General features: G+C 38.0%; 2 protein-coding genes across 2 annotated transcripts; both read left to right on the plus strand.

Moving 5' to 3' along the window:
• Positions 1–926: 926 nt before the first annotated feature.
• On the plus strand, positions 927–26604 carry LOC117394449 (ras-related protein Ral-A). The gene is made up of 5 exons (XM_033992735.3): positions 927–1133; positions 18917–19084; positions 20133–20341; positions 21457–21631; positions 22150–26604. The coding sequence occupies exons 2-5, from the start codon at positions 18971–18973 to the stop codon at positions 22270–22272; spliced, it is 621 nt and encodes a 206-aa protein (XP_033848626.1). The 5' UTR covers positions 927–1133; positions 18917–18970; the 3' UTR covers positions 22273–26604.
• Positions 26605–37095: 10491 nt separating this feature from the next.
• On the plus strand, positions 37096–60479 carry LOC117394448 (cyclin-dependent kinase 13-like). The gene is made up of 14 exons (XM_033992734.3): positions 37096–39202; positions 44418–45026; positions 47130–47288; positions 48114–48253; positions 50297–50467; positions 50889–51078; positions 51953–52009; positions 53128–53229; positions 53354–53431; positions 53925–54041; positions 54284–54415; positions 54974–55170; positions 57938–58390; positions 58895–60479. The coding sequence occupies exons 1-14, from the start codon at positions 38046–38048 to the stop codon at positions 59719–59721; spliced, it is 4389 nt and encodes a 1462-aa protein (XP_033848625.2). The 5' UTR covers positions 37096–38045; the 3' UTR covers positions 59722–60479.
• Positions 60480–60948: the final 469 nt, after the last annotated feature.

Consider the following 60948-nt stretch of genomic DNA (forward strand, 5'->3'; position numbering starts at 1 on the left):
AAAGAAATGAAAGGAGGATGTATATCATCGAAAGGAATTTCCTTTGAGGAGAAGCCAGTCTGGACTATTTACCAAAGAACAGTGCTGGTTGATAACAGGGATGTATGCAGACACCTGGAGATGCCATTCTGGGACCTGGATGAAATCTCATATCTAAATCTTAGTTCTACAGTTTTCATTTTTACATATTTCTCAATCTCCTACCACCACACTATAGTGAAAAAATATAAATTAATTGCATTAATAATAATAATAATAATAATAATAAAAGGTTTAGTTAGCAGATTACAATGCAGCCCCATTTAATGCAAGCAGTCCTGCATACAGTGCAGCTGATTTTCACTAATCTGCACTCAATATATATCAGTACATGTTAGTATCAGGACCATGAACAACTCACTACTAATCTAAACAGCGTCCGGTCCCAAATGGTTCGGATCAGAGAAATCTGAAATCTTAAGTCTATTTGAACCAGTGAGCTCCAGTGTCCCCCTGTTTGTCGCCAGTCTGAGGTAAGAGATTGTGTCAATTCCGATAGTACTTGTAACTAGGACTGTACCAGTATGTATTTTCTACTGACATGCTGCACAGGCAATGTGCATTAAGTATATTTAAAAAATATAAATCCGGGCAGATTAAAAAATACATAAATAAAAATAATAAACCCGCTTCGGTTTGTACCTTGCTCTGCAAGCAAGAAGTCAAATTCAAAATGTACTTCAAAACGCACTGAATAAGCCAAATCGGAGCAAATGTTTTATTGATATTGCGCATTTCCAGTAAATATTACACAATGCTTAATGATTTCATCCAGTAAATGAGCTAAATATCAAAATGAAAACAAAGCCACTTGCTGTTTCTGCACACGATGATGAGGAGTTCAAAGCCGTTCTTAGCACGCCTCTTCAATGTTCCGGCGCCGTGTACGCGATGACATCATCAAGTAGTTGCCGTCCACACCCTTTCGCCATATTTCCAGACCAACACACGGAGAGAAAGGGGAGAGGTTAGAAATTAATGTTGTTGGGGGCACAGACATCATCTGGATCGACTCATAAGGGAAGACCGAAAACCTGTAAACTGGAAGCACGCGGGGAACCAATATAAAACACATCAATTTGATATACACGCAGGTAGGCCTTAGACTTTTAATTGCAAATCCGCGCTGATGCTAAGCAGTTAGTATATTTGTGCTGAACTGTGTGTGCCTGGTATTATGGTCCGTCCCCTTGTATTTTATAACAGACAGTGAGTGCAGCTTTGAAATTGATACACACAACAAAGCGCAGGATACAGGAATTGTGCGCAGTCACATCTCTAGTACTAGTTGCTTAACCAGTTTTGTAAATCATTAGTTATCGACCATACAAACAAAACGGGTTTGGTTTGAGACTTCCAATACTTTTCTTGTAACGCTAGTTAGTACACTTATAAAATTCTTACTGCTATCTGTATGGTTGTGTTACTTATTGTGACCTGGCTTCTCCCAGGCCCGATAAACGTGAAAACCCTGGACGCATTATTATTATTATTATTATTATTATTATTATTATTATTACAAATTCTACTTAAAATTAAGACATTGCTTACTAATACTAAGTTTTAAAGGTGTGGTCAGCAGGCCATTACATTAGCATAATTAAATAAACAAACACAGGATTTGTTTAAAACAAACAGACAAGCAAAAAAAAAACTATCATTGGCTGAAGTGACTCGGGACTTTGCATTTTCTTTGCGTGGTAAAGTGGTGAAAAGTTGGATTAAACTATTTGTGGTCGACACGATGTAGAGTTTGTGATTATACCGGGGGGGGGGGGGGGGGGGGGTTAGTAATATGCCACCTGGGTGCAGCTTCATAAAAACGGCTTTGATCTGATGGGCGCAGAGTCAGTGGGAGTGGAGTTGATCGACTGTGGTCAAATTCAGACATAACTGACCAGGATACGTTTTTTGGATATACACTTTGGTAAGGTAACTGTATTGGTTATAAATCATATTGTCTGTTGTGTAATTCTTTCTTGTGTATTTGTAATAATTAAATATATATTTATCAGTGTTTATTACCTGATTTCTGTGTTTGGAGAAGCATAGTGCAGTTCTGCACCACACCCACAGCAGGCCCCTGACTGAATGGAAAAAATATAATCATTCTTTACCAGTAGATACCGAATATTATACATTCCTACAGACTTGTTACAGGGCTTTACCCTGATGTAATCGGTTATTGGTATGTTTTCCTGACCATTCTTTTAATGTTGCTTTGCTTTCTTCTTCCCCAGCTGGGATTACAGTTGGAGGGAGTGGAGAGATTTTTAACAGTACTGTATGTCCTTAATCTAATGCTCACAGCTCAGTGATTAGGAGGTTTCAGAAGGTGGAAAGTTTGGCAGCATCCGCAAACTACACCACAGTCAACAGGTTCTGGAACAAAATCTGTATATTGGTGTTCGTGCCATGATGTCATTGGATTCTCTCTTTCTCTGGTAATTCTTTTTCTCACTGGGAATGTAAGCACCACAGTGCATATGGATTAAATACAAATGTGTGATGTACATAAGAGTTCTGAAAGCTAAATTGAAAAGGGATTGTTCCTGTTGATAGGGGATTATCTTGTTGCCCATCTCGGTATGTCTAAACAAAAGCCTTTCCTCTGTCCATTCTGTACTCCAGTTGCAGTTGGGTTGCTCTCATTTTTAAATTTAGGGGCAGTAGTTAGGTCGGGCACTGGTTTATAGACAGTACAGTAGCTCACTTTGGTACCGTTACAGTGTATTGCATTGTATCCTTGTAGTTCAAGTTGTGGCTGCTAACACTGTCAGGCTGTTTAAATAGTGATCAAATAAGTGTGTCAACCACAAGCTGTGGAGAAATTGATAACTGTATTAAGGATTTATCCGATACTCCTTCTGTAATGTCATCCACAGTAATAGGGAATTTAAACACAACATAGACTAATTCTTAAAAAAAAGAGAAATACATTTAAGAAACCTCATGGGATAAGTGTGCAGTGGGTTAGAAGGAGAAATCAATGATATTTCAAAGATGCTCATCAGCAAGATGCAATTAGAGGGTTAGCTAATGAATATTAATAGCATATAAAAGGCTTGAACCTGCTTTATGACCTTTTACTGTAACTTCTTAAAAGATCCAGAAAAGAGGCTTCTCAGTGCCCAGGTCATTACTACAGCTGTCCAGTTTAGGCTATGCAGCTGAAAGAGACTGCCTGCTATTCAGACAGTTCCATCTTCTTGATTTCTTGTTGGCTGGTCTTAGTTGCCTGCTGAGACTAGGCAGGTATTCTAGCATATGACATGTCTTTAGTGTAAGAGATATCCCATGGATGCTTCATGATGTGCATTAATCTGCTAGATAGGTCTGATAATGTAGTCTTCTACAAAACAACACCGTTCTAATAAGAAAAATGATGTCTGAGCAGATTGATTGTTGCTGAAAAGAAATGTTCCAAGTTATCTTTTTAAGTTGTTTTGCGTTGTACAGGCCTATAGTATTTTGTCTTTCTCTACTTTGTTGGATATATTGTAAACCAAGGAAAAAGCAAAAAAGGTATAGCCTACTTTGTGAAAGTTCGCTTTCTGTTCCAGGTTTGTTTCTACAACTATACTAGAATAAACTGGCTGTACATCTTGTTTCTTTGTAATAATAAAAAAATAAGAGCGAAAGAAAATAAAAAAAAGGCATCAGTTCACATCCACAGTGACCTTGGAATTTAATTCAGTGGATACAGTGACTGTTACAGTAGACATTTATGAATCCATTTATAATTATGAAAAAGTACTGCGATTTATTTCAAGTGATCAGGGAAGATGCAAGAAACAGCACTAACTGGGCAGCAGTGTGGAGTAGTGGTTAGGGCTCTGGACTCTTGACCGGAGGGTCGTGGGTTCAATCCCCAGTGGGGGACACTGCTGCTGTACCCTTGAGCAAGGTACTTTACCTAGATTGCTCCAGTAAAAACCCAACTGTATAAATGGGTAATTGTATGTAAAAATAATGTGATATCTGTATAATGTGAAATAATGTATAATGTGATATCTTGTAACAATTGTAAGTCGCCCTGGATAAGGGCGTCTGCTAAGAAATAAATAATAATAATAATAATAATAATAATAACTAGAAAGACCAAGGCATACGGCTAGGGACACTGCAGGTTTTGAACTGGCCTCCAAAATATGACAGACCTCACAAATTAACTCAATTAAGCAATATTGATTTAAAAAAAACAAGAACACGCTTCCTGTGGTTTACAAAGTCTTGTTTTGATTAAACAAATTAAAATGACAACTGTGCCTTCAAGTTGGAAGATTTATAGTAACTGCCTATTATGCCAGGAATGTATTTATTTATTTGGAAGTATAAAGTGAAATGAGTGGCTGCTCAAGTGTGTAATTCTGTTGGTTGTACAGTAATTGGATTTGAACAAATAAAGGAATTATTCTTGCTATTTCCTGATTGTATTGCACTGACAGTTGTGTGGGTGGTAAACTGCATCTTACTGTATGCTTCATATTTAAACAAAATGTTGTCTGTTTTTTTTAACCATTTACTGTACCTCATTATAGTAGTTTCAGAAGATGGCTGGATGAACCTTTTTCATTTTCAGTTTTGCTTTCTCTGCTATAACAGAGCTTGTACTGTTCATTCATAAGCACTTACTGCCACTGCAACTTGGCACAGAGAATGGGCCTTTTCGGGCACACAAGTATCAAGCAGGTTGTGGGGAGGGAGCTTGTGTCCATTTCTGAAGCCTCATTCATGCAAAGAAGTGCCAGTGTACTGTTGATAGTTGGGGAATACTAAGCCCTTAACAGTCTCAACAGAAAGAAGTAAATAATAATAATAATGAATTCTTTGGGATTTGCAGGAAGATGTACTGCATAGTCATGACCTGTCCCTCAGACCAATTACTTGCTTGTTTTAGTTGTCTGTTTGTCTCTCCTTTTTGCTTTTCCCCTGGACATTATGGTTCCCTCTCCAAATGTATTCACCTTCACTGCCTGGTGTGTGAACAGGAGAAGCTTGACCTGTTTACTGTGCAGCTACTGTACTTCAAACATGTGCTCCTAGATCAGTAACAGCATGTAGGATACTGTGGCATCAGGTCTGGTTTACACATCATCAGAGTGGGCAGTCCCCATGGCAGTGCACTCTGACCGTCTTGGAACATTTGCCAAAATGATTTTGGTTTCTCAAAACACTGAGGACTACTATGTCCATTTCAGTATATTTATAGTTAAAGTTATGTATTACAGTACATCTGTTTTACTTCTCTGGAGGTTGTTGGTCAAAGTGGAATAACCATGCAGCTTCTACTATAACACCTCAGGTATAGCGCTCCCGGCCTGGTGATTTTGTCATGAAACTTGGTATTAACATGTTTTATCTTATTGGATGAATTCTGGGGATTTAGACCGGCGTTTGTCTGTAAATCAGTCCATCTGTAAGTCACACTTGGAGTTTTGTTTAAACAGTATCTGGAGAACCACTTCCAACTGTCAGGAAACTTGGTATTGACATTATTTTGCATAAGTTATTGAGTATCAGATTCTGTAGATATACAGCTTTGGCCAAAAGTGTTGCATCCTGGGTAGGGGGCCAGTGTGAAAGGGGCTTGACATATCTTTCTGCTTCAAAGCCACTAAAATAGTATTCATCCATAATGCTCAGAATGATAGAAAGCCTTGCATCTAACATTGCTTGTACCCTGTACTTAGCCAGTCGTCTCTCTACAGCACCTGTCTCAATTAGTTCCCAATCAAGAATTAACCAATGACCCTATTGACAATTAAGAAACGTACCTAAAATACCAAAGAATAACATTTACTCAGTAAAAATAACATAAAAACAAATGCAATGTGACATGACTTCTCAGATTTCAGTTAACATGACAGGAGGTCTAACTAATGCATCCTCCTCGAAACGGGGTTACTAGTAGTCGGCACCGCTTTATCGGGACAGCTCGGGAGAAGGAATAATATCCTGAATAAGCGGCTGTCCCAATTAAACGAGGCATTTGAGACGACCTTAGTCACACTTTTTTGATTCTTAATGAAAAGAAAAGGAATGAAATCACATCACATTATGATTTAAATGTTAAATGCATCATTTAAAATACAAGTCAGTGTTTTTCTATTCCTAAACAAAATTCATTGCTGTTTTTTATTTCTACATGAAATTAAAAATAATGAAATCACATCTTATCACAAGGCGAGGCATCTGCAATGTTGACACGCCAACTTTCTTTGCAACAGCAGCTTGAGAAACCACAGAAGACTCCAGCTCCTTCAAGAGTTCAACGTGGTTTACGCAAGTCACAATGTAATCATGTACTCCACTGTGGTACGCGACCTGTCTTGCTGTGAAAAGCGATCTCCATTCATCATTTGAAAATAATGTATCCCATTTAAACTAAGTGACGTCCCAATTAAACAGCATAAATGGCATTGGGAAGAACTGTCTCCCAGAGTCGTATCCCATTTACGCAGAAATCCTGATTATCAGTATCCCTATTAGGCGGTGCCGACTGTATCTAGCATCGCCTTTTTATTTCTGATTGATCTGTCACCATCTGGGAATATGTTTGTTTGCCCAGCTAAATGCCCCTCCATTTTGTGTGTGGCTATTTTTTAGGACCAGTGTCTAGATTGAGTGTGTCACTTTTGTAAAGCAAGAATATCCTTAATATACAGCACCCCCCCACATCTTTTTTAGGGATTGCTTTTGGTAAATTTTTATGAACGTTGAAACCATATCTACATACACACACATGCTCTTTATATTATGTTCTGATACTGACAGCCCTGGTTAGTATTTTCTAAGCAAATAAACCATAAATAAGCAAATAACGTTTTAACATCGCAGACTTAACTACAAAGTTTAAATAAAAAAAAAAAACCTACACATCAAAGTATATATTGAAATGTTTACATTTGTGGTTGTAATTAAAGTTGCTAGTGAAGATATAACCTAACTGTTGAACACGTAAGCTTACAGTTATTCTTTTAGCCAGAACAGCCTAATGGCAATTCTCTAATTTGGATAATACGATTCCCTTTGAATTTGGGCGTAGTGCTCTACAGTATCATCAGAGCAAAACTAGTTGATTCTCATTAAGGGAAAGCGGAAGTTGGCAAGGTCTTTTAAACTACCCGACAGGGACAAGCAAGTTGAGTGTTGCAGTCCCACTGAATTGTTTTTGAAAGCATGGATGATTTCTTGATCAGAGGCACTGTGTTAGTATTAAACCAAAGAAAAAAAAATACTGAAATATTTTAAAATGCCTAACTTATGGCATAATGATACCCAGATCCAAAAAGTTTGCATCTAACAGTACCTTTTATATTTGTGCCTGTAAAAAGGATGGCTGCCGTGCGCAGGTGTGGTGACGTCACGGACCAGGAACACAAAACCAAAACAAGTAATGGTGGGGCAAAACTGAAGCGCAACGGTGCTCAGCGCGTTTATTAAATAATAACAAAAACAAAAGATTTAAACAAACACAAAACAAAAGGCGCGTTGGCCAAACAAACAGAAACGCTAAACAAGTAGTATGCTGGTTGCAAAACCAGCGTATGTAGCAATTGTGTGTTTATTTTCTCCCACAGACTTACGTCTCTCCTCTGACACTTTCATCACTAAATCTGCTGGGTCATCTGTGTTTCAATCAAACATTTGTAGTGACAAGCAAGTCACATGTTTTGATTGGCTCACTGACACCTCACGTTAGTGCTTGCTCTTAGGGCATCAACAACTTTGATTTCTGTATCCATGACAAGCCTATGGGCTTGCATCCTCCATAACACCACCAGGGCGCGAAATAACCGGCAGCAATTGCCGCAGTGCCTCTCAAATTTTAAAAAAACTTGCGGCAAAAGTTGCCGCTGGTGTCCATCAGCACCAGCGCATCTGATCTACAACCCATTCACAAACTTGCTCAGCATCAGCAGGCCCGTTCTGTTGCAATTCAGTTTAAATCTGTCTAATCTCGTCCTGCGAGAAAATGACTCATTATCATAATATATTATTGTCATTCTTTTTACTGTGCACTTCCCAGCACTAATACGGTATCTTTGGTTAATCAAGGGCAAACAGGGAGGGACGCTGTTAGACTAAGCTTAATATGACCGCGCTTCCAGGAATTCACTGGCAGTGTCACTGATTTTTTCATCTGTGAGCCCCATGCCAACTCAAAAACGTTTAAAAAGAAGTAAGTAAGAAGAGCTGTCAAAAGCGGCAGTGAAGTGTTCTAGGATTGACCTAATGTTCAGGTTAATGAACACAATTCGTCCCGGACAATAATTCTATTAATGTGCACTCACAGTTGTCAAGTACTGCAGAAATTGGTTGTGCCTTCATATGTTAAGAGCATTCCACTGAGTTTGGATCATTTAGGTATTTCACAAAAATATATCAAACAGTGGGGCTCTCGAGTGGCACATCCAGTGAAAGAGTAGAGTGCAGGATGCGCTCTGTAGTCTGGACGTAGTCGGTTCGAGTCCAGGCTATTCCTTTACTGACTGAGGACAGGAATTGCCAGGGGGCGGCACACAATTGGCCAAGCGCCGCCTGGGGGGAGGGAGGGTTAGGTCGGCCAAGGTGTTCTCGGCTCACCGCGCACCAGCAACGCCCTGTAGTCTGGCCGGGCGCCTGCGGGCTTGCCTATAAGCTACCCAGAGCTGCGTTGTCCTTCAGCACTGTAGCTTAGGGTGGCTGCATGGTGAGTCTGCAGTGTGAAAAAAAGCGGTCGGCTGACGGCACACGCTTCGGAGGACAGCGTGTGCTTGTCTTCGCTGCTCCTAAGTCAGGGCTGGGGTGGTAGCAGTGAGCTGAGCTAAACAAAAATAATTGGACACTATTAAATTGGGGAGAAAACTACAAAAAAACGATTTGGCAACTGTTAAATAAAAAAATTAAAAAAAAACACATATCAAACAGCAGAGGGTTTTCAGGCCATTTCTTTAGCAGCTGAAATTTAATTTATTTTTGATGCTTTGCTGTCCGCTATTTCACATACAGGGCCGGCCTTAGGGCAAGGCGGCGGCCTAGGGCCTAGGGTTGGAACAATAATCGAGTATCGTGATATTATCGATAATGTTTTTGCGTCGATAATTGTATTGTGTTGAAAAGTAATTATCGATAATCATTTTATCGTCCGTTACCCACTATGATATGCTTGTGTGTAACAGTGACTCTGCATTGAAGCATTAAGACAGGACTTAACTGTCTGCGTGAGACGCAACACGTGATCTGTGCGCGCTGCGTAGTGGGAAGTTGTAACATGTGACGTAAGATTCACTGAGTAAAGTCAAATGTTTGAGCTAATGGCGATGGTAGTTTCTGCAGTTGCCAAACCTTCCGAAAATATTTTAGAAAAAAGAATCAGCATCAGTCCTGTGTGGCAGTTTTTTGGAGTGACAGAAAGTGATCCGCAAGGTAATAAGCCCGTCTGTAGGTAGTATGGAAAAGCTGATATTTTTGAATCGCAATTTATAATTTATTTGTTTGTTTTTTAAACACTTTTTTAAATAAGTAGCCTATATTTCAAAAGTTGAAAAGCTACCAAACAAACATTTGGTTATATTATTTGTGCTTTTTTATAACCAGCCATTGTTTCATAACTTTTATTAAAGATGCTGGTCTTTTTGAAAATGGTCTAGTTTTATTTCTTCTAAACTCGTAGAGGCAGTTGTCATATTGCTCAAGTATATATAGCTTTAAATTTGGTAAATTCCAAGACATTTTACATATGTTATTTTTTCAGCTGATAATCATGATTATCATGATAATTTACAGCCGATAATTGATAACTGAAAATGTCATTATCGTCCAACCCTACTAGGGCCCCACACCTAAGCCCCGCGTCAAGCGGCAAAAAGGAGCTCTGCTGCCATATCTAGACAAACCAGCAAATAAAAATCTGCTTCAGGAAGCAAATGAATCAGTGTCAGGCTTTTCACAATAGTCCTCTCCAAAATATTGATTTCTGCTTACCAATGTAACGTTACCACATTTGCACTTTCTGACTGACAAAGTGGATGCATTTCTTCATGTGAGTGTACTCGATCATAAGAAATTTAGGTAACGCTTTATATTGCGTGGCATAAATTAATATTTAATAGATATGCAATTGCATATTAAATTTACGTTGGATTATTCCTTTTTACTTTCCATTAACATTTAAGTCAGATTAACTATTTTCAAAAAGGACATGTAAACAATGGGAAATTATTACATATTTTCACAAGAAGAAATGCATCCACTTTGTCAGTCAGAAATGGACATGATATGCAATTACATTTTCCATCGACATTTGGTTAACATTTAGAAAGAAACCAGCTGTTTCATGTTAATTTAAGATTAATTTATGCCACGCAATATAAAGTGTTTCTGAAATGTATTTTTAAAAATGTAACATCTAAGGGTTAGCTGTCTGATCGGCTATCAATAGCCTGTGCCTCTACATTCCTCTGAAGAAAACCAAGACACGACGTGTTTTACTGGAGACTTTTCTTAAAGTGAGTAGGCTACTATTAATCGATAATGAAATCGAGATTGTAAGACGGACCACCACACCAACGGCCTGAATAGGTATCTGCAACAAATTAAATGTTTAGAAGTACACTCCTAAATGCAGAGTGGTATAAAATAAAGATGCTTCTTGGCTACAATATTCAGAAAAAAAAAAAAAAACGTCATTTGTTGGGCATATTGTTTGTGTAATTTAGACAGCAAAAATTAAAGAGCACTCAAAACTGCAGCTGAATGTGCAGTATCCAAATCTGAAATGTTACACGTGGATTTGATAAGTAGATCAGTCAAATATAATTTTTGATTTATGTAAAAAGGATAACGTTTGCAAACAGTTTTTATTTCACTAAAGTGACAGCACACATGCAATGTGGCTTGCCTACTTGATTACTGAAGGTGAGCAGTAGCCTACCGTTTTATTGACATATTGTGTGGAGGTGTTTTTTTTTTATTATTATTATTTATTTATTTTAAATTGGGAATTTTTTTTTGGGGGGGGGAAGGACCGTCTAGGGCCCCACAAAGACTAAGGCCGGCCCTGTTCACATACACGTGAATATCCTTCAAATAACGTAAACCTATATTTAAATGTCCTTTTAATTTACAGCTTAGTAAAAAAAAAAAAAAAAAAAAAACACATAACTTACATATACCACATTACACACAACATATTCTATGATCATATATGGTATAAGGAAATCTGATTCTGTGCTTTAAAATTGCAATACTTTAAAATGCAAAGGTGCAATACACATTCTAACTCCTTTCATGTCTTCAGTGTAAATGAATTGCTAATTTATATAGACATGTCAATGACTGTTGCTGTTTTGTAATTCGGTGTTATTCCCCCCAAAACACCAAGCCTAGATAATTATTAGTTTTTGCTCTTCATGCCCTTAACTTTATGCCTTGCACCACTTGCAACCATTTTATGGACTGTAGGTTAAAATGTTGAGCTTTTGTTTTTAGATAAAATGCAGTAAAGTATTGTGTGTGTGTTTGTGTGTGTGTGTGTGAGAGAGACTAATAAATGGTATTTATTTGGGTCAATGACATATAAATAAGTAAAAGCTCAGTTTTATATTTCTTCTTTTTTAGCAGTGAAACCGAAACGGTGTCAAATGCCCTGTACAGTAACTCCTTTTTCTACATGTTTTGAGATCACCGTGGAAACACAGATGGTTATGATAATATAGTGGATGATGCTTCTGTATTTGAAACCAAGCCAATGGAAATATACCTTGTGAGAATACAGGAGATATATTTTCCACAGATTTGCCTAACCTGCTACTGCAACAGGTAATCCTACCTGCTCCAAGTCATCATCCACCTTAGCCAATCAACTACTGTACTACAGCCCTGCCTTGAGCCTGTGTGGTTATCTGTTGTCTACTGTCTATTTGTAAAGCAGCACCTGCAATACTGTTCTGTTTCAGAATGATAATGTTATGAGTTGCTTTACTGTAATTGCATGTCTGGGGAATTTTATATAGAACTTCAGGAAATAAATGCCAACACCCTGTTGAACATGTAAGCCTACAGTTATTCCTTTAGCCAGAACAGCCTAATGGCAATTCTCTAATTTGGATAATACGATTCCCTTTGAATTTGGGCGTAGTGCTCTACAGTATCATCAGAGCAAAACTTGTTGATTCTCATTAAGGGAAAGCGGAAGTTGGAAAGGTCTTTGAAACTACCTGACAGGGACAAGCAAATTGAGTATTGCAGTATCCCACTGAAAATTGTTTTTTGAAAGCATGGATGATTTCTTGATGAGGGAACTGTGTTAGTATTAAACAATTAAAGTAACTGCTGAAATTTGTTAAAACGCCTAAATGGTACCCAGACCCCAAAATTTGCATCTAGTTCCTCTTACAGTTCCTCTTAAAATCAGTCTGCACATGTTTGCTGTTGGTTGAGAAAAAAAATAACTGTTGCAGAATTTTAAAAACCATGTGTTTTTAAAATTCCATGTGCGCTGCATGTAACAAACTGTCCAATCTGGCAACCTAAGGAGCCAAAACAGGGTTAGGACTAGTTCCTTTTGAAACTTACTAGTCCTGATGTAAACTTGCTAGTCCTTATGTGAAGTGCCTAAGTTGAAATCAACAAGAACAGTTGGGGTCCCTAAAAATAGGCTTAAGGCTGGTTTATACTTCCAACTGCGACCCAATTTTTGGTCTCAGTCAGTGGTCTCCGACGGTCTGATTGACATCATCCGCACTGCCGCGAGCTGCATCTTTTTTGAAAAGCCGTACGGCCTTGTGTCTGCGACCACAAAACGCACAGGGTGGGGTGATGTTGAAAAAATCAAACATTTGTCGCATGGTCGCAAGCCAGTGAAGCGCAATAGAGCAAGTTTTTGAGGAACCCAATAAACATGAACAGAACAGGATTTTAAACTTGCCTCTAAACTGAATGAAATTAAAGTGTAAATGAACTAAAATTAATATTGGTGCTTGCATAGGCTACCATGCGCAGCAACCACTTGTATAATAACAATAATAATGAATACAATGTATTTGTATTGTTATTCTTTTTATATATTTGAGTCACTATTTTCTGTACGCAATTACTTTCCCTATCAAATCAGTGACATTGCTCAGCTGTTCAATACGTCTGATCGGAGGCAGTATAGAGAACAGCTGATCAGTTTTACTTGTACTCTTCAAAACATCTCCAAAGTCCATCCCTACCTTTCTCTCCCAGATGCGGAGATACTTTGTTATGCATTTGTCTCCTCTTGACTCGACTACTGCAACTCTTTATATGGTGGTCTCCCGGTACGCACTATAAAACGACTGCAGCTAGTCCAGAATGCTGCTGCCAGGATCCTTACCAGATGTAAAAAACGTGATCATATCAGCCCTTGTCTTGCCCAGCTGCACTGGCTACCTGTAAAGTTCAGGATTATTTTAAAAACTCTCCTGCTCACCTACAATGCCCTTCATCACACAGGTCCCGAGTACCTCCTCAACTTGCTGACCCGCTATGTCCCTGCCTGCAAACTGAGGTCCTCCGACTCTGGTCTGCTTGTTATCCCCAAGCAAAAGTGCACCTCACTTGGAGAATGCTCGATTAGCTTCATGGCTCGGACTCTCTGGAACTCTCTTCCAGCTTTTGTGTGTGATGCTCACACCGTTGCTTGCTTTAAATCACCTCTCAAGACCCATCTGTTCTCTCTTTCTTTCCATACTCTTTAAGCCTGATATCTGCTGTGTTGCTGCTACTATTTTATGTTTTATGTTACTATCTTGTATTATGCACTTTCCACTGTATTTAAAGTATTATGCTTTTTTTTTAAGTATATCATGTATTATGCATTTATCTGTATTTAAAGTATAATTTTTTTGTTACTGCATCTTGTAAAGCGCTTTGTGATGGTGGTCCACTATGAAAGGCGCTATATAAAATAAAGATTGATTGATTGTTTGCTGCTCATAAAAATTTATATGAGCCAATTTACACATTCACTTCATTCATAAGACGGGCAATTTTAAAATCCCGTCTCAGTGTCGTGGGATTGTGGAGCCTGTTGGCAACCCTAGTCACAATTCGACACTGGCAGTAACACAGACTGGCTGAAAGTATGACTGACAGCTACGACTCCTTTGCTGTGTCAAAAAGTCTGCGAACTCGGGGGTGCTTCAGTGTCTGCAGCTGACGTACGGCTTTTGTCTGTTAGAGAAGTATAAACCAACCTTTTAGATTTTATTTTGCTAAAAAATAAACTCTTATAATTTTTTTAACAAAGCACCTTCGTAAACGCTCATATAGATCGATCAATCACCTGTTTGCACCTCGTTACTGAGCGACTGCTGTCTGAGAAACTGACACTGACAGCACCAGACCGGATGACAGAGGAAAAAATTATTTCATCTGTGTTACCTTGCGGTCCATGAAGCTCCGCCTGAAATTGACACTGACACAAATAAAGTGTTTATTTTATTGTACATTACATGTGTTGCTATTTACAAAAATGCTGACTGGCTATAAATTACTATCTACAGTAATTAATGTACTCGCTTACACTTGCGGTCTTCACTAAAGTCCCAATTTAAAGACGATACGTTAAACTGCTTCAGCAAGTACAGTAGAATCTGCCAGAACTGACGGACGCTGTATCTACTAGCTCACAGAATCACCGCCTGTCACCTATTATCAGTGATTAAAGCCTGGTTTTCAAACAAACTGATTATCGCTCACCAATACTGTATTGGTATAACAAGTGTGTTTTTAAAAAAAAAAGTAATTTCAGCGTCCAATCACTTAATATGCTGACAATAATGTAAACAACAGTAAGCTACAGACAGCGAGTCCCAAGCTCTAAATGTGTTACTGTTTATAGATAGGAACTCAACTTTATTATGAATATATTGTGTTATTATGTTTTAAGCAACATACTACAATAATGTTCATTATGGTAATTGTTTGCTTATTAGTTTTAAAATGTTTAGTAAAATGTGGCCTATTGTTTGACCTCGTTAGTACAACCGGCCCCTTTGCTAATGACATCTTCAGTCAGGGTCGTAACCCAGTATAAATCTCCACATTTTTGTAAAATGACTTTACACTTACTTCAAAAGATGCAACGCATTTCAGTAAATTCAAATGATAAACTTCACATCCTGCGCAGAGGGAGAACACAAACGTAAAACATAATTTAAGTGGGGTTGGCGTTGCAGGGGAAGTGAAGGGAGGTTTCAGTTCCGAGTGACTGTTTTCTAAGCATTATTTGTGAATGCTTATTCACCACTGTTACAACCCGTTTAGAAAATTGACTTCCCTGCATTTAACGCAAGACTAAACGTGAGAGTATATGTGTACATTTGTTTTAAGGACTTGCAAAACAACCAATGGAACATCAGTAAGGGATCTGACTTGAGCGCTACAGATTTAATCAAAGAACAATGGGATTGACTTTAGAAATTAAATACACAACTAATTTGTTTTTCATTGTAATTATCATGGAGTTTCCATACAAGTGTTTTTTTTTTTATTATTTTTTTTTTTAACTCGAGACATTTCTCGTGTAAATGTCTCGAGTTAAAAAAAAAAAAAAAACACTTGTATGGAAACTCCAAATGTATACTACCCTGGCTTAGAAACCCTACCCGTCTGGACGGCTGACAGCTGCTGAGGAAGCATTCAACACCACGCTTGGGCAAATACGGGTAGTGGGCACTTGAAAGGGATGTTGTGGATACTGATGAAACGGACTGAAGTGCAGCATTAGTTCGTTCCCAAAGTTGCCACTCCCTGCTGTATCCTTCACAAACTCTTAACAACAAAATGAGGTGTTCAGGAATCAGGCTGCCTGTGAGACAGACACTCAGCGAAGGTTACCAGTGCTGCCACGTCTAAAAGCAACACTGCCTTTCAAAACAAGCCCAAAACAAATGAATCCTATAAGCAAACTGGGCAACTGTGGTTACGTCAGCCGCCAGTTTCAATTGGACAGCAGCAATCTGAGGAAACTCGTGCTGTCAGAGATTCTCTCCTTTCTTTTAAGTTGTGTTGAATTTACTGTTGTGTTAAATATTAATGATGCAAACAAATAAAACACAATCAATACGTTCATTTGCAGTTTTATTTGGTCCGTTCTGAGAGGGCATCAACTGGGATCAAAAAAAGGACAAGAATTAATTCATTTAGGCATTTAAGCAGCTCACTTACTCTTCGTGTTTAACTTTTAGCGTAGTTTTTGCAGCAAGGATATTCTCAAACAGCTGCTTTAATACTTATAACAAGGGCATAACGCAGTTCATAGTAAGAGGTTTTATACAGAACTGTAAACCCACAAGGGATATACAACATGACAGACCAGACACAGCAAAAAACAATAATAAAAATAATAATAAAAGCTGCCCGCATTATCATTAAGGTGAACTACTCCACTGCTAACCATAAAATCACTTTTCAGCCACTACTTTCTGCCATCTTGGAATCCACAGTAACAACTGACCTGCTCCCTTGCAATGTTTATATTTAAGGATAAACACTTAACATTTACACGTGAAATGTGGGTTTCCATGCGAAACTGGGCGTGGATTTTCCCATGTGTTTCGTCATTTACACGAGTAAATGAGGTTTATCAAGCCTAATATTTCAACTGAGGCTTTACCTAATTATTAGTCTGTTTCATTGAGCTTTCAGTATCTAATCACAATTCAAATGTAAATGTGTATGTCTTGTAAATTGCATTTCTTAAGAATGACTGCAAAGAAGACCATCTGTTTATATTTTCATCCGCTTTATTCTGTCGGTCTGAAATGTGGCAGAATCTGCAGATTTCGGAGAACAATTTCCCAATAACATCACTCCATCTGACTTCAATCATCAACTGAATACAATCCATGCGAAACACACATTACCCAAATACACAAATTTGATGTAAGTGCATATGAAACTAGGACCATTTTTACAGTAGCACAATGGTCAGGGATATAGTGGAGTGAACTGATGTCCAATGTAAAAGTGTTCTTAAAAATGCAAATCTTTACATGTGAGTTCTTGACGCTCTCTGCACCACCCACCATATTACAAATAGTATGCAAGTACAAAAAAATGAATAAAGTTTGATAACAAATTAATATATCGTGATATATATCAGGTATCATCTGTAACATCTAAAATACCATGATATATATATTTTTTGGGGGGGCCGTATCACCCACCCCTATAATTCAGACACTGTTTGTACTGTACCCAGTACTTTATTCACTGATAAACTGGCCAACTCATTTCACTTGAGACTAAGATGAAATGCTAGAATGTTTTGAATACTGATGGCAAAGTCTTGTTGCATGGCAGGGTAGCATGTCTCGTTTTAGCAGGGTGAACCCCCTACTGGACGTCCTTGTGAAATGGTTGTTGTGAGAACCAGATGCAGAGTGTGTTGCAATGTGTTTCAGTAATCAGGAGCCCTTATACAATTCCAGGAAAAAAACTTGAGGACCAGCTGCTTTAACATTACAAACTTTGATTAAGAATAAAAAGGAGCTGTTACCATGTAGTTGTCATGTTTTAAGGCCAAAATTTAGCTCACACAGAAGGTGGAATTGGTTGCAAATAACAACCCTGCTAAAGATTGCTTTAGTACTATTACAGTATACCATAGTGCTAATATAGTACTTTTTTGGCAGGGAAAACATAGAACTGGTCAAACAATGTAGAATTGTCAGTAATGCATGCCTCAGTATGGACATTACCTGGGCTCCATATAAAACACAGATACTGTCTTTTCGTTTAAAAGCTGGTTTGCAGTGGACATAAAACGTGTAAAAACGTTGACATACAGGTGCCCGCTGTGACTGATACACCATCGAGGGGTGGTGTAGAGTCCCAGTCCAGGTTAGTCTGCACTCTTGAAATAGTACACCCAGACTCGGGGAAACTGCAGTTCAGCACTCGCGCACTATTATTATTTACAAAGCAAACAAATGTATTTAAATAGAACTCTTCAAAACACACCCAAGCTATGCTATCCCTTTGTAGTCTTTCTCTTCCACCTCCCCCCCCCCCCCCCCCCCCCTTCTCCCACTGTTCCATCTGGGCATGCGCCTTCACTGAACATTCTCTCTGCCATTTGCTGCTGCTACAAACATTTCCTTCCTTTTTTATAGGGTGTGGCCAGGGGTTAATTGACAATTAATCAATTCCCCTGGCCACATTCCACATTGTTTGTTTTTTTTCTTCGTTTCCTACCTGTGTATTTATACAATTTCTTCTCTTGCGATTTTTTTTCCCCCCCCTGTACTTCAAGATGCACATTTTGTAGTGTAGCTGGCTAAGACAGAGTTTCAAGTTATAAAAAAGTGGAAACTGGGTGGGGGGGGGGGGGGACTTTGTGGTTTATCGTCCAATTAAAACATTGTATCGCATCTGGTGTGTGGTGGCCTTTAGTCTGGTAAAAAAAAAAATGCTCTGGGAACATCTACGCCTTCTGGAGCATCTGCACAAAAACTTGTGGACATACAGCACCTACTTTCAGCTTCAAGCTGTAGCTATAAGCCTTTGAATGTTGCAGGTGGTAACATCCTGAGCCTTCAGTGTGTAGAATGAAATATTTTATTTTTGTATTTATTTATTTTTATTTCTTAGCAGATGCCCTTATCCAGGGCGACTTACAATTTTTACAAGATATCACATTATTTTGACATGCAATTACCCATTTATACAGTTGGGTTTTTACTGGAGCAATCTAGGTAAAGTACCTTGCCCAAGGGTACAGCAGCAATGTCCCCCCACCTGGGATTGAACCCACGACCCTCTGGTCAAGAGTCCAGAGCTCTAACCACTACTCCACACTGCTGCCCCCTATTTTATTTATAATTATATAAGATGTGGTGCTGTTATCTTTTACTTTCAGACACTTCCATCCCTACTCGATTCCTATTGGAAGCAATACATCTCTTCTCCAAAGATGGCAGCTAACAAGCCTAAAGGACAGAACTCCCTGGTTTTACACAAAGTGATCATGGTCGGGAGTGGGGGTGTAGGAAAATCAGCGTTAACGCTCCAGTTCATGTATGATGAGGTATGACGGACTACATTGTAATTGTTTTGTTAGTAATCGAGAGGGGCTGCAGTAGCATGTTTTGCTCTGTGCTGTGTAATATGGACTTTAAGGGGAAGTATTGCAACCATTTTTTTAAACCAGTTTTATTACTACATTAGCTTAACAAAGCCCCCTCATTGTTTACAGTACATGTAGTCCTTTTTTCTTTTTTATGTAGTCAGTTCTCAAACACAGAGCTATCTGTATTGCAAGGATCCCACCTTCAAGTTATGTCCTCCAGTATTTGGATGTAAAAAACAGGAGGGGGAAGTAATAAACTTTAGGTGGAACAGGATCTGATCTGCACAGATCCGAGTTGCTCGTTTCCCAGCAACAGAGAATCAAGCAAATCAGCTACCGGTGCACACAAGTGACAGTGGCGTTGTTTGCTGCAGGAAATTCAATATTATAAACTACTGTATATAGCATGTTCAATAACACTTTAAAATGGACTGTTTGAAAAACTTTAAGAAAGATAGTGTTGTTGCAGGGGTTTCTTGATGTTGCCTCCACGGATGTCATTGAAAACAAATCCCACATACTACAGTACAGACATGTTCTAAAGACGTTTGATAAACACCTATGGCTGGCTAGTGTAACAAAGTGCAAGGATGTAAACCAAAAATGACAGAAACACGAGCCAAATATAGTGAGTAAATATAACAATATTTGTACCCATACCAACAGCTGTCTTGAGTATACCACTATATTATAAAAATGAGAACTGTTTTAAACACTTATACTAGGGTTGTCTATAGTGCTGAATGAGACCAGAGGAAATCAGCTTGAGTGTACAGTATGCATACAAGCACTGTTCAAGTCAATAGGTTTTCAGGATGGTATGAGCGCAACAATAAAACAGTAATTCAGCAGAATCACAAAGACTCCAAGCCAAAGCAATTGAAGATGTATATGCATCTCCACTAAGGCATAAGGAACTCAAAACTGACAGCAATATCATGAACCTTAACTATGGCTTTTGCTTGTGGTGATTTGCAATAGACTCTCAGTATTTTTGACTTCCTAGTTTGTGGAAGACTATGAGCCTACCAAAGCAGACAGCTACAGGAAGAAAGTGGTGCTGGATGGGGAGGAAGTGCAGATTGACATTCTGGACACTGCTGGACAGGAGGACTATGCTGCTATCAGAGACAACTACTTTAGGAGCGGGGAGGGCTTCCTCTGTGTCTTCTCCATCACAGAGCTCGAGTCCTTTGCAGCTACGGCAGATTTCAGGTACAGCCAACTGGAACACTCGCTGTTTTAATATGACCCGTCACAGAGGTGCTTGACTGTGCGTATGTCACATCTTAGAATCTTGGATACATCTGGAGAACAGCTTTTCTGTATAAATCTGAAAGTAGCTCTGTGTAATTTGTAATAGGAGGTGTACAACCTTTACTCCTTTACAGAGGTGCCTGCCATATTATCAATTTTGATGACCTTACTGTAAATGTAAAATGAAATATAAAATCAAACTGAGGAAGCAGAGAGACATGGTAATTAAGAGCTGTAGGTATTAACATTTTAAACGGTTGGTAATTCATTACAATGTTAAACTGTAATGTTTCATAACCAAAAACTTTGCCCATAAGTAAACGCGTAGTGAATATGTCTGAATCAATTCTGCTGCTGGTACTACAAACTTCCTTGGGTCAGTTACCTTAGTTGTGTGATGTGATTTATGGAAGCTAGAACACATATCGCACACAGACATCTACCGCTGATGACTGGTTCCTTGCTGGATTGAAGAGGGATTTTATAAAGCTACTGTATAGCTGGTCAGACCCTAAGAAATACCACCTTCTTGTTTGATGGTTAAACTCTCAAACTTTAACTATTGGGATGAAGCCAGCTTGAATGCAGTCATAAACAACAAGGTTTAACATTAGTGTCTTAGTGGAGTTTGTCCATTGTGAATATTGAATCGAGAAAGCTCACATTATCACGTCGGTCACTGCATGTATAATTGTACCATGTTACGTTTCCTATCTATGTATGTAGTTTTATTTGTAATGCATATAAAGCATTTCAGTCTTGACAGGGCTACTTCTTAAAATATATATATATATATATATATATATATATATATATATATATATATATATATATATATATATATATATATATATATATATATAATATATATATATATATATTTGTGTATATATATATTGTGTATATATATAATAATAATTGTGACTGAATGGGATATTGTTCCAGCCACTGCACTCGTGAATTGCTTATTGAGTTTTCTTTTTTCTTGGGAAACATGTTTCAGCTAGTACCTTCATCAGTGTACAGTACACCGTTTTGTAGTTGTGGGTGAATTTTCCTATTTATTCCTGCAGAGAGCAGATCTTGAGAGTGAAGGAGGATGAAAATGTCCCTTTCTTGCTGGTGGGCAACAAGTCAGATTTGGAAGACAAGAGGCAGGTCTCTGTGGAAGAAGCAAAAACACGGGCTGAGCAGTGGAGCGTAAACTATGTGGAAACATCTGCAAAAACACGAGCCAATGTGGACAAGGTAATGAGAGAACTTGCAGTGTTTCCATGTACCCAAAAATAGTAATAAATCCATCACCTTGTTTTGAGTGGACTCAGGTTACTCATAAAGCAACACAAAACCTGTTAAAAGTTTCACAGGTTCTGCCTCCTTAATGTGATGACTTTCAATTTACTCTTCATATCCAATCTGCTGCATTAAACTGTGTCTGAGCTAAGTGGGTGGATGCTGACAGCATGGAAGGTGGACATCAGTCATATTCAACTATATATAATTGACATCCAACAGCAAATGGCAAAGCCTCTGAAACTTGCTTCACATTTGACAGATTTCTTGACATTACAATGAAAAACTTCAAGGGCTCCAATTTTTATTAGGTCATTTTGGGCACTCCTCGAAAGCCCTTCGTACAATGTATTTCTTTTATTTTTCAAAGACAAGTACTTCAGAGATGTGTCATCTCATTTAAATGGTAGATTGCAATCTTTTCTAATGAAAAGCTTTTCTTTTTTTAGTTATTTTATCTGTTCTTCTTTTAGGTTTTCTTTGATTTAATGAGAGAGGTCCGCGCACGGAAAATGGAAGACAGCAAAGAAAAGAATGGAAAGAAGAAGAGGAAAAGCCTTGCCAACAGAATCCGAGACAGATGTTGCATTTTATAATGGCAGGGTCACGTCTTCTGTTATAGATGTTGCATTTTATAATGGCAGGGTCACGTCTTCTGTTATAGATGTTGCATTTTATAATGGCAGGGTCACGTCTTCTGTTATAGATGTTGCATTTTATAATGGCAGGGTCACGTCTTCTGTTATAGATGTTGCATTTTATAATGGCAGGGTCACGTCTTCTGTTATAGATGTTGCATTTTGTAATGGCAGGGTCACGTCTTCTGTTATAGATGTTGCATTTTGTAATGGCAGGGTCACGTCTTCTGTTATAGATGTTGCATTTTATAATGGCAGGGTCACGTCTTCTGTTATAGATGTTGCATTTTATAATGGCAGGGTCACGTCTTCTGTTATAGATGTTGCATTCTATAATGGCAGGGTCACATCTTCTGTTGCCCTACCAAAGCAACCCAGTTTGTTAGCAGGCCTGTCAAAAGGCTTGAGGAACTGAATTAACACATACAGTTTTTGGGGGGATACATCTACACATTGCTTAAACATACACAAAAAAAGCATAAATTCAGAACTACGGGAGGCAAAGTCTCCCAAATGTTTCATGTGGTGCCAGTAAAGGATCACAGTGAACATATCATCATGAATTCCTTTCTCTCAGACTAGGGGTACTTTGACATAATAACACTCGTAGACCAGGCAATGTCTTTCTTATTCACTGGAAACCACAGGACTTCTTTCACATACACCAGACTTTTCTGTTTTTAACATCTTCTAATGCTTTGATTTTTAAATTGTGAATGTCAACAGCAGCGTCCTATGCGCCTTCTGCTAATCTCTCAATATGCAATTTTAAGTAGCAAACCTGAGTCAGACATTGCCTTTTTTCCTCTATCTTTAGCTAAATTGACAATATCTACAGCTGCTGTAGTAACAAAAAAAAGCTATTGTGAATAAATATTTGACTGCCTTAATTTAACAGAAAACCCTACATTGGTAGAGTGAAGTGTGACTATTTGTATGCATACGATATTGTGAATAGGTGTTTGCAAGTGGTATCTATAGATTTCTAATGTGTGCCATATACGAATAACCCATGATCTTTATTAACAGATCTTAGTTACTGTATTTTACTGGTTGGTTCTGTTTACAGAGTGTGGACTTAAAAGCACATTATGAAGTGCTCTGGAGGGTATCGGGTCCTCTAGAGAGACTGGGTATTAATTATTTTAAAAAGCTTAATTGAATTCTATAAAAACAAATAATAATAATGATAATAATAAAGTCCAAGTCCCCTAATTTGCATACCCCGAGATATGTATGAAACTTGCAATTACTGTTGTCTTGCATTGACACAGGGGCCGTGGGGGACCAGTGCTTCATGTTTTGAGGCGTGTTTGTGTGACTGAAGAGCTCCTGTATGTCCATCGGACAAAACATGCTTCAGGTAAACTGGAATGTTTGTGTAGACTCTCCCGCAATGTGAACTAGCCAGATAACCTACCTGAAAAAGATGCAATGTAAAAGTGCCACAGCACTTACGTATTGTACTCTAGGGATTTGTGAATCTTTTAAAATTGTTTTTGGTGTGGTAGGTTTTTTGTTTCACTGGTGATCCTATTGGGAACACACTTCCATAAACTGATCTTATGCAGAAGGAATAGGAAGATTTCCTACCCGCTCCACCAACAGAATTATGTTATGCTGTAAACTTTAAATAAAGAATATGTAGCAGGGTTCCAAAAAATAAATACAGCGTTACACGTCCCCACGTGTTGCTACAAATGTTTAAATAACGTACCTGTCGTTTCTTTTCATTGTTAACATCCTGTTTCAAAGCTATTTTCAAAATGCCTGCTCTAGTGCACTGAGGTTTGAGATCTGTCCTCCTAAATTACTGCAGGAAGAAAAACAGCATAAAAATTGCTCTGGCTTTTCTGTTCCGTACCACATCATGGATCGTTATTGATGTGTTACGTGTTTAACAGTGTGGGCAATAATCCTTACACTATCGGGGGCTCTAGAGCAGACATTTTGAAAAGCGCTTTGAAACTAATTTTATAAAATTATAAGTGTAAAAAGGTGTCGATGTTAACAATGAAAAGGAAAATTACAGATATGTCATTTAAACAGTTGTAGAAACACATGGGGATGTATAATGCTATATTTTTCAGAACCCTGCTACTTACTCTTTAAATGGCAAACAAAGTGCATCTCCAGCTTCTGATTTGTAAAATGTATAATTCCTAGTCCCTTAGACCTTCAACAATGTAGTAGGCATCAAACTAAAAAGTCAGCACTTAATTTGGCAATGAGCTTGCACTGATTTTAAAATATTATTTAAAAATATATATATATATTAAAAAAATAAATAAAAAAACCACTTCTGTTGATGATAATAATGTATGGTAGTTGTGATACCTTTATTCCTATGCAGATAAGACAAAAAATGGTAGGATGTAGACATGGTGTATTTGTATTGTTTAGTAGAAAGGGACACTCATCGGGTAATGGCGTTGAACCAGGCTAAAGTAAACCATAGACCATTTAGTGTAGCTATTTAATTGACCATCTGTTTTGCAACTGTAATAATTGGTGACTGCTTTTTCCTTAAGGCCTCAAGGTTGTAAACTAATCCCTTGATGTGTTAGCTTCAGTTTAAAAAAAAAATAGAAATGCTTATAAACTTGACCACACTTCATGGGAAGAAGCCTGTCAATCAATTCATTGTAATCTTAACCTTAAACAAAAACAAATTTGTTTTTTTAATAGTACATGGCAAGCCTCTTTCTGTTATTTTCTTGTTGAGTTCATGGAAGAGTTGCATAATAACATGACTGATTGGAGGAGAGGCTGAGATCAAATTTTAATTATAGCAACACTACCTTCAAAGCAGCTAAGCTGTATCAAATTACAAAACAAACAAAACCTGAATGTCAGTGGATTCTCATCCTGGATAAACAAATAAAGGTTTGATTTAGCATCCTGGATAAACAACTGCATTGAACTGTGATACAGACAAGTAAGCTCTTGTCAATGTTGTTGTGGTTTTTTGTTTTTTTTTGGTTATTGTGTGGTCGTTTTTTAATAGTACATGGTAGTTCTTCACAACTGTTCTTTCATGATAGCACATACAGTGCATCTCTTATGAGATGGCCAGGCATTGAGATACAAGCTTGAAATCATTCTTCTAATTTGATGAATAAGAATGTTCTAGTAAACTGCTAGAAACAGTTCCCATGGAGCGTGGTTCTTTTCAAAACCAAAAAATTGAGACGAGGAAATCAAATACCCTAGCATCTGAGGTAAGGTTTACTGCACTTAATTTCAGTTTAGCAAGGCGAGTATTGAACTGCTTCTAAACAGTTTCTGTAAAATTAATGCAGTAGGCAAATAAACTATAGAACTGTTGTATGTTGGCTACAAATGTGCTTGAGGAGCAAAGAAAGAAATCAGTTCCATTAACTTATTACTTGTATGACGTGTATAAAGACTTCAGTCCAACTCTGTAAGAGAAATTAACATACAACACATATGTAGATACACAAGAATTTAAAAATAAGTGAAGGTGGCGCGGGGTGGGGGGGGGCAGGGGCACGTGCATTTAGTGCAGGGTCATACTGATTTTAAACCTGCCTGTAAATGTGTGTCTGTTAGTGAACTGCTATGGCCAAAGGTTTGCATTGCCCTATAGAAGTAACTCATTTTGCTTCATAAAGTCAAATGAAACCTGACGGATAATGTTATGTTAATATATTGAATTACATACCGCTTTGTAGTTTTCCATATACCGTACTTAACGAAAATATGACGTTCCGAAATCGAACATGAAATACTATGCTACTATGATGGCTTCCGGTGGACTTTTGCAATATAATTTTGTAGTTTCTTTGATTACATGATGTTAAAAAATAAATAAATTAAATTAAAGTAAGAATAATCTAAATTGTGTCAATTCTACAATTCTAGGTGATGCAACACTTTTGGCCATAGCTGTATGTGTGACTGTGATTTAAAGGGTTAAGGAATTATGTCATACGCTTTTCGTATTTATTTAGTTTGTATTGCTTTGCAGCTAGATGCTAACGTCTGAATTTCAATGTGAACCTTTGGGTGGTCTCTCTTTTATTAATGTTGTGCAGATGCTTTGTTGTGTAGCTCCACATTTCTTAACAATTCTGATTTAACAGGGATCCTAAAACCACTAATATTGTGACTTGCTGTAGCTGTGCGACCTGGGTACTGATATGCAATGATGCTTACTGATGTACTGAACATCTCCTGTTTTTGAGGCTGATGCCCTTACCCACTCCTTTTTCATTGCTGTACTTTTTGAGAAAAAAATGAAATAAACAACTTTTTTTTTTTTTTAAACTTGTATTTCTTTAACAGTCCCCACAACAGGATGTACTCGCAGCAGTTCTTTAATGATCGGGGGATTCCATTTACATTGTCTGTTTTTTTATCAAAGGTGTTTTTGTTTAGTTAAATTTAAGCATTCTTCTGACCTGGTGCCTGCCTGGGGTAATACACATTTCCATCTACACCATGAAATAAGTGTGTAAAGTCTTTCAATATTACAATCTAATCTGCAACCTGACATTACACAAAAAGCAATGATCATCTGCGTGTGTTTGTGTGTATATATGTGTGTGTATATTATATATATGTATATTATATATGTATATTTTATATATATACATATACAGTTTTAGGCAGGTGTGAAAAAATGCTGTAAAGTAAGAATGCTTTCAAAAATAGACGCTAATAGTTTATATTTATCAATTAACTAAATGCAAAGTGAGTGAACAGAAGAAAAATCTAAATCAAATCAATATTTGGTGTGACCACCCTTTGCCTTCAAAACAGCATCAATTCTTCTAGGTACACTTGCACACAGTTTTTGAAGGAACTCGGCAGGTAGGTTGGCCCAAACATCTTGGAGAACTAACCACAGTTCTTGTGTGGATTTAGGCAGCCTCAGTTGCTTCCTCTCTTCATGTAATCCCAGACAGACTCGATGATGTTGAGATCAGGGCTCTGTGGGGGCCATACCATCACTTCCAGGACTCCATGTTCTTCTTTACGCTGAAGATAGTTCTTAATGACTTTCGCTGTAAGTTTGGGGTCGTTGTCATGCTGCAGAGTACATTTGGGGCCAATCAGATGCCTCCCTGATGGTATTGCATGATGGATAAGTATCTGCCTGTACTTCTCAGCATTGAGGAGACCATTAATTCTGACCGAATCCCCAACTCCGTTTGCAGAAATGCAGCCACAAACTTGCAAGGAACCTCCACCATGCTTCACTGTTGCCTGCAGACACTCATTCGTGTACCGCTCTCCAGCCCTTCGGCGAACAAACTGCCTTCTGCTACAGCCAAATATTTCAAATTTTGACTCATCAGTCCAGAGCACCTGCTGCCATTTTTCTGCACCCCAGTTCCTGTGTTTTCGTGCATAGTTGAGTCGCTTGGCCTTGTTTCCACATCGGAGGTATGGCTTTTTGGCCGCAAGTCTTCCATGAAGGCCACTTCTGACCAGACTTCTCCGGACAGTAGATGGGTGTACCAGGGTCCCACTGTTTCCTGCCAATTCTGAGCTGATGGCAGTGCTGGACATCTTCCGATTGCGAAGGGAACTAAGCATGATGTGTCTTTCATCTGCTGCAGTAAGTTTCCTTGGCCGACCACTGTGTCTACGGTCCTCAACGTTGCCCGTTTCTTTGTGCTTCTTCAAAAGAGCTTGGACAGCACATCTGGAAACCCCTGTCTGCCTTGAAATTTCTGCCTGGGAGAGACCTTGCTGATGCAGTAGAACTACATTGTGTCTTGTTGCTGTGCTCAGTCTTGCCATGGTGTATGACTTTTGACAGTAAACTGTCTTCAGCAACCTCACCTTGTTAACTGAGTTTGGCTGTTCCTCACCCAGTTTTATTCCTCCTACACAGCTGTTTCTGTTACAGTTAATGATTGTGTTTCAACCTACATATTGAATTAATGATCATTAGCACCTGTTTGGTATAATTGTTTAATCATACACCTGACTATATGCCTACAAAATCCCTGACTTTGTGCAAGTGTACCTAGAAGAATTGATGCTGTTTTGAAGGCAAAGGCTGGTCACATCAAATATGGATTTGATTTAGATTTTTCTTCCGTTCACTCACTTTGCATTTAGTTAATTGATAAATATAATATATTAACTTGTCTATTTTTGAAAGCATTCTTACTTTACAGCATTTTTTCACACCTGCCTAAAACTTTTGCACAGTACTATATATATATATATATATATATATATATCTATCTATATATATATCTATATATAAAAATAGTAATTGCTAATGTAAATTGATATACAGACATCCAAGATTTCCCTTAAGAGTTTATTTACGGCCTTCATATTTGGCCTACATTATTTTTAGATTTAGAAAATGGCCCTCACTAGAGAGGCTCTCATTAGAAAAGTTCAGCGCATGTTGAAGAGGTTCTGCCCGCTAGCAATCCTAACTAGCGCTGACAGAGTGTTGTTTGAAATCATTTGGATCTGTCTGCTGCTGATGGAAATGAATAAGTCTGATATTAGAACCGCTTTCAAGTTCATCCCAGTGGTGGAGGGTTATGTGGTTTTAGTTATTATTTATTTCTTAGCAGATGCCCTTATCCAGTGTGACTTACAATTGTTACAAGATATCACATTATTTTTACATACAATTGCATTATTTATTTATTTTATTAACACATTATTTTTTACATACAATTACCCATTTATACAGTTGGGTTTTTACTGGAGCAATCTAGGTAAAGTACCTTGCTCAAGGGTACAGCAGCAGTGTCCCCAACCTGGGATTGAACCCACGACCCGCCGGTCAAGAGTCCAGAGCCCTAACCACTACTCCACACTGCTGCCCTAAAACTTAAAGTTAAAACTTTGCTTTCATATCTGCTGCTGGCTGCAATAAATATCGGAAATAATGTCAATCTTCTGCCACTAAGCCCTCCCTGTGAATGGTGCATTAGGCCATGATCTCCATGCCCTCAAAACCTGGGAGTCCATGTGCTCTACATGAGAGGTAGTATCACCTTCAACCTGCTCAAACATGGTGTTAATGTGTTAAAAGGAATAAAAGCTGCAATTACAGGTAAATGAAAAGGCAGACCAACCCTTTACTGATCCATTATGATTCCTGCTTACCCAGGAGAGTATGCACATATCAAGTCATAAAGTGTTAGAATATCCTGGATCATTGCAACCTAGTACAATAAAATGATACACTGCCAAATTATACTGGTAATGGCACGGTTCTAAATGTATTTATGCTTCAACTAAATAGCTTTCATGCTATTTGTTATGTTTACATCCAGCAGGGGTGAGTGGAAAGTGGCCTTGCATACATGTTCATACTCGTGGCATTTGTCAAACATCAGTTTCTTGTATGGCTCTTTAAGAACTCCTGGACCATTGGTTTTCTTTAACCAAAAGGTTAGGATGCTTTGTCCTAGAAATGTAATCTATGTAAATGTTTGCAGTCACATCATGCTATCCACTGGGGAATACACATTGTGGACTATTGAAGCCATTCTGTACTGTTTGCCTGGTCAAAGTAGTTCCTGACATTGCTGGCACTTTAATAATACACAATCCAAGAACAGCAGCGATGCCTAAATTTAGCAAATATAGAACAAACACCTCACCCAGTTGCTACTGCATTTGAAGTAAATGGATAATATTTGGCATACTGCTGCAATGTGGGATTGATAGTTATTTTGTTAATCTGAGTACTTGAAGGGTAGTGAGGTGTGAGGTATCTTTTTCAGGTCAGTTCAGCTGCTTTTACAAATCTGCAGGAAACGCACTGTATTCGTTTGTTCCCTCAATATAAACAAACCTAATTGCAGTTATAGATGACTAGAAATTAGTTTATTGAGATATGTAAAGGACTTGAAATTGACACACATCGGGGAAATTGTAAAACTATGTTAAGTGGATTTTGAGAAAATTGATTTGTATAAGTAATTTCCTTTTGTATTTGAATATATGTCCGTTTTCCTGTTTAAGTGTTGTTGCTTAAGTAACTATGCACAAAATGTTATATTTTTTGTTCCTGGACTTCTTGAATCATGTTTTACTGCAGATTGTGTGATAATATTCAACAAAGCGCATGAATGAAGTATAGGCCCAGTGCAAATAATTGCAGTTGCAAAATTCAAATTGCAATGCAGCCAGGCAATTATTTTTCACTGCGCCCTATGTAAGCTTAAGAGCAATGCAAATTACTCAACACAGACAAATAATAATCTGCAATTATGATAATGAGGGTCTGTGATGGGGTGCTAGCTCGCCCCTATAATTTGTGTTTTTGTTTTTACTGTTTTCATTATGATTATTCTTGTTTTGGTTTGGATCAGCAGGGAGGGGGTTAAATTCCTCCCTGCGAAAATACATGTGAGAATGTGGCTGGAGCCTTAAGTGCTTAATTGTTAATTAGTGGTTAATTGGGCTCCAGCCACAGAGTATAAAAGGCAGGTGAAACCCTTTATGTAGAGGGTGGTTTGGAGTGTTTTTGTTTTGGAGAGACACAGAGTAAGTGTTGTCTGGAGAATGATTTATTTTGTTCCACTGTTTTGTTGGAAACCTTTTGTTTAGTGTTTATACCTTTTGTTTGGCCCCTGTGCCTTTTTATTTGTGTTTTGTCTAATAAAATATTTTGGTTTCACTGCATTTTCTGTCCCTGAGTCTTCCCTCTGCTGCTATCCTGCAAAAGGGTCTCAATGAGCACATTGGTCTATTTAGAGTTAGGAGTACAGAGAGCAGTAGTCGTTGTATGACATTTGTGGAGCATGAAAATACAAACAAACAAAAAAATGTCAGAGGAAGGGCAGAAAGTCCTTTTGGCGCACGGAAAAGAAACGTTTTCTGAGGAGCTGAGAGTCCTTACGGCTGAGGTCACTCAACTTGAAACGGAGTTGTTTGGAAAAGCCTCAGCTAACATCAGTTATGCTAGTATCCTTAGGAAATGATATGTTTTGGCCTGCCCTTTTTAGCATGACATGCAGAAATTTGCCTAGCACTCTGGATAAGGTGGATTGGGCTATCCCTCCAAACATTCCAACTGTGGTCTGAAAGGAAACAGAGGCTAAGTAGTGCAGAGAATACAGCACTTTCACATGTGCAGGGATAGCGGTCCCTAGATTGACTCTGGGTCACCATGAATCTTTCCCAGTACAAAAACACTGAACATCTAAATCCAATTGTAATTGTATTATCAATGATGTTGTCCATGAATTGTAACTGTGTAGGAGGACCAAAAAGAATAAGAATGTAAAGCTTTGCAAATTTTCACGGAAGAAACTAAGTACATCTGCAAAAAGTGTTATCTGATTGACAGGAAAATGCATGAAACCATCACCAAAAAGCCATGCAGGCATTGGACTCACTAAGGAGGTAACTTCCACAACTGTCACACCACCAGATGTCAATCAAAGCTTCAAGGGAGCACCAAAACCAAGCAAGTCAAAAACGCTGTGATACATGTTTGTTAAAATGAAAGCCCACCTGAGGCTTCCATCAAAGACATATTTTATACAGCTAAGGCCAAAAATTTTGCATCACCTAGATGTTTTATATAACATCTTGTAATCAAAAACTACACAATGATATCGCAAAAGTCTACCAGAAGCCATAATAGTAGTACAGTATTTTGAAATGTCACATTTTTCAATTTGTCAGTTTGTCATTAAGTATATGGAAAACTACAAAGCGGTATGTAATTCAATATGTTTACATAACATTATTCAGCAGGTTTGATTAGTTAATTCTATAGGGTGATGGAAAACTTTTGGCCATAGCTGTAGTAATAGAACTAAAACCAAAAATCAAATGAGGAACGGTTTTCAACTTGTTCCAAATTTGACTGTCAAAATACTTGAACTATAATATAACCTAGAACAATTATAAAAGTAGACATCCACCATATTGTACTTGAACTGTCTGATATTGTGTTGAATTGTATTATTTATCTTTATCGCATATATGTATGCCTCCAAAAGGGATGGGTGGAGGGTTGTGTTTGTTTGACACCACTATACATCCTGTATGTTTAGAATTTTTTATCAAAAAATAAATAATGATAACACCTGGATTTTCTGCACTGTGGGACATTCATTTTGTTACAGGAGAGAACATACGAGTTTCCAGTGACCGAGAAAGCGCAGAGGTATGGTAGTACCATGGTAGAATACATGTGTAGTTACATTTGTAGTGCACAATTTAATTGAAAATAATACAGTGGCTCTATAAAAAGAACCAAACTTCCAGGAAAATTGCTGTGTTGCTGTCCAGACCTACCCAAGGATAACTTTTTGTGGTGCCGCTCTCCTAGGGCAATTGACAGAAAAACAAAAGTGGCCTTAAATGTTGGTATTTGCTACATTTTTGAAAAGCAGCTATAAGGATAATGGTGCCATAATTATGTGCACAACTTTGCAGCACACATACTACTTTTACATGATAATGGTATAATCTGATGCGATGTTTGGTTCTAGTTTTCTTACATTTGTGGATTTTTGTTTACATGTCTGTAGGGACTGGAATGCATGAAAGAATAAACTCTTTAGCCCTAAAACAATGTGTTTCAGTTTTTTTATGTAGATGATCTCCCAGGTATTCATATTAGAAGACTGAGGGGGTTAAAAACATGTTAAAAAGGAAATTTGGAAATAAAACTATTTGGAGAAATTTTGACCCAGCCCGCCAGCAATTCAAGCCCTGAAGGAAAAACATATTGTAGCGAGCACCAAAACTCTTTTTGTACAATGCGGTTTTATTGGCAGATTACAACACCTAGCACCACTAGATGGAGATGAGTTTAACATGAAAGATTAGTTAGGAAAGACAGACCCAATAAAAGAGGGGGAGGGGTTGCAATGTACATAAAAAATGACTTAGAATGGGAAATACTGGAAAGTAGTGGCAACAACAGTGAATCAATATGGATGTTATAGGCCCCCCAAGTTCTGATGAATCAAGAAAACTTATACACAAGCATCAAAAACATAAGTAAGGAAGGGGACACCATACACTGGGACCACATTACCTCAGACAACAGGAATGATAGAGTTAGTGCAAGATTGTTTCTTATCACAACTGGTGAATGCCCTGACTAGATACAATTCATGTTTAGATTTGGTATTAACAAACAATGAAGCACAGATACACAACTTACAGCTAATAGAGCCATTAAGAATAAGTGACCATAATATGATAGAGTGTATGGCAAATAAATCAAGGGCAGTACATAAATCAAAGACAATAGTATACAATTTCAGGAGAGAAGATTATTATGTATTTCTTAGCAGACGCCCTTATCCAGGGCGACTTACAATTGTTACAAGATATCACATTATTTTTTACATACAATTACCCATTTATACAGTTGGGTTTTTACTGGAGCAATCTAGATAAAGTACTTTGCTCAAGGGTACAGCAGCAGTGTCCCCCACTGGGGATTGAACCCACAACCCTCTGGTCAAGAGTCCAGAACCCTAGACAAGATTAAAAAATGAGAAAAGGTAAACTGAAGAAAAGGAAACCACGATGGGTAAATCAATCTATTAAACTGGGTATTAAAAACAAAAGAAAACGGTATCTTTCTATTAAAACAAAGGGAGCAGCCTTACAAATAGAGTACAGAGAGGCCTTTAGAGACCCAAAAAAACAGACTAGGAGAGCGAAAAGGGAATTAGAGAGACAAGTAACTGTTGATAGTAAACTTTTTATTATTATTTATTTATTTATTTTTTCTCCCCAATATGGAATGTCCAATTATGTTTTTTCTCCTCACCACAGCGAGTCCCCACACAGCACAGACATTCTGAGGGCATGTGAGCATCCTCCGATCTCACAAGCCTAAAGCCAGAATAGCTTTTATGCAGAGAAATACAGAGCAGAGGTGGGCGGGCTACCGAACCCGGAGAACAGAGATCAGCCCTGCTTTTTATCCACTCTGAATGTGCTCGGCATCTGGCCAGTAGGGTTCGCTGTTGCGCAATGCCTACCAGCTTCCCATCCCCCCACCCAACTGGCGCTGTCCAAGCTGTGTGACTCATCCTACGCTCCCAGTGGCAGCACTTTAACTGGATGAACCACTCAGGGACCCCCAGTAAACTTAATCCAAAAGGGTTTTTTTCAATATGTTAATGCTAAAAGAAAACTAAAAGAGGAAGTCAGTAGTCAGTAGGCAGCAGTGTGGAGTAGTGGTTAGGGCTCTGGACTCTTGACCGGAGGGTTGTGGGTTCAATCCCCAGTGGGGGACACTGCTGTTGTACCCTTGAGCAAGGTACTTTACCTAGATTGCTCCAGTAAAAACCCAACTGTATAAATGGGTAATTGTATGTAAAAATAATGTAATATCTGTATAATGTGAAATAATGTATAATGTGATATCTTGTAACAATTGTAAGTCGCCCTGGATAAGGGCGTCTGCTAAGAAATAAATAATAATAAAATAATAATAGTCTAAGTAACAGTAGTGGTAATTTAGTGACGAAAAACAAACAAATCACAGATGTACTTAATCAATACTTCGTACAAGTATTTACAAAAGAAGATTTATACAATATACCAAAGTTAACAGAATGTACACAAACACCAATACAGGAGTTTGTTATAAAAGAGAATGAAGTAGTAAGGGAGCTAGCAGTACTTAAAATAAACACAATTCCCAGGGCCTGATCGAATCTGTCCAGGAGTCCTTAGTGAATCTAGACAACAGATTTTTAAAACCACTATGTTATATATTTGACAAATCTATAAAGGAGCCATCCCACTGGACAATGTTGTTCCTATATTTAAAAAGGGAGATACATTTGACCATGGGAACTACAGACCTATAAGTTTAACATCAATCATATGGAAACTATAATAAGGACCAAAATGCAGGAATATTTATATAGTAACAATATTATAGGAGACAGCCATCATGGTTTTAGGAAGGGTAGATCTTGTTTAACTAATTTACTAGACTTCTTTCAGGTGACTACTAGAGTCGACAAGGATAGTGCGTATCACATAATCTACTTAAATTTTCAAAAAAGCATTTGACAAAGTACCGCACGAAAGACTATACCTAAAGATTAAATCAGCTGTAATAAATTGTAAAGTAGCAGCACAAATTCATAACTGGTTACAAGATAGAAAGCAGAGAGTTATAAATTAGGCCAGGCATGAAACTGGAGCAATGTAACAAGTGAGGTACCACAGGGATCAGTATTGGGACCATTGTTATTCCTAATCTATATAAATGACCTGGACCAAGACATAACCAGTAAGCTATGCAAATTTGCAGACGACACAAAAGTGGGAGGGGTAGCCAACTCCCAATCAGCAGCTTTAATAATACAAAGAGATTTATTTATTTATTATTTATTTATTTCTTAGCAGACACACTTATCCAGGGCGACTTACAATTGTTACAAGATATCACATTATTTTTACATACAATTACCCATTTATACAGTTGGGTTTTTACTGGAGCAATCTAGGTAAAGTACCTTGCTCAAGGGTACAACAGCAGTGTCCCCCACTGGGGATTGAACCCACAACCCTCTGGTCAAGAGTCCAGAACCCTAGACAAGATTCAAGCTTGGGCTGACGCATGGCAGATGAAATTCGAATGTGAAAAAATGCAAAGTCTTGCACATAGGATGCAAAAACAGAGGCAAGTACAGCATGAATAGTAATGAAATAGAGGAAGCTATGTATGAAAAGAACGGGGGTAGTAGTGGATGAATCTCTTAAGCCAACTAGACAGTGCAGAGAATCTATAAAAAAGGCAAACAGAATATTAGGTTATATAGCCAATGCAATTGCAATTATAAAAAGAAAGTTAGATAAAATGTTCACCTTAAACAAGACTTGGTCCCTGGACATCACAAGCCAGAAATTATAAATAAGACCCCATGGCTCTAAAACTAAGTCAGCCCCAAACGTGTCTTGTGTATCATTTTTTACACCACTTGTACACTACATAACAAAGATTTCAATTAGATAATCTGACTAAAATGAAAAATTTTCAACTGCCTATTTGACCGGTGTAGTGTTATAAAGTGGTACATAGTCACAACGTGGTACGCGTACCAATACTTGACCTGTGTAATGTTAGAAAGTGGTACACTGTGAGATTTTGGCACAGGTGCAATCAATTGCGATGTGATGTGTTTTCCTATTGTCAAACAGAGGTATATTTACAATTCATTATACATTATTTTTTGCAAACTTAAACTGGAAAGAGACAATCAATTTCTCTAAAAAGAAAAAAAAAATCATGACGAACAAGACAAAATGAGAAGTCCACCGCAGAGTTGCGTAAGTAAAAACTATACAAGACCCATTGTATTGCATATGATAAATACTCGCATACTATTTTCTTAATGGTGGGAAAAATGTTAAATTCAATTAAAAAATGATGAAAAAAACCGAAAACAGCATAACGTACATTTGCATGGCCACTTCTGTGCTTTCTAAGCGGAAGTTGTTTAGAAGTTGTTTATGCATGCGCAGTGCTCTGAGTACCACTTTTTATCCGCGTATCTGAAAATAACACTAAAGCGGTCTGTGTTGTTAATACGCAATACAAAACAAATGATAGTACTGTACTAGCCACAAAAATAGCATTTGGAATCTGTCGAGTTTTCAATCATCGCAACATGCTTGCATTACAGTACTGTAACCACAAAATCGTAATACTTTCCATTGCTGCTATTGTTACGAGTGCACGTAGTATTATTGCTGCGAACACAGGAAGCACTCTCCTCTGAACTCTGACCCCATCATTAATTCTGCATTCTCTCGTATCTAACCGGATGTTCCCGGTACAGTGTTGAAAGAAGGCAGCCATGTCGCAGCTCTCAGTGTGTTGTGTCTTCCAAATGTAATCCACCGGCATCGCCGGGGATTTGTTACAAATACGACACTTTAAGCCATACAACTTAAATAAAAGTGTTTTAGACTGAAACACTGGAAACTGTTTCAAATTTATTTTTGAAAAAAAAAAGGTATTTTTGTTTTTCCTTCCAGGCTTGTGGGAGGTAACTCGTTATCCGGTGTTTCTTTTATTCAAGTGACGTAACAGAGCGACAGAAGACAGTTGTAACCAGTAAACTCCCCAGCAACTCTTAAAAATATTTTGTAATTTGGTTACAGTGGGGGAAAAAAAGAAAAAAAAAAGAATATTTTTGTAACAACCTGGGACCTTCAGCTTTACAAACTTAGTTTAGACTTGGTTTCTGAAACCAAGAGTAAAACTGTCCTTTAAAAATGACTTTCCGTGTTATTGAATCTGCCGAAGTGGAGTTGAAACTAAGTGAACTCTGTGCCTGACCGAAGAGAGACACTTCCGTGTTGCCGCAGCTTGGAAAGGTATGGTGGCAGCAGGAGCTGCAGGAAGTTTATGAACTAAGAAATCGATCCTTTCCATTTTATTACCTCCCAAAAACTTTCACAACCGGGATACTGTTTTATATAATAATCGAGTACACGGACATCGTATGGAATGCGTTTTTCAAGTCTGTGATTTCAATAGTCTTTCAAACTGCCCGCTTCTATGGATTAGAATTGACTGCTTTTTTCTTCATGTATTTATTTTTGTTTGGTCACGTTGTGGATATACAGGACAGAGAGGATTTATCTGGTTGGCTCTTCAGCCGGAATACTGGTGTTGTGTCTATTAATTACATTTCATTCTTCATTTGAATTAAGTATAACCAGGTAAATACGGTCAATACAAATACCCATTTGAGCGGGCTGAATATTAAATGCCGAGCTCGGAGGTGGTGCAAGAGGGTCGGGGACGGAGCCCCTCTGAGCACAAAAAGCCCCGGCAGGAGAAGAGAGTTAAATCGCCAAGCTCCAGTGGAGAAATTGAGCCGTTCTCTCAGGATCAGAAACGCCGGGAGAAGAGGCGATCCTCCTCATCCCGAAACAAGAAGCGCGAATACGGCAGAGAACGAGTGCAGCAGTTGCTGAATGAGCCAGGCAGCGAGCGGAGGAGCGTGTTTGAGAGAGACGGAGAGCTCAGGACCCTGGTGGAGTATGACGATGTCAGCTCCCAGTCGGAGCGTTTCTCGGGGAGCCCCTCTCCCAAGCCTGAGCCCCATAACCAACGGCTTCTGTTGCAGAGTCTGAATGACAACGAGCCTGGCGGCGACAGGGGGGACGAGCAAGGGAGGAGATCGAGAAAAGAGCACAGTAACCCAGGCAAGGAGCCCCGCCAGCACAGTAGCAGATCCACAGAGAGGAACAAGCTGGAAAAACAGCACAAGAAGAAGGACAGCCATCAGAAGGAGGGGGGCCCTTCTAAACCCTGGGCCAGCAGCAGCAGTAACAAACAGGCCAGAGATGGCACCCGTAACATTGATAGCAACGGGAAGAAAAAGCACAACTTGCCCTTCTCCATGGACAAAAAGGAGGCCAAACCGCACAAAAGTAATAAATCAAAAGCGGAGAAGGAGGCCCCGTCTGCCTACAGGGACACTCCAAAAGCTTACAGGGACGACAGGGAAGAACCCAGGGCCTACAGAAAGAGACAGTCGGTAAGCCCAGGGCACAAGCAGGACAGCCCTTATGCGACTTACGGCCAGGGCTATGGGAACCAGTCCCCAGTTATTGGTGGGTGTTACAACCATTTTAATGCTAGAAAGAGCCCTAGTTACAGCAAGAGACGATCCCCCAGCCCACATTATGGTGGCAGAGACTCTGAGATGTACGCTGTGTACAATAACATTACGAAGTCGCCTAGCTCATATTCCAACAGAAGACATCGGTCTCCCAGCCCTTACAGCAGACGCAGATCCCCCAGTTATAACCGGCACAGCCCGTATGAACAAGGGGAAATAACTTCGAGTCCGTACAACAGCAGGCGAAGATCAAGAAGTCCCTACAGAAAATCCTACAGCCCGAGCCCCGATCTGAGGTAAGTCAAACATGCACACGGTCACCCTGCACCTGTGTTTTCTCTTCAAAGTAAACACAACTACACAAAGTAGCACATTCAAGTTAAACAAACATGTCCACCAAATCCAATTTCACGTTACAATAGTATTAGAGCGTTACATTTTAACGTTACAAGATTAAAACTGCGTTTCATGGAACAAGGCCTAAAATGGGAACTGGGCCTGAATTATTTATTAAAGACCAGTGTTTCCATAATGTTTTCATGACTTGGTTAAAAAAGGAGAAGTGTGTGTGTAATATACATAAATAATATATATATATATTTTTTACAAGTTTAAAACTACACGGTTGGAGTTACGAGACCCTTGGACTTTAAACCAAAGATGTCAGATCCCTGTAGTGGCGCTGGAACTAGGGGTGCTGGGGGTGCTGTAACATGACTTTCATCTAGAGGGGTTACAGTTTTGTTCAATGGCTTTCAGCACCCCCACTATAAAAATGGCTACAGCGTCTCTGGATACCTGTTTCATCATTCTTGATTCAAAGAGGTGAACTTGATGTTACTGTACTTAAGACAGAATAGTTTATTGCATAGCGCCCAAACATGTGCTGGCCAGTTTTAGTGTTGTACCGGTATCCCTAGTTTAAACTTAAGTAGTTTCATTAGTTATAAAAATAGCAGCAAACACTGCACAGCACAAATGTCAGGTTTAGTAAGTTTCCTAACAAGTTTTCGCATCAGTAACAACTCCTCCCACAGCAGACCTGGCTCAATTACAATTGTAATTACAATGTCATTGTAGTTGAACCCTGGCACACCTGCTTAATTGGAATTCTAATTGAAATTGCAATATAATTGATACATAACAGTTCAATTACAGAAAAGTATGTTTCTATATTTGTACCTCTGATTTCTGATTGGTAGAATAAACACGTTAAAGTGTGTAGCTATTTATGTTACTTTTTTAGTGGAATTGTAATTTATAATTGCGTTTACTGCAGCATAATTGTAATTGGACAAATAGCATTGTAATTGCAATTTCAGCAAACAATTCTGCTATTATTATAACTATAATTGACCCCAGGTCTGTCATAAGACATACTGCTTGTTGTCTTTGGTAGGTGAACTGTACTTTACAACCTGAACTTGTTAAAGTCATGGAGGAACATTTGACATTTGTTTTCATGTCTGCTTGACTGGTATTGATATCCAGCAAGCAGACATGGAGAGAACAGATTATTATTATTATTATTATTGTTATTATTATTGTTATTATTATTATTATTATTATTATTAATAACAATAATAATAACAATAATAATAATAATATTTAAATTAATTGATGCTTTTGTTTTGGCAGGTCTAGATAGATACATAATTATTTGAAATAGTTTGGCACTCAAATCAATTTACAAATTTGGAACCCATGGTCCTGTGCATATATTTGCATTGTGGATTGGTATCTGGTAACTGTTATCTGATTTTTTTAGTCATTTAATGCAGGGGTGGAAATAAGACTCCCATTGCATTGCAGTTTGATCCATTCTTGGTTTTACTATGCGTTTAAGACAAACCTGTGCTTGTTACACTGTGGCTAATCAAGCTCTTAGAAGTGGAGTGGGTGAAACAGCATTGCAATACCATTATTTCTAATAGTAATTGCAATAGTATTATTTATATCCCTGTTATGTCAAAAATGCAAGGTGGATTAAAATAATGTATAATGGCAGTTGCTGACCAAACTCAACAGAATCCAAATACTAGATTTGTGCATCTTGTTTGGAATTACATGTGCCGCAGTTGCAAGTAACTTCTGTTTGCTTCAGTTTTGTGGGCTTTTCTGTTACAGTAATCATCACAGTAAATGGTTTCCAGTGAGCGAAAAAAAAATGTTGCACAAAAAGAAACATTTGATAATTGTTACACACTGTTAATGAGAAGTATCCTCTTACTGCTATTGGTGCATGTTTGTCTTTACCTAATGTACAGGCATGATGTCGTAGTATTTTACATACTGTAGAAATCCGCCTGTGATTAAAACTTGGTTAGGATTTTCTTCAGCAAATCTGAGAGCAGAATCTGAGGATATTAGGAGGTTCCTTGCCTGTTTGTCTGTCTTTTATGCATACCTGCATGCCACATTTTACATTTATCCTTTAATTCAGTTGTGGTTAAAAAAAGACAACAGTTTTAAGATTATGGAGCCATCTGTCTGTCTGCCATGTCAAACTTTTACATGTGAATACAGTGGATGTAGGTCATACTGATAGACTTTTTTTTCTACCATTTGAGGAGGTAATGTATTGGGTCATCTGTTCTTAGTGTCCCTTATGTACTGATTGTCTATCCGCATACCTGTCTGTGTCACTCTAAAGCGTAGGCTGTTTTGAATGTGCAATTCATTAGTTTGTGTTTTATTTAATTCGAGGTGCCTTAAATGGCAGACATAGGATAAGAAAATGGAAAAAGTGCCTCAAGAAAAATTAAATGTCATATCGCCCATTTTATTTGCCAAGATCAGTTTACCCACATAGTTTTTGTATATTTTTCCAAAATGAAAACAGTTTTACTATGTTTTAATGTTATAACTTACTTTAATGTGTAAATGTGCTTGATTGCTCAATTTCACCAAAGATTGGGTACAATGTAACCCCTTTTGAGAGTTGTTTTTGCTGTGGTCACAACCTTTGAATAGCTTTATATTTGTGATCTGCAGTATGAGATGCAACACATTTTGAAAAAAAAAAATAAAATAAATATATATATATATATATATATATTAGTGTGGAACTCATAGTTCATTTATTTATGTATTTAATCAAAAAAGCTCTTAATACCTCCACATTGTTTTGCTTTAGTTGTTTAAAATGAATTTACTGCATAATTATGTACCTATGTCCAAATTACTGTACACAAGTCGAGCAAAAGGCTCTGAAAAAATCAGTTCAAATATTCTCTTCTCTTCAAGACTTGGGGACGATTTCACCAATCTGAATATAAAAAAAAAAAAAACAAAAAACACCTCTGAGTGATAAACTAGGATTAGTTAATCTGTGATTATGTTTTAATCAGTTACATTGCACCACCAGAATGTAAACCAGGATTATTAAATCTTGGATTAAGCAGGTCTTTATTTGTATACACCATATTCAAAAAGGATAAAAGCAAATGTAAACAAAAACAGTTCAAGCATAAGAAAACATTAATTCCTATATTTTTACTTGTCATATATTATGGTACATTATATAGTAATTATCAAAAAGCGACAACATAGCCCCACATGGAGCCTGTGGCGACAGTATCCTACAACCCTTAACCCGGTCTCTAGTGATGCCAATCAGGTTGTCCTGAATTCACTCTGAAGATTCGATTAATTACCGACACCCGTACATGTGTATACTTTTTACAATGCCGCATACTCCTTTTTATTGACTTTTAAAAATGTGTAATTGTACAACACATGATATATAAATACGATACATGACTAACTTATTATTATTATTATTATTATTATTATTATTATAAGCATGCTTATATCTTATTTGTTTGTGACTACAGGGTTTTACTAAATATTCATTGGTTGAGATTTGCCCTGACTAGCATTTCATGTTCTCCAATTTGAGACCGATTGTGCCGTTGTTTTACACAGACGGTACTTTCTTTTTTTTTTTTTTTTAAGATATCGATCTACCATTGTAACAGTGTGAGAACTGAAGCAGTCTTTTGGTTTTGATGTTTGTTTACTCCTTTTGTGGGTAAAACTTGTGCAATTCATCCTAGTGAAAAAGCTCATCCCAAGGAAAGCCATTACTTCTGAGGATATTATCAGTGTGTCTGTCAGGTAAATAAATACAGGTCTGCTGCCATTATGTGCAAATTGAAACCACCTCCAAGGAATGTTTAAATTTAATTCACCTTTCACATTTAAATCTGGATTAAAATTACTGGTGCAATGTGATTATACATTAATCTTGGATTTAAGAAATGTTTGACCTTGGATTAATTTTAAACCAGGATTAAATAAAAAACCTGCTTTATAGTTTTGTGCAACATGATTAAAATATAAACCTTGATTTAATCTGGGTTAGTGCTTAATCCACATTGGTGCAATTGGAGCTTAATGATTTAAGTGACTAAATCTGATCACTCCTACTTTCCCCAGGAGTTTAATTTAGTATAGCTGTACAATAGGTGTAATCAATCTTGGCCAACGATACTTTGAGTACAGCTACTGTATAGGTACATCATTGGTAGGTCATAGCACAAGGTACTATGCTGATACTGTCTCGTTTAAATCAACGTTTTGGCCCAGCTCTTGATCTAGTATATCTCCATTCAGTGCACTGATATCGGACATTTTGTTACTGCTAATGAAAGATGCTACGTACACCCCCACCCTACAAACTTACACTTTGACATCTCGTGGGCTTACTGTAGTGGTGTTCTTTCAAAGCTCATTCATTATAAAAAGGTATTCTTTGGTTTGTTTGAAGTGGTATTGGCTAGTCTAGCAGGTTAACGTCTGATATTGCTTCCCGCTTTGATTTGCAACTAAAGTTGAGGTGTTACAAAGATAGAACTATGTGAGCTTTTGTTTTAGAAATGATAAAGACCTAACGCTTTGGTGATCCCTAGACCATTTTGAGGTACAGTGCTGACTTCATATTTGCATAAGCATGTGCCAATTGTGTTGGTGATCATGACATTGACCCCTGTCCTAACGTGGCTGCCATATTAAGGTCAAGTTTCTTGGATATAGAAACAGACCACTTTGTTACTGTATATATTCTCTTGTTTATTTGGAGGAAATACCCCTTGTATGCATTCTGTCATGTTAAAGCACAACACTATCGTTTCCCGTGACTTGTAGAAATATAAAAGTGACCATTATGCAATTATCAAGAATACAGTATTGTAACTGAGATATATCACACTCATTAGAAATTACAGTAACAGTGTTAGAGGGTTAACACTTGTCATAAATAAAACATTGTATGAAGCCAATGCAAAAAATACAAAACCGTACATTATAATGTCTTTACACATCAATTATAAACAAACCCACCAAAGTCCCATCTTTAGAAATGAAGTCAATGGTAATCCGCTACTGGGAAGACAATCTGTTTACAGTAATACTATTAAGCTGTTTCATGAGAATCCAACTTTTAATTCAGTTTGTCTCCAGCACCTTTACATTAGCTTAAAATATCTTCTTGTCACATATTTTTTCCAGAAGAGTAGGGAAGTCACGGAGCCGCAGTCCCTACTCCGCCCGTCACTCCCGGTCCCGCAGCAGACACCGGCATTCACGCTCACGCAGCCGCCAATCTAGCATCTCCCCCAGCACCCTCACCTTCAAGAGCAGCCTGGCAGCCGAACTCAGCAAACAGAAGAAGGCCAAGGCAGCTGAAGCAGCCCGCACTGTGGCCAAGAACTCCAACGCCTCCACACCTACTAAAGGGCCTGCTGTAGCCGCCACCCCAGCTGCTGTATCCCAGCCCTCCCTGACAAACCATGTGAAGGAGCCCAAGAAACTGTGGCTGGACAGGCCTCCCTCCCCACCTCCAGAGAAGCCTGCTAAGGCCAAGGGGCCTTCAACAGAGGCCCAGGTCGAGACTCGGTCCCCCGCTGATTGGACTAGCAAACGAGCAGCCCCTCCTGTAGCCCCTAGAGAGAACAAAGGGAAGGAAGAGTCTTCCCAGCTGCCCAAGGAAAAAAGGAAACCCCCTGTGTCTGGCAGCCTGGGAGGCAAGGAGAAAGAGAGACAGGCAGTGTTGCCCACCTCGACCCTGCCCCCTCTACCTCTGCCCCCTCTGCTGCCTGAGGACCTGGATGCTGAAAGGTTAGTGCATTGTACGACTGCAAATATGGAGTAAATTGTCTGGGATTAAACTTTGCTGTCTTAATTCAGAGGCAGTTAAACTTGGCAACCTAGCAGAAAAGATGACGGGAGAGGTAGGCAGTAAACTATGTACAGTAGTATTGCATTCATTCTTCTGTTTGCAATGTACTTGTTAGTTAAACAGTACACAACTTCATCAATATAAATATATACCAGGACTGCACATACAAAGAAGACTCAAGTCAAGGTTACAGTGAATTGCATGGCTGAGAGTGTATAATAAAAAGTTTAGTGGGAAAAAAATAAGTGCGGTTGTCATGTTCACCATATACAGTGTAAAAAATAGTTTAATATATAATTTATTTTAGTAATACTTAATTCATACTAGATACTGTACTTTATAAAGCACCGATTCTATCCATATAACAATTTACTGTAAATGTATATGCATTATATTTATAGGCTTGGACAACGTGGGAATGTTAATAAAAAATGAAGTGGAGTAGCAATTGATTCAGCTAAAATGTTGCCCAAGTCTAAGAAATGTGTTGTTTAAATGTGTATGCACACCAACAGTGTGAAGAACAAATACATAAAGAAACATCCACTGCATTGTCATTTGCAGTGTTGCATACTTCATATGATGTATGATTTGGGATCTAAATACTTAGTCAAAAGAGAAGCACGTACCGTTTACCATCAATTACAGAAGAAAAAGAATACAGGAGTTCAATATAAATATGAAATTATACACCTCTAACTTCTGTAAAATATTTGTGAGTGAGTTTCACTTTTACATTAGAAACATTAACATTTTTTTTTTTACTTTAGAAACATAAATGACATTTTTACATTGTTTCAAATACAATCATAAATATTGTGTTAGGCAATTATTTTTCATCAAGTAATGACACATTTAAATATCCCTGCTGTAAATTGACTGGACAACTTTCCTGGGTAACTTTTCAGTCTGGTGTTGAATAAATTCTAATGCTGCAGTTAATAGGCAAAACCAATTAAAGTGTTAAACAAAAGTACTTGATAAGTCCAAAGAGAATTATAGTAGAAATGAATTGCCTGATTTCATAAACACTCTTTCCCCGATTTACTGTCCTTGTACAGTACCTTCCATTTTCTTTACTGTCAAGCTGCACCATGGCTCCCATTAATTTTTGTTTTATTTCAATCAGGCAGCTTTAGCTTCTTTGCTTGATGACACACATCAGTTAGAATTGGATCTCCAGTATACACTTAGTATTTCAGTGCAAAGGAGGAAGTAAATCACTTCACCAATTTGCTTCATGGACTTTGATTAGCAGTAAGAGAACAACGCTTATTTTTGTCTTCTATTTGTAGCCATTATTATTACAGGTTACAGTAAGGGAAAGAAGGACTTATAGGAATATTGATAATCTCTCTGAATGGAGATAATAGATGGATAGCAAGTGACAGCTGCTGCTGTTTGGGGTAAAGTACAGTCTGCTTAGTAATGTTCCAGATTTTTCATTCTTTCCTTAATCTAGGCAAATACAGTGTCTCTCAATGTCTTGATCTATTTACTTAGCTGTGTGTCAAGCATTCCCTTTTTAAAATATCTTTGTGGTGGGTTGAATTATTTGTATTGGGATTGCATAACCCTCACTGGGAGGGAGGGTATGTTTGATACATTTATCTTGACCGAAATACATGACATGATAAAGTCTTGGGGAGGGGGATCAATTGTTTTGAAATGGTAGGTTTTCCCATGCAAGACATGAAAAGCACTGAAATATATATCAAGGTTTTCTTTAAAACTACTGTAAATCTTATGACAGGGTAGGAAAGGTTGGGCAGTGACATCTCTAAACCTTCTGGAAAAACCACAGCTTCCTATTATCTGCAGTTTTTTTTCCTTTTTTTCTTTCAAGATTTCTTCCACATTCCATGGAGAGAAAAAAAATAGATTTTTAATTAGCTGGCAAATTTTGTGGAAGTAATTTGGAAAAAGTGCTTGTACCAAGTACATGCACGTCCAGTTACAAAAAATAGTTTTGTTTTTCTGAAACTTAAATGTGTGATAATCTGAATTTTTATTTTTTATTTATTTATTTTTTTAAATTAAAGTTCAGCAAAGTCAACCAAGAAGAAGCCGGAGAAAAAACCTCGCCCTTTACTCAGCGACCTCCCTCTACCACCCGAACTGACAGGAGGAGCCCCTGCTTCCCCAAACAGTCCAGAGGATAAGAAGACAGCAGCTCAGCCAGTCATTAAACGGAGACCTAAGTAAGTCTGGTAGACTGCATAGGTAGCAGGCAAGGATTAAAATGACTACTGACTGCACTGCCATGCAGCATCTAGTTTTATATTCTCCTTTTAAATGTTAAGTAGCTTATAAACCAGTGATTTACAGGGAGCATTGATTTATCTTTCTCTGCCAAGAAAATGACTTCAGACTGCAGTGGTTCTTTGCCAGTTTGGTGGCAGCTTTTTATTTTAACAGTTGGATGTTTTACAGAAACACAAATATTGCTTTGTCCTTTAAAGCATTGTAAGTTTCCCGGTATAGGGGTCATTTCACGTTTTGATGGTTTTATTTCCTAAATCAATCCAGTGATGTATACGTTTTACCCCCAATGCTTTAAAATCCTATTTGCCAGCTGATTTTTTACATATAGCTAGAGAATGGCTTATCCAGTTGGTAAATGAGACTAAATAAAGACATTCTTCAGAATCTGAGGCTATATTGTGGTGCCTGCCTGTCCATACATACTTTACATATGTCACAGTTACAGTTCTAAATGTATCTCAAAAAGAAAATAGAAAATGCTAACAAAACTTGGTATGGGCATCAGATTGTGAGGGCATATGAAGAATGTCTGTAAAACTTACATTTTTACATGTGGATATAGGTCATGGTAATCTGAGTTTTCATGTTACTGAGGGCTTTAGTTTAGAATTTACAGCCTTGGTGGGTGACATGTTTGCTTTTTAATCATGGCACATTACTGGACATGTGCTCTTTTTTGCTGCCTAAGATCAGTAAAAATATATACGAACTCAGATTGCCAAAGAGTTGTGTTAATACAGCGTATTGTTTTTCATTTGAAGAATTTGTGGTCCTCGGTTTGGTGAAATAAAAGAGACAGAGATCGACTGGGGAAAGCGTTGTGTGGACAAGTTTGAAATCCTTGGAATAACAGGAGAGGGCACTTATGGACAAGTCTACAAAGCAAAAGACAAGGATACAGGTAAAAACTTACTTGGATATCAGAGTGCTATCAGGCGTATCCTGCTTAACTTGGTATTTTGGATTTGTTTTAAAAAAAAAATAATAATTCCCATTCCTATCTGGAATACTTGTTGATGGGCAGTTTTATATTTAAGCATAGAAGAAAAAGACATGTTCATTCTATAGAGCAAGAACCAAATAACTAAGCAATACAGTACAACTCTAGATCTTAAAGTCTCAATGTTTCTCATTTTGTATCATGAACATTGATTTTATGTTAAATAAGACTGGAGTAAGTGGATTTAAACTCAACTCCTCAGACCTCAATGCTGCCAAACAAAAGGTGATGCAGTCTGGGCTTTGAACAGCTCATTTAATGTTCACTCCAGTCAACTCTTGCATCAAGGAAAATAAATAGAAATAGCTTGAATAAGTAGAAAGAAATTGTGAAACTTAAAACGTTCTATTTTGAAACAAAAAAAAATCATTAGCCCTACAAATAATAATACAAAAATAGATAGATATACACACACACACACGCGCACAGGGTTCTCACCAGGAATTGTTCACAGGGTGGTGGTGGGAGGAGCGGGGGCGGGAGCAGGGGCGGCGAAAGAAACTGTTTGGAATACACATTACTGTTCTTCGTCTGAACGATTTATTTATTTAACCCAGCTTGTTACACTACGTTCCCGCTTACCATGTCGCCACAAGCGAAACGTTTTCCCTTGTGGCTCAACTATTTTTCCCGAAGTTCGCCACGGTGGTGAAGGCTTTGAAAAATGTACTTGTGTAAGACTGCCAGCATATTCAACGTGTGCTGGTAGATGAATCAATACAGACTGTTTAGTTTAATTTCATTTTGCCCAATGAAAGCTCTTTACCATGATCACGTAACATATGCATGCCAAAAACGTTGTGTTTGGCGGGAGGACAGAGGCTCTAATTAGAAACAGTCAGCAGATGGCCCTGCTTGTAAAAAAAAAAAAAAAAACACGCCAGAAACACGCAGTTTCAAGATCACAGCTACGTTTTTTTTTCTGTTGTACTAATATTAATCGCATTAGTGTGTAACTAGAGCTGCGGTTGGTCAGGGAGGCATTAATATTAACATACACTAATAGCACTGTCTACTGGCACAATTTTGCTTTACTGTTCTGTAGTAGAAAGAAAACCGCGTACCAGTCAAAACAATGTCAAGGATTATGCAGCACATGAATATCTGCAAACCTATTCAGAATGTAGGAAATCTGTAATGATGTTTTTTACGTGGGACTAAGTTTGGCATTTATTAAATGGGAATCAGAGTTATAGTGCAATTTAAATATAATATTTATGTGTATTGTAAATAGTAGGGTCTGGCATTTAAATATCTACTTGTTTTCAAATAAAACACACGTCTTTTTGCCTTGCTGAAACAGTATGTTTATAAGTGTGTGTGTGTTTATAGTTTTTTGACGGCATGACAACTACTTGTTATTGTTTATATTCAAATCCATAATTTTCTTACATGATGTAATGGTGTTCTGTATATTGTGACATCAATTTTACTTCTATCTTTAAAACGGTATTAATTCTAATTAACATTATTTTATATAAATCTTTATTGTCATGCAATGCTGGCTCTGAGGATCAGCCTTGATTTGACCTCCCCAGCGCATCAGCATGCACAACTTTTGAATGAATTTTGTTTGTTATTTATTTATTTAAATGTTATATATTTATTGGAGTTAATTGGTTTATTCTTTTCTGTTGAGTCCCGCTGGCATAATCGTGTTCAGTCTATTTATCCATTTACTTTCTTCTGGACTATTGACCGGAGGGTCGTGGGTTCAATCCCCGGTGGGGGACACTGCTGTTGTACCCTTGAGCAAGGTACTTTACCTAGATTGCTCCTGTAAAAACCCAACTGTATAAATGGGTAATTGTATATAAAAATAATGTGATATCTGTATAATGTGAAATAATGTATAATGTGATATCTTGTAACAATTGTAAGTCGCCCTGGATAAGGGCATCTGCTAAGAGATAAATAAATAAAATATAATTTTATTTTTTCAAGCTGAAATGGTGGCGCTGAAGAAAGTGCGATTAGATAACGAAAAGGAAGGCTTTCCTATCACTGCTATTCGTGAGATCAAAATCCTCCGGCAGCTGAACCACAAGAGCATCATCAATATGAAGGAGATTGTGACAGACAAGGAGGATGCACTGGACTTCAAGAAGGACAAAGGTATTTCCAAGACATTGGTTTCTGTTTTAACTGACAAACAATAAGAAGCAGCAGCAATATGTATGTATTATGCAAAAAAAGGAACTATATTATAACAGTTTTTAATGCACAATACATTTGAAAAACAAAATAGGTTGCTGAAGTGTGTATAGCAGACAATAGGTGGAAGATGGGTATGCATTACAGAAAGATTTATTCATTGCAGAAATAAAGAAGCAAGGTATATGTGTGTAGTTTCCAGCTTAGACATTGGGATGTTCATGCGGCACATTTATTTAATGTAAAAACCTACTTTTGGTCGTAGCACCACCATGTTTATAGTTGAACCCAGATTGAATCAGTTTGGCCTCAAAGGCTTTTCCTGGAGTAGACCTGGTATGCCCTGGTTGAATTTCTAACCATGTTAACTGTTTCCTTTTAGGTGCTTTTTACCTCGTGTTTGAATACATGGACCATGACCTAATGGGCCTGCTGGAATCAGGATTAGTTCACTTTAATGAAAGCCACATAAAGTCATTCATGAGACAACTAATGGAAGGACTGGACTACTGCCACAAGAAAAACTTCTTACACAGAGATATCAAGTGTTCAAACATTTTGCTTAATAACAGGTAAGGTAATGTTTAAATTGCTCGTGGTGTCGGTTTTTAACTACATCTGAGTAGCAAAATATTTAAACAAGCAACAGTCTAGTACTTTACTTGTAGTTCGCTATAGCACTTTAACCAGAACAAAACCATTAATATGTTATATATTTTAATATGAAGGCTATGGTTGAAGTTCTTAATCATAAAAAACGAAACTTTATACAACTGTTCAATTTAAAGGTACAGTTTGTATTTGAAACACAGGGCTGTATACTCACACCATTCTCCACAAATAAGTAGTAATAATTTATGTATTTGCTGTCTGTCCTAAAATAAATAATGTAAAATATACATAAACATAGATTATATACATTATATTTATACATGTATTCATTTAATTCAAATGGAGGTATTTTTTTTAACACGTCAGGTCTCACTTTGTGTTGCTGTTAAAAATCCAATAAAGTTTTCTTGTGTTCTTTACTGTAGCTATATTTGTTTCCATTATCTTTAAGGAAATGGTGGGTCTTCATTTTATATTACACAGACCCCAGTGTATGCCTCTAGAATCATACACACATGACTATTGTGTTAAAGGCTTCTTTTAGGTCGGATGTGCCTTTTGAACTTTTATTCTAATTACATTATGGCAAGGTTTAATACTTTGTTCAGAATTGGAAACTGCATTAATATGCCGTGCAAGCAACAAAATACTTTTCCAAGCATTGCATGGATTCACATTAAAATAAGGATTATCATCAGAAAATGCACCGTTAGTATTTTAGACAAATATCCATCCTGTGACTAATTTATAATGATGCCATAAACTTTTCATACAGAAAATTGAAATTCCCGATATTGCAGAATATAATGTCACTTTTTTATTTTTTTTCACTAGGGGGCAGATTAAGCTTGCAGATTTTGGTCTTGCACGACTCTACAATTCAGAGGAAAGGTAAAGGCTGTCTCTGTTCAAGTGAAATTGGTGTTCTGATAAAGACTATCATTTTGTACAGTACCAAACAGCACATTACTGTGCCCTCTCTTTATAGCAGATACGGTTTTACTACTTTATGGCCAGCATGACTCCCATTTTCCCCATAATGCCTTTTCACTTGTTGTTATGCAGTGAAGCACATACTGTACATTGCAGTCCCCAAACTATTGGTCTGACTACAGCGTTATTAGGACTGTGCTTGTGTGAGTATTTCTGCATGTACTGTAACCATAAATAGGACATATTGGTAATGATTCAGCATGTTCAAATTGACCTTTTATTTGATACTGTGAAGTTTTTGTCCTATGTTTTATATTTTGTTTCTTTTGTTTCTTGTAAATAATTCAATGTCATGTTACATTCCATGAGCTGGTATATCAGTTACTTGAGTGTTAAATGGTATGGTACATAATAATTAGTTCTTTACTGGGCAGTCTGTTTTACCAGCTCCTCGGCTGACGGTCTTGCTGACTTTAGGTAAATCTGTTTAATTGTACTGGAGTCAGTTGCTTTCCAAGAGTATTGCCAGTACTGTAGGAATTGTTGTGACCCCAGATGTATTGTTTGACTGTGTTGTTTGTAGTTTTTAAGCAATATTGTTTTGAATATAAAGTCATTTGTGATTAGACATAAAGCAGGTATCCGTGCCATTAGAAAAAAAGTATTAAGTTTTTGTTCAGGGCAAAGTCTACATAATATGTTTTATGTAGACTTAAACGTTTGGCACAGTTCGTTATTTATAGTTTTAAGCATTCAGCTCAAAGTCGTAACATTTTATCTTTAGACAGGTGGAGATGTTTGTTAAACTGCTCACAATCAACAACCATTTAATTAACAGGATATAACTGACTACAGTCAAGATGTCTGTTCCAAGCTTGCATTTTGATTTAAGGACCTGTCTTAAAACCACTGGTATCCGTTAAAACAGTTAAACTGCAGCAAAGCTTACTATCAGTATTTCCGTGAGCATTAAAGGTTTTGCCTGGCTTGCACCTTGTCAGATGGCAGTGAACAGCACAATGTTTTACATGAGTAGTGTGTCATTTACAGCAAATTCTCTATTTTTTGTATTTCAGCCGCCCATACACCAATAAAGTCATTACTCTGTGGTATAGACCACCTGAACTGCTGCTGGGAGAGGAGAGATACACCCCAGCGATTGACGTCTGGAGCTGCGGGTAAGCTTTGCAATGAGAAAATAAGCGTGACCCTTCTCTTTCTGATTTGCTATAATTCATCTTTTTTTTTTTTTTTGTATATATATAATTGTTGAGTAACTGTCATGTCTCATTTTGTCTACAGGTGTATCCTAGGAGAACTTTTCACAAAGAAGCCTATTTTTCAAGCAAACCAGGAACTTGCTCAGCTAGAGCTTATTAGGCAAGTCATAAAATGTTAAGTCTTAAGAACCACAAAGTTTCATCTTTATTGCGGGTTAACCGTTTGCTGTCAAATTTCCCATGTGGGCATGTTTAAAACATTTTTTGTAACACTTTATACTGCTTGCTGTGTTTGAATAACACAAGAAATAATTCCCACATTACGTGCCTTTGTTGTGCCTAAATGTTGCAATGTTACTTTGTAACATTCCTGTATGCCTACTTTCAAATAGTCTTAGAACTGTAGTTTTTTTTTCTTCAGTTTAACACATTAATTTCTGTATGTGTGCGTAACTGTTTTAAGACAAACTACTGTAGATGTAAATATGTAACTAAATGGCAGTGTTTGATCTGGTTGCTATTAATATGGTAATTACCTGTTACACTGTTTAAATGAATTAATGGTTATTACAGTGTTAGTCCTTCTAAATACCTGAAGTGATGCAGGATGATTAAAATATAAATGTGTTTCTGTATAAATGTTATTTTCTCAGTCGAATCTGTGGCAGCCCATGTCCCGCAGTTTGGCCAGATGTAATAAAGCTCCCTTATTTCAACACCATGAAACCAAAGAAACAGTATCGGAGACGACTAAGGGAAGAATTTGCATTGTAAGTTTTTCTCTCTTTTTTTTCTGCTGATAACCTGAAATAAACAGAAATAAGTTTCACTCAATTTTTTGCATCGCCTGACCCATTGAAATGATTGTTACATTGGTCCTGAAAGAGAGATGTTGAGCTGAGAAATGCATTATTCAAATTAATTACACCAACAAGGCATTAATGCAGCACTAAAACGTTTTTCTGAAATAAATCTGGCTTATCCTCCCCCCCCTCTCCTTTTTTTTCTTTAGCATTCCTTCAACTGCATTAGATCTTTTTGATCATATGCTTGCATTGGATCCTAGCAAACGTTGCACAGCTGAGCAGGCTCTTCAGAGCGAGTTCCTGAAGGATGTGGATCCTGTCAAAATGCCTCCTCCTGAGTATGAATCTAAACATGTTATCTGTCTCTTCTTTTTTAAACCTATACAGTGCTTAGATTTGCACTTGTAACTTTGTTATAAGTTATTGTTTCTGTTGTTGGAGTTCTTATCTAAAGGCAATCCAAATCAACCTAAGGGTGCTTCTTTTTTAATCATCCCTATGAGGGGAGCTTGTATGCAATGGTCAGTCGGGCACCACCACAGTGCTATTCCAATTGCTAATACCGGTATCTCAGAAGGCATTTGACCTTGACCTCTGACCTAATATGACCAAACATTATTGTCATGAAACAAAACTATTTATCTGTTTAAAAAACTATGGGAAAACATATTTCTAGTTTACACTGCCAACTTGTATGACACAAGTAATGCAGTTTCCAGTGATGCTATTGGTGTATTTCTGGTATAACAAAGTACTTTAATGACTTTGAAATATATATTTTTTTAAAAAATCTGATTTTTGAAGCTGAAAGGTTTAGCTTTGTGGCCTTCAATGGGATCTTTCTTTATTATGAAGAAGATTTGTAATTATGTATTTGTAATTATTTTACCCCACAGCCTTCCTCTATGGCAGGATTGCCATGAGCTCTGGAGCAAAAAACGTAGGCGTCAGAAGCAAATGCCTGATGAGATGACAGCCCCCAAAGTCCCCAGAAAGGAGCTGGCTTTGGGAATGGATGACAGCAGGAACAATACCCCTCAAGGCCTTCAACCTACTCAACAGAAATCTCAGGGCAGTTCTAGTGTAGGACTAGGTCAGTAAACAACACTGTATTTCTGATTGTTTATGAAATAAACTACTGATAAAGCTGCTTACTAATAAACTCTATTGCACATGTAACAATAAATGGCCTGCTTACTCTGCCTGTCTGCATAGGAGGAGGGGGGTATATTTGTGCATTTAATCAAGCATCGTGTATATAGTATGAACACTGGTACTTTCCAGGATATGAAGTGTCTATGTTTTTGTATTTTAGTTTTGCACAGTTGTGTATTTATTGCTTGAAATTATTTTTATTACTGTAGGAGACGGAAGTTGCTTACTTGCTATGTAATCCCCCCCCCCCCCCCCCCCCATTTTGCTCTGCCTACCTTTATTATATTATGGAGATGCCATACACCTGTACATCTCCCACAGTAAAAACTGCTTCTCTAATTGTGTATTGTAAGTCCATTGAAACTATGCCTGGGCATTGAGTGCATTATAAAAATAAAAAAGGTCAAATACATTGTGTTAAACTGTCCACCAGTCTCCACAACAGATAGAACCCATATTCTGAATTTGAATCCCAAGAATAGATGATTATGCAGTAAGGATGTTTTGAAATTAATGGCTGCTGCACTCATTCATAAACTCATCTAAAAATAGACTAGCTGAGACGGGGCCATAGAAGTCAAGCCTATTGATCAGGCAACCAGTTATCTCTATATATTAGTATTTAATTCTGGAGTGCTGAAAGTCATCAGTGTTGCCCTGCTACTGGTCATGAAGATACACAAGCACTGTTCAGTAGTTGTGCGGCTGCAACAACTGAACAGTGGATGTCAAATTCAGAAACACTAATCCCAAAATAAAATACATTAGATATGTTTAACCAGAAAACTGGGTATAAACTAGCAGTCGGAAAAGTATCAAATCACAGCAATACTTTAGTGAAAGTGAAAAACATTCAGCAGACGTGTCTGTTTAGCATTACCTACATGCAGTTTAAATCTTAAATGAAAAGTATTATCCATTGCACCATGAAAAATATCCTGCTTGGAGAAATAAAATATATGCAATACATTAAGCTCATAATTAAGTTTGGTGATTACCTTGGCCTTATCTTGTTGATCTTGCTCATGATTTGATTTACCCAAGACACAATTTTTCTTTACGCTGCTTAAATACAGTGGGTCATATTAATAAAGTTCTGGCATACTGGCTCGGTTGTAGTGCACTTACTGGCATGTCCCATAGAGCCGCATTCATCTTCATTTATAACTTAACATTGTTGTGGAACAGCAATGTGATTCTAGAGGGTTAAAATAATCTGCCAGAGTCTTTGGCACGTAAGTAATACACTGCAACATCCTGTAAGGGGGTTTAAATAATGTAAATGTTTTCTCAGTGGTTAGAAAGAAGGATAATCGGTGGGGGGATAAAAAATAAAGAAGGGGCTCCCTAGTGGCGCATCCACTAAAGGCGCTCCGCGTGGAGTGCAGGATGCGCCCTATAGCCTGGAGATTGCAGGTTTGTCATTGTCGACCGTTCCAAGGGGGCGGTGCACAATTGCCGAGCACCGCCCGGGTAGGGAGGACTTAGGTCGGCAGGGCAATCCACGGTTCACACGCACCAGCGACCCCTGTGGCTGATAGGGAGCCTGCGGGTCTGCAGTGGAGTCATTCAGATCTGTGTTGTCCTCCAGGATTATAGGTCTGATGGCTTCGCTGAGGATCAGCAGTGCGAGAAATGATGGATTGGCAGGAACACGTTTCAGAGGACGCATGTTTCAGCCTCTGTTTCCCGAGTTGTCGGGGTGTTGCAGCTGTGAACCGGGATTAATAACAACACAATTGGTGATTCTAAATTGGGGAGAAAACTGGGTAAAAATCATTGGCTATGACAAAATTAAATAAATAAAGAAATATCTCCCTAGCCTCTCCTCATCTCAGCTACTTTGATGTGCACAGCAGTAGAAATAATTGTGTATGTTCTGTAGTAGAAGAATTCCAATACACGGGGTCTGAGTGGCTCAACAAGTCGCCGCTCTTCACTGTGGATTCCGGGGGGAGAGTCGCATTGGCTCTGGCGCTCCATGGGTTAGCGAGGCAAAACCGTCGGGGATTGTTTCTCCTCATCACGCTACAGCGGACCCTACCGGTCAGGCACCTAGTGTGCTCAGACGAACACCTACAGGGCTGGTCTATGTCTTCCAGAGGCCAGTGATAAAATAATTGGGCACACTACATTTTTATTAAAAATAAATAAATAAATAAATCCAATACACTTTAAAGGTAGTCATTTTATAATTTCTAAATATGAATTATGGAATGTAGAAATGTTTTTAGGCATCTTATGTTGCTGTCCTGAATAAGCACCTTAATTTGAGGAAGTATGATATTGCATTCCATGCAGTAGGCAATAGGGAACATTCTGTATAATTAATAGTATGAAACTAAAATTTTAGGACACTACATGTTTATTATCACTTTTTCCCCCATATACGCTTTGCTAATGTGTTTTTTTTTTTATTTTTATCTTCTTTCTGATGATAGCACAATGTGGTTAAAATTTAACTATTTAACAAAAATCTGATTTTGGGGTGGGATTACACAGAAAAGTCAACATTTACGTATTAGAATTACTTCCTCTAATAACCTATGTATTGCATTACTTGTTCTGTATCAGGGAAAATCTTAATGACCAAATCCAAAAGAGGTTCTGGTACAGATGTGCTATTGTGTTGGTATGCATTGTAAGGATACAATCATATCTACATCATTATGCTTCAACACATCTCTGTTCTTCTGTTTTCTCAGATATTAAAGCCACTGGACCCCAGCTAACCCAGGATCAACTGGCGATTCTGCTGAACCTGCTTCAGTCCAAGAACACAGTTAGCATGGCTCAATTTGCCCAAGTCATGAACATCAAGGTGAACCCAGAGACTTTGCAGCAACTGAACAGCATGTCCCTACCAGCTGGGATCCTGGCCTCCACAGAGAAGCCTCAAGAGCCTCAGCCAGTGGTAACCCAGCCTCCTGTCCCCTCGGCCCCACGCACGCCTCCACCGCAAGCCCTGCCTAAGGTGGAGGGGGACGCAGCTCCCACAGCCATTCAGAGTGCATTCACAGTTCTACTGGCTCAGCTCCTAAAGGTTCAGCAGATGCAGAAAAAAGACAGTGTTCCAGTAGAAGGAGAGATTAGCAGTGGAAATGATGTGCCCCCGGAGCCCAGGCAGCCCTCAGAGCCCAACCCCTCACCTTCACCAGGTAAACACTTAAACACATTTTAAATATGTTTTATAATGCCAATGTATCAAGGCACAGAAACTACAAGGGAAAACATAACTTTGTTTGCAACCTTTGATTTTGTGATCGATAACGTCTTTAGGTTTAAAACTAACCGCTGTTTATGGTTAGTGTCCTCCTACAATTTTTTTTTTTAAAGATATTTTGATCTACAGTATAGTAGTACACACATACACATTTGGGATTCCCTACTGTACATGGTCTGAAAAGTCTGCAATATGATTTTTTTCTTTACTAAATTGATTCTTGCAATAAAATAATCAGTAGATGTCATACATCAAGATAGATGGTGTGAAGTTAATGGTAAGAAAAGATGTCTGTGAGAACAGAAATAACATGTCTATCTGTAACGCTATCCCTTTTATGGGAACGGTCCATGCTGTGGGAAAATGAACCAAACGAGACAGTTTACCCATAATATTAAAGCAAGCTTTAACATAGAAATGTGTGTGTACTCTTTTTTAGGTTTGGACGATAGTGCTGACCTGCAACATAATGCCACTGCTCCAGAACCTCCGTTGATCCTGCCTCCAGACCAGCGTCCCCCAGAGCCTCCAGAACCCCCTCCCACCACAGAGGATCTGGACTACAGAGGAACCATGGGCTCTGCTGATTCCCATTCAGGAGTGAAGGCAGCCCTGATGCAACTGATTGCCCAGCACAGCGTACCAGAGCCACAGTACCAGCAAGAAAGTTCCTACCAACCGGGCAGCGAGTACAGGGAGAGCTTTGGGAGTTCCTCATTCTCCTCCAGCAGTTACACCAGTGACGACTTCAGGGGCAGCCACTTAGGTGCAGGGGAGAGAGCCAGCTTCCTGGCCGGCGGCTTACCTCCACACTCATTGGGGGAGATGTTTAGTAGCGGAGCTTCAACTCACACTGGTGGTGCCGGCAGGCCACGTACCCCAGGCTACCCAGAATCCTTTTCAAGCTCAGTGGGCAGCAACTATGGCGACGGCAGCAGCTACTCTGGGTGTGGAACAGGTGGAGGAGGAGGAGGAAGTGGAGGAGCCATGCTATTTAGCGGGGATAAGGACCACAGATTCGAGTACAACCACAGCCCTCTGCCAGTGCTAGCAAACAGCAGTAACCTAGAAAGTACTCACGCTGCTAGCATGCCAGGAAACATCTACAGCTATAACCACGGGATGAGCAGGCAAGAAAACATGCTTCCTGGGGGTCCCGCACATGGGCAGAACTGGGGATCGCCCTCACAAGGTGGTGCCTACTCGCAGGGCTATAGGGCACACATGAACACTTCAACATTAAGAGGAAGGGGGCTACCATACTGATCAATTCTTGAAGACTGGTTTTAAAAGGCTCTTGGGCACATTCAAAGCTAGGATTCTTTTTTTTTTTTTTTTTTTTTTTTTTTAACCGCTTAAGAGTTTAAAAATTATTTACCAGACGTGAAAGACAATTGCTTTGTTTTTTTAATGAGGGAGACAGTGAGGCATAAGATAAAAAAAATAAAATGCTGTTACCTTTTCATATTGTTTTTAATCAGTTATACTGCTGACCTTTTTAAAATGTTCACTTTTGAGTGTACATTATACTAAACCAGGTTATAAATTTTATCTGTACTTTTTAGCTTTTTTTATTTATTTTTATTTTTTTTAAATTACTTTGGTCTTGGGCAGATTAGTATTAACTGCTGAACCAGGAACCGAATTTAGGCGAGCAAGCTGGACAGCCTGTGCACAGGATATGAGATTCTATAGATCTGGACCAAGCCTATAAATCATACTGAAGGCACTGGATGTTTTGATCGCTTCTTTGGGAAAACTACTTTTGTATTGAAAGATTACTGACAGTCTGTGACCCACTGTCAGTGTTATTGTGGATATTACAATTGAACTGAAAATAACAGGAATCTTTATTTATATAAACAGATTTCATAAATTCTGTTCTATATGTAACACCCCCCCTCCTCTGTCCCTTTCCTTTGTAAAGTCAGATGCTCTGGTAAAATGATCCCAGTTAAGAAAACAAATGCTTTTGTACCAAGACATTTTCTGGCAAATGTTTATTAAAGAAATATCAAATTAAATACATAGTCTTGTTGCTTTTACAAATCTTCAGAAACTTTAAGCCCTCACATACTGTAATTATTTGGTTAAACATATATATTGAATCTAAAAAAAAAAAAAACATCAGTATTACAAATACAATACTGTTTTGTGTGTGTTTTTTTTGTGTAACTTAAAAATACAAGCCACCTTTAGCACAGTTTCCCAATGAGGAACTTGATTATCTGAAGAATTAGGAAGACACAGCTCCATGCCTACAAATCTGTTTTGTTATGCTGTGACAAAGAGCCCTTTCGTATAGTTTGGTGTGTATTGACTATGGTAGGGCATACAGTGCTGTGAAAAAGTATTTGCCCCGTCTGATTTTCTGCATTTTTGCATATTTTTGACACTGAAAGTTAACAGATCTTCAACCAAAACCTAATATTAGATAAAAGGGACCCTGAGCGAACAAATAACACAAACATTTGATACATATTTCATTTATTT

Source organism: Acipenser ruthenus, chromosome 3 (genome assembly GCF_902713425.1).
Source record: "Acipenser ruthenus chromosome 3, fAciRut3.2 maternal haplotype, whole genome shotgun sequence".
NCBI lineage: Eukaryota > Metazoa > Chordata > Actinopteri > Acipenseriformes > Acipenseridae > Acipenser > Acipenser ruthenus.

What these genes read in the sequence shown, in the direction of transcription:
- LOC117394449 (XM_033992735.3), top strand. Translation starts at nt 18,971, where the DNA reads ATGGCAGCTAACAAGCCTAAAGGACAGAACTCCCTGGTTTTACACAAA. An exon ending in TCCAGTTCATGTATGATGAG is followed by an intron (nt 19,085 to 20,132) that starts GTATGACGGACT and finishes TTGACTTCCTAG; the next exon opens with TTTGTGGAAGACTATGAGCC. An exon ending in GCAGCTACGGCAGATTTCAG is followed by an intron (nt 20,342 to 21,456) that starts GTACAGCCAACT and finishes TTATTCCTGCAG; the next exon opens with AGAGCAGATCTTGAGAGTGA.
- LOC117394448 (XM_033992734.3), top strand. Translation starts at nt 38,046, where the DNA reads ATGCCGAGCTCGGAGGTGGTGCAAGAGGGTCGGGGACGGAGCCCCTCT. An exon ending in GCTCAGCTAGAGCTTATTAG is followed by an intron (nt 53,432 to 53,924) that starts GCAAGTCATAAA and finishes TTATTTTCTCAG; the next exon opens with TCGAATCTGTGGCAGCCCAT. An exon ending in GTCAAAATGCCTCCTCCTGA is followed by an intron (nt 54,416 to 54,973) that starts GTATGAATCTAA and finishes TTTACCCCACAG; the next exon opens with CCTTCCTCTATGGCAGGATT.